Source organism: Zingiber officinale, chromosome 10A (genome assembly GCF_018446385.1).
Source record: "Zingiber officinale cultivar Zhangliang chromosome 10A, Zo_v1.1, whole genome shotgun sequence".
Lineage (NCBI taxonomy): Eukaryota > Viridiplantae > Streptophyta > Magnoliopsida > Zingiberales > Zingiberaceae > Zingiber > Zingiber officinale.
Window position 1 is genome coordinate 83,774,814 of NC_056004.1, and position 51,789 is coordinate 83,826,602.

At 39.4% G+C, this 51,789-nt stretch overlaps 1 protein-coding gene across 1 annotated transcript; it reads right to left on the minus strand.

Moving 5' to 3' along the window:
* Nucleotides 1-25,032: 25,032 nt before the first annotated feature.
* Nucleotides 25,033-32,727, minus strand: LOC122026741. Its single transcript, XM_042585464.1, has one exon. The coding sequence runs from the start codon at nt 32,649-32,651 to the stop codon at nt 25,245-25,247; it is 7,407 nt and encodes a 2,468-aa protein (XP_042441398.1). The 5' UTR covers nt 32,652-32,727; the 3' UTR covers nt 25,033-25,244.
* Between the last annotated feature and the right edge of the window lie 19,062 nt (nt 32,728-51,789).

The following is a 51,789-nucleotide window of genomic DNA, read 5'->3' on the forward strand; positions in this document are numbered from 1 at the left end:
AATGAATTTATAAGTAATTCAGATAACTAACGAGGGATGGGAAAAAGTCTGTTGGGTAATCTATTTAAAGGAAACGTTGATTTACAAAATTTGTTTTTTTTTCCTTTTGCCCTTAACCTCCGTCGTTTCCCCTCTTCTCTTTCGCAATTTCGAAGCCGCCCTCACGCGACTTCGAAATTGGCCGCCCTACTTCGGACTCTTCCGTCTTCCCCTCCCCACAGTGTGCCGACGCAGAAGACGCCGACCACATTCCCATCGTCACCGACCGCATGAGCCCTCTGCTACCTCCCTCGGCCGACATGGGGTCTTCGCCCAACCCCTTCTCTATTCATCGTCGTCTTGGTGACCTAAGCAGGGCACTGCCCCGGCCGCCGCCAAGGACTTGAGATCCTTGGCAGTCTTCTGACAGAGACCCGACCCTTGCCCTCAGCGCAGTCGATGTCCGCACGCCCGACCCTCAACGCAGCCGAATTGGATAATCGGTTTCATTAACAATGTTAATTAAAGTTCTGATTTTGTTAATTATGATTGATTAATTGGATGTTAGGTTAATAAGTTAATTGAATTAAAGTTCATAGATGCATGCATGCTAACACTAAAATTTAATCAAATAACTAAATGGGGAACGATTAATCGATCCAAATAACAGTTAGGATTTATCCTTTCGTCGTCTAATGGTGTTGTTCTTCTCTTTTGATGAAAAGGACACTTATTAATAACGGATTGGATCTTCCTGGTCCCTTCGATTCCTCTACGAGAGTTGGTTAAAGTATTCTTACTTTCCATGCATCAGGTGTATAGGAAAAATAATATAAGTGCTTGTGCATGGAATTTGGACAGTTTCGTAATTATGTTCGAAATTTTATAGAACTCTTAAATTTTAAGCAAACAATCAATTGATTTGATAACAAGAAATATCAATTAGGTAAAATTTGAGATCCAGATATCATAGCCCTTTGCATTCCTTTCCTTGGATTGGATCTAATGTAAATTTAGTTTTGCCATATTAATTCCTGAAAACGTAATGCCATTGATGTAACATTCCGTGCTCTGAATTCAGCATTACAAATTTTGCTGAGATTGATTAGATGAATCACAAGTCCTTATTCGATCCATTTAGAATTCGTCACAACACATATAAGAAGGTTAAATAATCACTAGAAAAGGAGAACAGATGATTAACCTACCTAGGTTGTTTATGATTATTAGAATTATGTTAATACTTAGCTTTGTTACGTATCCTATGTTTGTAGGATTTGAGTTCGAAGCAAACCCTCTGACTAGATGGTTTGGACACTACATTTTCTACATTTGAGGTGGGTAATTTCTGCTTGTTTTCTTTAATTTCTTTGACCTTAGTGCATGATTCTATTATTTGCGTTGATTGTGTAGTAGTTCTTGCTTGTCTTCTACATTTGACTTGTTTCTTTAAATGGTGAAACTTAAACTAAAGATTAGAAAGTCAACTAATGTAACATGCCACTCCACTTCTCTTCTTATGATTTAGCTCATGATCAATGTAAATTTAAAGGATTAATCCAGAGCATATGGTAACTTTCTGGATTCATTTTTATTTAAGACATTCTTTCTTTTAATGGTCCCTTTTAGAATTTAATGTATGACTTATTCCTCAGCATCACATGGAGTGTGTGGGAACCTTTGCACTAGATTGCCCCTTTTAGAATTTAACACTTCTTGATCACTGTGAAAAATAATGTTTGCATGGTTTATAATAGAAGCTTTGTACGCAGTGACATAGAATGAAAATTTTGCTTCATAAGAAATTTAAGAGCCATCATATTGTTTTAAGAGGTTACCATTTAGGTTACATAGATAACGCTTTTTGCACTTGTGTTAGATGACTAGATCAAATGGTTTTTATGGTTATGTAACATTTAAGTAGTGCAATTAGAATCTGGTGTACAATTTGATTTTTAATTTGTAATATATGTCTTTGTTTGAGTAGGTGTCCTCAAAAGTACTAGGAAGAACGCCGAAAAACTAAAAAAAATGAAGAGACTTTAATAAGTTAAGGAACACTAGGAGCTGTAGTGCCGCCTCTTCACCGACATCCAAGCAGAAAATCTCATGTTATATTGTTCTACCTTTGTTTTAATAGTGTTGTTAGTTATCGTTTTGTTGGTTGCTTATGAAATTTCTTTAGAATGTTGTAGATATTATTTTCAAATGTTAGAAAATTGTATATTAAATTTTATTTTAAAATTTAATATTTTGAATGATTTATAATATTGGAAAATTGTGTATTATTTTTTTTATTTTTTATCTGAAAAAAAGACAACGGTTTTTCATCGTTGTCGTAGGCAGTTGAAAACTGTTGTTGAAGGTCATGTTATTAAAGGCACAACTAAAAGACAACGGTGAAAAACTGTTATCTTTGAAGGAAAAGACAACGATTTTTTACCGTTGTAAAACTGTTGTCTTTGTCTTCAAAGACAACGGTTAAAACATGTTGTCTTTGGGCACCCCCTTTAACAACACGGTATTTAACAACAGTTCTAAAGGGGCTACAACAACGGTGAAAAACTGTTGTTGTTAGGCTTTTTTCTTGTAGTGTTCCTAGTAGGTTCGGGATTAGCTACCTCGGATTTATTTAGGATGCGCGCAATTCATGTATGTGGTATAATGCCGGGCCCTCATGTTGAGATTTATGTTTAAGTATTTATATAATATATGTTTTCAAAAGAACATCTTGCATCTATATGTGATTTCATATTATGTGATTATTATGCTTTAGGAAGATGCTCTCTTGAGATATGTCTATGATACCTAGAAGAACATGCTACTACTTTATGCTTATGCTCTCTTATACTATGTTATGATTTGCCTAAATAAATATGACACTACTGTTGGTGCAACCTTAGGTCAAGGTTGACTTGGTTGACCTGACTCGAGTTGACCTGACTCGAGTTGTGTTTTGATGTTTGACGATGTTTGACAAGAATAGGTGCTCGAGATTAGAAAACTCAGTCACACCACACCTGATTCTTTATTTACGCGGCAAGTCCATGATTGGCACTGAAAAGTCCAAGTACTAGAGATCGGTAACTGAAAACCAAGCAGAAATTTCGCACTGGAAAAGTCCGCGTGAGCTACATCAAAGTCCAAGTGTGGAGACTACAGAAAAGTCTGTGAAGTGATGAGACTTGAGACCGAAAGTCCAAGCATGTAGACTGGGCACGAGGGAAGTCCAGGAGCTTGCACGAGGGAAAGTCCCAATTGAATAAATAGTGGAAACCAATCGAAGGAAAGCCTGTGATGGGTTTTCCAAGTCCCAACCCACAGCAATGAAACCGGGAGTGGAAACCAACTAAGTCTCCAGAGGAAGGCAAGGAAAGTCCAACTGACGTTAGGCATTGAAACCCAGAGTGAAGTCAAAGGAGAAAGTCCAGAATTGGATGTTAGGCAAAGCAGGAAACCCCTGAGAGGCTGTTAAAGTCCCAAAGCAGTGAACCTGTGCAAGGGAAAACTGTGAAGGGATTTAATGACGTGACTGGTGTTGGAAAGTCCAAGTAGGTCAAGGGAGTGACTATATACTTGGCACGAAAACCAGATGCATCCTGGGATGACTTGGCCATCTTGTGTGGAAAAGTCTAAGTGGGCTGGATCACCCTGTTATTTCACGGAGCGGGCAAAGCTGGAGCGAGGACCCGGATGTGATGATGTACCAATGGTACGTACACCATGGAAGCTCAGGGTCGAAGCTGGATCGGCCGCAGCATCACCCGAAGGCATGGCGACATTCATCCAGATTTGGCTCGCATCATCAACATCAAGAGGCATTGATGGTTATCCATCTATTCCTGGAGACTCCATCGGCGACTGCAAAACCAGCAGGAAGAGGTTCGATCGCATCGATCGAGGTTCTCACCAGCCCTGTAATCAACAGAGATTTCCTGATCACCAATGGACTGGTCGTACTCAACTGTGCCAGAAGTTTCATCTGTGACCATCAGATAAAATGGCCCCGATCGTCCATTGCACCGACAGTTCGTAGCTGCTAGGACACTATTGAAGTTTCTTCACTGCTTTCTTCTGGTGTATAAGGAAACGAGGGCATCTTCCGTAAAGATACTCTTTCTTTTTCCTCCTTAGAACTCCGTTTCACGCCTTCAGCCAGAGCGACCATCACTCGAGCTCGAGCTTCTTTCTACCGGTCGTTGGCATTCGTCTGAAGGTTGCTTCGACTGATTACACGACAAGAAGGCAAGTTGTATCATTTCATTTATATTTATTTACTTTGTATTCTTGTATTCTATCTGTACCAGTTATTGTGGCGAGTTTCTCCACCCACAAGGAGTATCTATTAGCCGTTTCCGGGACTCATCCACCGACGGATTGGTAGGCTTCTGCCTTACTCACACGCCTAGGAGTAGGAGTTCATCTCAACCTCGTTATATGGTTTGTCTTTCTTCCGCTTTTCTACGTTTCTACACTACCAACCTAATCGAGGAAGAAACGCGAAAGATCTGGGGCGGCTTATTCACACCCCCTCTAGCCGAGTACACGAACGATCATAACAAGTGGTATCAGAGCGAGACCGCTCTTCGACGGATCAACACCCGGGGGAGCACGGGCTAGAGATGGATCTCTATGGAGAAGATGTCACGATTCAACCCTTCTACGAGTCTCACGACAATTTCACATATTGGAAGGTAAGGATGATGTATTTTCTTAGGACTAATATGTTAAATTGGTTTTGTGTACAAGAAGGGTTTTCCCCTCCGATGGATGAGGAAGGAAAACCTATCAAGAAGAAGGAGTGGACGAAAGAGCAAATTCGACAATCCGAAATCAATGACGAGGTAACAAAAATTATTGAATTTGCTTTACCTAATAATGTTTTGTGCAAGATAGATAGGTACAACAACGCCAAGGAATTGTGGAATAACTTGGCAAAGTTCCATGAGGAGAACTCCACTTCAAGTCATGAAGAGGAGTCAAGTGAGCCAAGGAGTTCACATCATGAAGGAATGGATTTAGAAGTTGAGGGCCACTCAACATCTAAAGAAGAAGAGGAGAGTTCTTCTTCAAGTTCGGAAGAAGAAGAAGAAGCTTCTACCTCCGGAAGGGATGAAGGAGAGAGCGTTCATTCATCCTCAAACCTAGGTAACTCAAGCATTTTAATTTCTAGCAAATTACACATAATGTGCTTTGAGTGTAGGGAATTTGGGCACTACAAGAGTAAGTGTCCAAAGAGGGTTAGGAAGGCTCCACCGGCGCCAAAGGTCAAGAAAGCCGGAGTCCCGATACGCAAAGCCAAAGAGCACGTGGTGTGCTTTCAATGCAAGCGAAGGGGACATTATCGGAGTCAATGTCCGAGGGGGAGGCAATCTCACAAGGACAAGAGACCGAGCACGTCGATAGGGGGAGCTAAGGCAAACCCTAAGGTAACATTTAAGGCACATTCTTGCAATAATAATAAGACTCATGCTAGTAGTTTTATTGCAATTGTCAAGAATGATAAGCATGATAATCTTAGGAATCAATATATGTGCTTAGGAGCCAAACATGTAAGCCTAGATAAGGATAACACTAGGAAAGCCAACCCTAGAATTAACTCATCTAAGGCTAAGGAAAACCTAGGTAGGAATCCCAAATCAACTAGACATATGCCTAGGAATGCCTCAAAGAACAATGACAAATTAAAACTTGAGGTATTAGAGAAGGAGAATCAAGTCTTGAGGTCAATACTTGATACTTTGGAAAAGGCTCTTAAGAACTTGGAGAAGTCATCTCTAGGGTTTAAGGGTCAAAAACCAATGTCCAAGGACAAGAAAGGTTTGGGTCACAAACCTAAGTCCCAAGTGGTCAAGCCCACTTATCATAATGTTCCATTCGATTATGGAACAAAATTTAGGGCTAGGAAGACCATCACCAAGGTCACAAGGGGAGTCACCCCTAGAGTTGATCTTGATGAGTCCCAAATGACCAAGGCTTTAAAGCCTAAGAGGGTCATTAGGAGGGTTGCTAGGGAAGTTATCCCTAGTGAATATTTAGTGAACCCAATGAGCTCAAATAGGTATTGGGTTCCTAGGAGCATCTTCTCTACCCCATAGATAGGTTAGAGAGTGTCAACTCCGATTAGAAGGGTAGTTAACCCAACTTTGAGGAAATTGACGCTCAAGGAGCATTTTCAAGGTTTTTGGGAACCTTTGAAAATGAAATGGAATATTTACTCCTTGGAAGAGTAAAATGTGTCATCATGGAAAATGATGATGTTAATTTCAATTGGCACAATTTGGGAAAATCTAGAGAACTCTTGAGGAAAAATGAAACATGCCAAGATTTGAGGATAAATTTGATCTTTAAGTGGCATGGATGAATCTAGAGTTCAAGAAGTGTCAAAATTAGGATTTTGGCATATTAGGGCAATCAAGGGTTAAAGCTTAAGTATTAGCTAAGGCTAAGGATACTTAGATAGGTAATCTAGGTATGTCTTATTCATGCTAAATATTGCCATGATTATTTGCCCTCACATGTCATGACATCATATTTAAGTTTATCTTTTGAAATGTCATGATAATGCTTAGGTTAGTTTTTATGTCATGTTTATTTAAGTTTCAAACTTTATGCCATGACATCATAACATTGGCACATGTTTTCATTTATGATACCATTTTATGTCATGTCATCATCTCTTGCATTAATAATCAATTGAATTGATTTAAGGATGAAAAACACATTTTGATATTGAGATCAAATTTGTGTTTAGAAAATGCATGAGACCTTAGTCTAAGATACCTAAACTCATATCTCACATCAAAATTGTCATGGATGTGTTTGATACACTTTAGATGTGTGTGAGATATTAGGATTATGAATTAGGATCAAGGTGCATAGTTCTTATACCTAGATGAGCCTAATTCAAGAAATGGAGGATCATAGGGAAAGCTTGTGTACAAGTCATGTACATTTAGCCCTAAAATTATGGTCCTAAATTAAAAGGTTTAAAATCATTTTGAAATTGATTTGGAAAACCTTGATGAAGCCATCTTAGTGATTGCATTCATCATTGAACATTGTGATACAAAGTTGAGTTAAACTTGAACTATTTCAAAGTTTTTGAACTTTGTATCAAGATTGAAAAATGGAAGTTATTTTCATAGAAAACTATTTTTCCTTGATAGTATATGGTATGAGGAATGTATCCTCAAAATTTCACAATTTTTCGAATTTTCTGGAATTTGTTGTGAGTTTCTGAATTTCGGGAGAGAAGAAATCAGAAACCGCCTGATCCAAGGCTGGATCGGTCACTGGACCGATCCAGGGAAGGCTGGATGGGTTCCTGATCGGTCTGGGGACCGATCAGTCCGTGCCGAATTTCTGATTTTCAGCCGGTGTCTGAAATTTCAGTTTTTGGGAGTTGAGTTTCGGGTTTCTAAAGGTTTGAAACTCTCCAAGACATTGTTGGTGCAATGATCAAGGGGGAGTTGACCTTTAGGGGGAGTCTTACCTAATTGTCAAGGGGGAGTTGACTTTTAGGGGGAGTTTTTACTCCTTAAGACTTTTTGAGGATTAGTGATATGAGATTGTCACTAAGTTGATTGTTGTGTTTAGTATCAAGGGGGAAATTAAGGGTTTCAATGAAAGGTATGAGACTTTCATTGGGAAGAAACTCTTGACCTTGAGTCCCTCTTTTTGATGTGTGTCAAAAAGGGGGAGAGATGTCCCAAGGGGGAGAATGGGAGAATGCCCGGAGAATGTTCAGAGAGAACATTGGAATTGGAAAACCTAAGTTAGGTTATCGGTTTAACCTAACTTGATTATGAATTTTGTCAAACATCAAAAAGGGGGAGATTGTTGGTGCAACCTTAGGTCAAGGTTGACTTGGTTGACCTGACTCGAGTTGACCTGACTCGAGTTGTGTTTTGATGTTTGACGATGTTTGACGAAAAGAGAGTTGTATTCTTGATGTTTGACAAGAATAGGTGTTTGGGAGATTGTAGGTGCAACCTTAGGTCAAGGTTGACCTGGTTGACCTGATTCGGGATGGCACGCGAAAAGTCCAAGTATGGAGACTTGGCACTGGAAAAGTCCAAGTACGGAGACTTGGCAACGGAAAAGTCCAAGCAGGGAACTTGGCACTGGAAAAGTCCAAGCAGGGAGCTTGGCACGCGAAAAGTCCAAGTGTGGAGACTTGGCACGGGAAAAGTCCAAGTATGGAGACTTGGCACTGGAAAAGTCCAAGTATAGAGACTTGGCACGGAGAAGTCCAAGGAGTTGGCACGAGGAAAAGTCCTAACTGGATGTTAGGCAGTGAAAAGTCCTAACTGGATGTTAGGCAGGTGGAAAGTCCCGTGAGTGAAGCCAGCGGGGGAAAGTCCTAACGGATGTTAGGCGGTGAAAGTCCCGTGAGTGAAGGGCAGTGGGAAAGTCCTAACTGGATGTTAGACAGTTGGAAAGTCCTGAGTGAAGCCAGGCAGAGGTGAGAGAATCTAGGCAGCAGGAAAACCCTAGTGAGTGAAGCTAGGTGAAAGTCCCGTGAGTAAACCTGGCAAGGAAAATCCAGATGGATCGTGGATGATCGACTTGTGTTGGAAAGTCCAAGTAGGTCAAGGGAGTGATCGGATACTTGGCACGAAGAGGAAAATCCAGATGGATCGGGGATGATCGGACATCTTGTGTGGAAAAGTCTAAGTGGGTCAAAGGGATTGACCGGACACTTAGCGGGAGTGCTAGCATGTCAAGGGAGTGACCGGATGCTAGGCATGATGTACCAACAGTCAAGGTTGACCGGATGTTGGTGTGGAAGCCTTAGGTTTAGGGTCGAAGTTTGGATCGGGCCGCAGATCGATCCAATGATACATGGCTCATCCGATCGGTCCGTGACCGATCGCTGATCGATCAAGATGCTATCGATGGTTATTTGATCGGTCCGGAGATCGATCGGGAGGAGATCGTGGCAAACCAGCGGAGAAGAGAAGCCTGCTGCATCGAGTCCCCTCGATCGGTCCGTCCGTGGACCGATCAGAGGTCTGATCGGCCCATGGACCGATCAGGACGGAATGGTAGCGAGTTCCCGATCGGATCCGGACCGCATCGATCAGATAAGGCTCGATCGGTCCACGCATCGATCAGGTTCTAGCCGCCAGACGCAACGGCTAGTTTCTTCACTGCTTTTCTTCGCAGTATAAGGAAACGAGGGCATCTTCTGCGGCAAGATACTCTTTCTTTTCCTCCTTAGAACTTCTGTTCTGCTGCTTGCTTCTTCTGGTCCGAGCTTTGTTGAGCTCAACCGCTGCTGAGCTTCTTTCACCGAGTCGCTTGTTGGCATTCGTCCGTGAAGTTGTTGCTTCCAGGACTTCAGTCGACGACAAGAAGGCAAGCTTGTATTGTTACATTCATTGTATTTACTTCTTGTATTCCTTGTATTCTATCTTGCTGTTGCGAGTTATTGTGGCGAGGTTTCTCCACCCACAAGGAGTATCTATTAGCCGGGTTTCCGGGGACTCATCCACCGACGGATTGGTAGGCTTCGTCCACCTTACGGACACGCCGAGGAGTAGGAGTTCATCTCCGAACCTCGTTATATGGTTTGTCTTTCTTCTCCTGTTTTCTTTCTACGTTGTATTTCCGCTGCACTAACCTAATCGTAGGAAGAAACGCGAAAGATTGGGGTCGGCTATTCACACCCCCCTCTCTAGCCGAGTACGAACGATCCTAACAACTACCTCATGCTAACATGAAAGGTGAAATCTAGATGTGGTTAAATGAATATATCACTACTCCATGTTTAATTTATGATTTATGACTTTTGTGAGTAGGAAAGAATCTTACTAAGCCTATGTGCTTATAGTTTTATTTTCCTTGTACTGCAGAGAAGGGTAAAGCATGGCTAAACTAAAGGGAGCAGTAGGAAGGGCAAAGATGTGTGTGGCAGTGGCATGGTGGAAGAGATCTGTTTTGTGTTTCAGGACTTATGCATATTCTAAGTTTTGCATGTTAACTTATTTTTCCTATTTGATACTTTTTGATGGTTGCTACTTGATATTATCTTGAACTTGTTTGGATGGTTGAATGCTTAATGTGAACTTATACTCTCTTCTGTTCCATGAAATCTTGAAATGTTAAGTACTTGTTTAATTAGAGAATTGTTAGTTATCATGAACTCTAGAGAACAATATACATGTTTAGTTTTCCCCTTATTTAGTAAGCTTTACGATCTAGTTAAACAAGCATGTATCATGTTTCAAGTAATAGATAGAAAAAATAAAATTTTATATGCCTGAATGCTAGCATGTTCACATGTTTTGTTTATATGATTAAATTATTAAAAAAATTTCTTCCGCTGCAATGATTTCATATGCATGTATGTATGTTCGCGTAGCGCCATCCTTGCCGTGCCAGGGCAAGAGGAAGGGCGGGCGTTACAATTTGGTATCAGAGCAGATCTGCCTTTCCACTACACACACTTCAAGCCTTCATCCTGCCGCTCCAAGTAAGAACTTCTATGCCTACTTTATTTCTTTATGTATGATAAAGAAATGTTTTTAGTCTAAGTATGCATGAATGTAAGTAGGAATGATAATAATCTTATGCTAGCCTTGTTAGGAATGATGATAACTTATGCTAGTTTGTTGTCATATATGAAGATAAGCATGGCTAGGAGACGCAATAACCGAGTCGATGAGACAGTACCCCCACCTGATCTGATGCATGTAGTTACTGAACTCCAGCGTCAGATTATAGAACAGCAGCAAGTAATTAATGCTCTGATGAATCAGCAGGGGAACCCTACCACCGCACCAGTGAACCAGAATACGATGCCAGTCGTACCTACAGCTGCACCAGTACCACCCATAGGCCCAGCCCTAGTAGTTTGTCAAGAGGCATATCTAATTCAGTGGCAGAGGCTGAAGCCGGAAAACTTCTCTGGTACTTGTGAACCATGGGACGCCCAAGCCTGATTCAAGACTGTAGAAAGCATAGTAGAGCTACTGGACTGGCCCAAACATGAAAAGGTCAAGTGTGCATCATTCTGCCTTACGGGAGATGCCAGAATGTGGTGGGACCGGGTTAAAGCAAAGAGGCAAGTGAACCAAATGAGATGGACGGATTTTGAAGCTGAATTTTTCAAAGAATTCTTCCATATGTGTGTGACAAACAAGCACTATGACGAGTTCACCGAGTTCCAGCAAGGTGACCTATCAGTTAATGAAGCCGTGAAAAGATTCAACCGACTAGCACGCTTATGCCCAGAGTTGGTCAGTACAGAAATGGAACGGGTCAGACTCATGCTGAAGATGCTCAAACCTGAAATAGCTCTGATTGTGGCCGCCGGGGTTAATAGACTGCAGACCGCAGAAGAGCTGTTCAGCAGTGCCCTGATCACCGAACACTATCTGAAGGCGCTGAACGAAAGCAAGAGTCAAGCCCAGTCGAGAGGATAGAAATCTCAAAGTACCAAAACCAGCTGGAAAGGAAACCACAATGGTAAGAGAAAGTAATGGAATAACTCTAAGGGTGGTCCAGCGAACAAACAGTCCATGTACCCTCAGTGTACCACATGTGGAAAGAAGCATCCAGGAGTATGTCGTAAGGGTACGAACAAGTGCTACAACTGCGGACTAGAAGGGCATAGAGCCAGAGACTGCCCTACCCAGGTTCAGGCACCTCCTCAGCAGTATATTCAGAACCGGGGTGCTCCCTCACAGGTACACCAGATGCAAGCTGCGATAGAAGGTACTCAAATAAGCCAAGGGAGATTGGAAGCCCAGCAAGTTATGACAAATGCCAAGATTTTCTCCCTCACCAAGGATGACGTGGCGAATGCTTCTACGGTTGTCACAGGTCAGATATTTATTTTCAGTCAGCATGCTACTGTATTATTTGATACTGGGGCAACACACTCGTTCGTCTCCACGCCTTTCACAAAGAAGATAGACATGTCACCACAAGCCTTAGATTGCAAATTCTTAACGACCCTGCCCTCGGGAGAAGTGATGTCATCTACCCATATGCTGCGAGCCGCTCCTATCAAAATCGCAGACAGAGAGCTCTATTGTAATCTGATAGTGCTCAACATGTGGGATTATGACATTATATTGGGCATGGATTTTCTGAGCAAGTACGGTGCTTCGATCAAGTGCTATAAAAGAAATGTGGTTTTCCGGTCGGAGGCAGAACCGATGTTTGAATTTATTGGAGAACCAAGGGAAGGAACTAAGAAATTCTTATCAGCCTTAAGGGCACAAAAGATGTTAGACAGCGGATGCACTGGGTTTCTAGCACATGTTGTCGATATCAGCCAAGAATAGAACCAGAAGCTGGATGATGTCAGAATTGTCTACAACTACCCAGAGGTATTCCTTGATGAACTACCAGGGTTAGCCCCCGATAGAGAAATTGAATTTGATATCGAATTGATTCCTGGTACTAAATCGATCTTTAAAGCACCTTACCGTATGGCGCCGACTAAATTGAAGGAACTTCAGGGACAGCTACGAGAGTTACTCGACAAGGGACTTATCCGCCCTAGTCATTCTCCATGAGGAGCTCCAGTACTATTCGTGAAGAAGAAAGATGGGTCTATGCGAATGTGTATAGACTACCGAGCGCTAAATAAGGTGACGATCAAGAATAGGTATCCTCTACCACAAATTGACGACCTGTTTGACCAGTTAAAAGGTGTCACCGTCTTCTCTAAGATTGACCTGAGGTCTGGCTATCATCAAGTAAAAGTGAAACAGGATGATATACCGAAGACGGCTTTCCGAACAAGATACGGACACTATGAGTTCGTAGTTATGCCCTTCGGAGTGACGAATGCTCCTGCTATGTTTATAAACCTGATGAATCGGGTATTCTCGGTATTCCTCGATAAATTTGTGATCGTCTTCATCGATGATATTCTCATCTATTCGAGAACTCAAGTAGAGCATGCTGAACACCTGAACATTGTATTGCAGATTCTTCGGGAGAAGCAGCTGTATGCGAAATTCTCCAAATGTGAGTTCTGGCTCAATCGAGTATCATCCTTAGGTCATATTATCTCCAAGGATGGAGTAATGGTAGACCCCATATGTTGGTTGCTACTCAGAAAACCTAGAAGTTCCACTGTACAAAAATTTTGTACAAAGGTCTGAACCTTTTTCTAGCTACCATGTGTTCTTTTAAATTAAATTTTGGATCGCCTGCGGAACTTAACACGTTTGATCCAAAACTTAATCTATTTGTTCTTTTAGGTTTTGACTTGGATCTCTTGCGGAACTTAACACGTTCGACCCAAGTCACCTTAAGTTATTAATTCCATTAAATATTAATTTCTATAATTGGTTCTCAGTACTGACGTGGCGAGGCACATGACCTTCTTGGATATGGGAGCAACCACCACCGACTAGACAAAACCTTTTATGGAAAGTTAATATTTAATTTCCTAAAATAACTTTAGGTTAACCGAAAAGAATAATCAAATCACAAGGAAAAGAAAAACAAAAGAACACTATATCGAAAATAAATTCGAAACTCTAGAATCGTATGCCTCTTGTATTTAGTATTATTTCCAAAAATAATTAGTATGATGCGGAAAGAAAAAATACTAGTTATACCTTTTAGAAAAACCTCTTGATCTTCTACCGTATTCCTCTTCTAACCTCGGACGTTGTGTGGGCAACGATCTTCCGAGATGAGAACCACCTAGCACCTTCTTATTCCTTACAAGTTTCGGCCATCAAAACTTCTCCTAGGATGAAGAGGTTCGGCCACCACCACCATGCTCCAAGGGATGCTAGAAAAGAGGCTTCTTTTCTCTCCTTCTTCTCCTTCTTAGTTCCGGCCACCAAAGCTATCTCCACCATGAGAAGGTTTCGGCCACACAAAGGAGAGGAGAGGAAAGAAAGGGCCGGCCACACCCAAGGAAGAAAAGAGGGAGAAAAATAATAGAGTTGTTCGCCTTGAAGCCTCTTCTACCCCCTCTTTTATAATCCTTGGTCTTGGCAAATAAGGAAAATTTAATAAAAACTTCCTTAATTCATTTGCCATTGAAAAGGAAAATTTATTTAATTAAAAACAATTTTTCTTTTCAATTTTGCAATGGCCGGCCGCACCAAGAAATCTCCAAGCAAATAAAATTTTAAACACCAATTAAAACTTCCTTATTTGCTTCGGAAATTTATAAAATTTCTCAATAATTTTATCCCTTCATGATTGGTTTATAAAAGGAAATTTAATAAATTAAAATCTTTCTTTAAACATGTGGATAAAAGAAAGTTATCTCTAAAATTAAAATCTCTTTAATCTACAAATAAGGAAAGATATCAAATCTTTTCTCAATCTGTAGAAACTAATAAAAGAGAATTATTAATTTTAAACTTTCTTTAAATCATGAACATGGTTAAAAGGAAAGTTTTCTTAAAATTTAAAATCCTCCTTTAATCAACAAATAAGGAAAGATTTCAAATTTTAAACTCTCTTTAAACATGTAGATGATTTACAAATAAGGAAAGTTTTACCAAAAATTAAAACCATCCTTTTAAACTATAAATAAGGAAAGAGATTAATCTCTTCTCTTAATCTTTGTAGAAAACTATAAAAGGAAATTTTAATTTTTAAACTTTCTTTTAAAATCATGATATCCACATAAGAAATAATTTTAATAAAAATCCTTTTAATATTCTAGTGGCCGCCACCTAAGTTTGGGACAAGCTTTGGCTCATCCACTTGGTCTTGGCCGGCCTTAGCTTGGGTTCCAAGCTAGTTTGGCCGGCCCCATTGGATGGGTAAGAAGGTGGGTATGCGGTGGGTATAAATCTCTATATACTAGAGGCTACGATAGGGACCGAGAGGAGGAATTGGTTTTGGTCTCCCGATGAAATTAAGCATCCCGTGTTCGCCCCGAACACACAACTTAATTTCATCAATAATAATTCATTCCACTAAAGAACTATTATTGAACTACCGCACCAATCCCAAATTACATTTTGGGCTCCTTCTTATTATGAGTGTGTTAGTCTCCCTGTGTTTAAGATAACAAATGTCCACTAATTAAGTAAGTTACTAACAACTCGCTTAATTAATATCTAGCTCCAAGAGTAGTACCACTCAACTTCATCGTCATGTCGGACTAAGTCCACCTGCAGGGTTTAACATGACAATCCTTATGAGCTCCTCTTGGGGACATTCTCAACCTAGATCACTAGGACACAGTTTCCTTCTATAATCAACAACACACACTATAAGTGATATCATTTCCCAACTTATCGGGCTTATTGATTTATCGAACTAAATCTCACCCATTGATAAATTAAAGAAATAAATATCAAATATATGTGCTTGTTATTATATTAGGATTAAGAACACACACTTCCATAATAACTGAGGTCTTTGTTCTTTTATAAAGTCAGTATAAAAGGAACGACCTCAAATGGTCCTACTCAATACACTCTAAGTGTACTAGTGTAATTATATAGTTAAGATAAACTAATACCTAATTACACTACGACCTTCCAATGGTTTATTCCTTTCCATCTTGGTCGTGAGCTACTATTTATAATTTATAAGGAACCGATAACATGATCTTCTGTATGTGACACCACACACCATGTTATCTATAATATAAATTAATTGAGCAACTACATTTATCATAAATTTAGACATTTGACCAATGTGATTCTTATAAATGTTTATACCAAAAGCTAGGCTTTTAGTATACACTCTAACACCATAAAGATTGAGGCTGTGAGTAACTGGACCAGGCCAAAGAATGCCAGTGAGATCAGGAGTTTTCTCGGGCTAGCAGGCTATTACAAGAAGTTCGTAGAGGATTTCTCTAGAATTGCAGCCCCTATGACAGCTCTCACTAGGAAGAACAAGAAGTACGAATGGACATACGACTACGAGAAGAGTTTCACAGAATTAAAAAGGAGACTGACTAGTGCTCCAATCCTCACTCTTCCGGAAAGTAACAAAAGTTTCGATATGTACAGCGACGCATCCAAGTTAGGACTTGGAGTTGTACTCATGCAGAACGGCAAGGTCATTGCCTACGCCTCTAGGAAACTCAAAGAACATGAAAGAAATTACCCCACCCACGATCTAGAGCTAGCAGCCGTGGTTTTTGCTCTCAAAATATGGAGGCATTATCTATATGGAGCTCAGTGCAAGATTTATACAGATCACCAGAGTCTGTAATACTTCTTCACACAGAAAGACCTAAACATGAGACAACGCAGATGACTCGAGTTAGTCAAGGACTATGACTGCGAGATCTTTCACCATCCGGGAAAAGCGAACAAAGTGGCCGATGCACTCAGCAAGAAGTCCTGTGCCACCTTAATGTCGCTATCGGCATTGTCCCAACCCTAGGAAGGGAAATTATGTGTTACGATATGAAACAAAGATACCCAGAGTTATTCTAAGTTCGAGGGCGAACTTTTTATAAGGTATGGGGGATTGTAACACCCATAAAGTCTATAGTAAATTTTATGTAGTTTTTGCATGATAAGAATGAGTTTTATGCGGGTTCCTTCTAAAAAAGAAAAAAAAAGAAAGAAAATAGAACCAAAAAGAAGCATGGCCAAGGTTCGAACCTTGAACTTTTTAGTAGGTGACAAAGCTTTAAGTAGAATGAAATAACCAATAGCCCAAGAGAAAGTATTGTTAGGAAGGAAAGGGAAGTTGTAGTTAAGGGTAGGGAGGGTGAAGAGACACCTTCCGCTTAGAAGAAAAGTTTATCTTTTCTTTCTCCCTCTACTTAGAATGGAAAAAATTCATTTTTACTTCTTCTTTTTTTAGAAATAAATGGAAATAAAAAGGTAAGAGAAAGAAAAGTTCATTCTTTCTTCTTCCTTTTCATGTAGAATAAGAAGGAAGAAAAGGGCAAGGGAATTTGATTTTTCCTTTCTTCTTCTTCTTCTTCTTCTTCCTCCACCGAAACTTCAAGTTCCTCTCTCCCATTGCCGAATTCAAGCTAAGGGTTTTTTTCCTAAGGAAACTTCACAAAGGGAAGTTCCTGAAACATACTTCTCATTACAAGCAAAAATAAGGGAAAGAGAATTCTAGAAGCGAAAAGGGTCTTCTTCTTCTTCTCCACCAAGGGTATTCTCTTAGTAAACCAAACAAGAGGATGTAAGTATCTCCTTCACCTGCAGTACAAGTAGTTTACGAGTGTTTTCCATGTTTGATGTGACTTAAGAATCTAGAAATCATGCTTTGAAGTTTCGGCCAAGAAGAGATAAAGGGCTTAGGAAAGTTTAAACTCCATTTAGGGTTTCTTATGTATTTTCTTATGATGCCTAATAAGTTGGGTGATGTTATTAAGATGTTATTCATGATTTATGTTGCTTAAAAACCTAGAAATCATGCTTTGAAGTTTTGGCCAAGAAGAGATAAAGGGCCTAGGAAAGTTTAAACTCCATTTAGGTTTGTTTATGTATTTCTTATGATGCCCAATAAGTTAGGTGATGTTATTAAGATATTATTCATGATTTATGTTGCTTAAAAACCTAGAAATCATGCTTTGAAGTTTCAGCCAAGAAGAGATAAAGGGCTTAGGAAAGTTTAAACTTCATTTAGGTTTGCTTATGTATTTTCTTATAATGCCTAAATAGTTAGGTAATATGATTAAGATGTTATTCATGATTTATGTTGCTTAAAACCCTAGGAATAAGCCTTGTAAGTTTCGGCCAAGAAGAAAATGAAAAGGCCTAAGAAAATTAAGCTCCAATTAGATTTGTTTATGCTTTCTCTCATGATACCTAATAAGTTATGTGATGCTATTAAGATGTTATTCATGATTTATGTTGTTTAAAAACCTAGGAATAAGCCTTGTAAGTTTCGGCCAAGAAGAAAATGAAAAGGCTTGACACAACGGTGCCGACCAGGCTTGACACAACAACATCAAACAAAAACACGAAGCCATAAGGCTAAACTCCAACAGAAGATACATATTACATGTACAAGTCCAAAACAAATTGTAACGCCCGCCCTTACTCATACCCTTAAGCTACAGGACAAACGTTACTCTTTCCTCGTACATCTAATTTTTTTCGACATTCTTACCTGTTACATGCTGCTTAGTCCTTAAATCTATTCTAACTTGTTATGACTGGTAGAGCATGACTTACAGCCACGTAGGGTCGAAAGGAGTATGAAGCTTCTGGTGAGTCTGGGTCGTGTGTCCCTGATAGCTATTGCACTCCCAACTGACACAGGGCACGGTCATGTGAGGGTCGCACGATCGTGACCCTTAGTAGAGGATGAAAGGGGCACGGTCGTGTGAACCCACATGGCCGTGTCACTTCGGCCGAGAGAAGGAGAGACGCGGCCGTGTGGAATCATAAGGGTCACGATCTGCAGTATAAGGAAATGCAATCTATAAGCGGATGCTTAGTAAGTACCATCTACTCACAAAATGAGACATTAAAAGAAAACATGCTTTTTAAACTGCTTAAAGAAAAATGCAACATTGTAACCATGCTTTTGCTAGTAGTTCACACTAAAATTGTACTTCAAAAATATGCACATGACATGTATTTTCAAACCAGTTTGTCATGCAAACCATCAACACGAAACCCATGCTAGTAATGAAATAAAATAGTCATCTTGGAATATTATTGAGTTTATCACTACTGCACTACATAACTCAATTCTCAACTTAGAAAACTTCCACTAAGACAAACCATGAAGTTCAAAACTTTATATTACATAATAGTGAAAATAATACTCATTTTCTTGGACCCGACATTGTACCATTTTGCGCGCATTCTTAATAAGATTCGAGATAGCTGATCTTGAACCCATTAAGGTACTACTAGGCGGTCTAGGAGCCTAGGGGCGATCTAGGAGCCCACCCAAGGACCTTGTGTCCAGTACATGCCTTTTTAAAGTAAAATACTTCCTTTTAACTAATAATTTCTTATACTTGCACTTGCTTGGCATTTAACCAAACAGCTTATGTGCGCTTAATTACCCCGTACTTATAGGGAAGCACTTTAGGCACTTGATTATACTTCTTAGTCTCAAAACTTAATGGGAAGCAAACAAAGATGATCTAAGCATACTCTTAATCCCAAAACTTTATGGGCATCTTATATATCATAGCGTCTATCTCCCTTAACATGCAACACGTTTAAAACATATCATAACATGTATTAACGAAGCTACTCATACTGCAGGTGAGAGATACTTACATCCTTTCGCTAGATCTTACGATTATAAGGTGCAAGGTAGACCCCAAAATCCTCCCTCGTGTGCCTTAATCTCCGAGTCGCCCTCCTTTTGCATCCTACCTCCTTGGGAGAAACTCTCCCTTAGATTCCCTCCTTTAAAAGCTTTAAAATTTGGAGCCCTAGGTTTCCTTGGCCAATACTTGAAGGGAGGGAGAAGAGGATTCGGCTAGAGAGGAAAAAGGAGGCGGAAGATTAGGTGTTTGATCTCATCCAACCCCTTTTATACTAAATGGAAATTGGAGCGTCTCTTTGCACATAATCCATATATAAGGAATTGTTTCATATTGCTCATGTGATGCTTTACCACCACCTAATGGCTACTTAAACAAATTTCAAGCAAGATGTCTCAGGTTCAAATCCTAGCTCGGGCCATTTATGCATATATTTTTATTCCTTTTCTCTTCTTCTATTTCTTTTTACGCTTTGTACAAATAAAGGAAATTTATGGGTGTTACACAAATGATACGAGTGGAAACAATAACGAAGAAGTTGCTCGATGTGACATGGGACTAGAGAATAAGATCTCCAAGCGACTCCATAAATCCTCTACCTGCTCCTTGGCGAAAGAAGAAATAGTATAAGGGGTGGTGAGTGCTAATGACTCAGCGGGTAATAGACAAATAGTGCATGAACATAATATATCTAGAGACTCAAAGGTATACAGTCTCATAGGTAATAATCAACAAGCATAACAATAATGTCATAATAAATGTCCATATCTGAACGATGTGTCGAGCACCTAATAACTGCAAGAGCATGAGTGAATCTACAACAAAACTGATCATATCTACTAAAGCATCATATATAGCCTACCTAGTTACTAATAAGCATGTCAATGTCAAGTACATGCAAGAGACATATCTCAACTATATGTAAACATATCACAAACATATGGATATAATCAATCAAAAGCATATGCAATCATATATCATATGCATATGCATGGCATGGTCACTCTCACCTATCCCTCAGCTACCACGACCTCCCTATAGTCAAGAGGTCGGGACAATGACAACTGTATACACTACCAACAACTACTACTCATGAGTGGTGCGAGTGGATAGTTTGCTGAGTATTTATCTAACTACATAGCAATGGGGTATTTTCTGCTCGCAACTCCAGCTAACCCTACTCCTGAGTAAAGCGAGTTAGGCACATCAGGACAAGCTGCACTCACTCCAAGAACACTACCCCGAGCGACTGAGTGAGCAGCAATGACCGACAACTCTCTCAACCATAAGGGAGACATAGTCGTCGACATACATGAAATGCTATGATGAGCAAGATGCAAATAATCATCACCATAGATATAGCAAACAACTATGCCATAGTATAATCAACATATTTAACATAGTACATGTATATAAAGCAATCAATGTAAATAAACAAGATATCCAGTATCTACTAAATATCATATATGGCAACGAGAGACTATATAGATATGGAATCGATCATCTTAAAGATCAAACAACCAAGTGTCAAGCTCATGAAAAATATGAGTGGAGTCAAGGTAAATACAGCATCTATCCAAATATCTAGCTCATGCACTAAGGTCAAAGTACTAAAGAATCAAGATAAGAAGTACTCGTCTTATGTGTCGATCGTGCTAAAGAATCCCACGTTCGAGATGCTTGTCTCAAATCAAAGTCCTGCAAATCACATGATGTATAGTTTAGTTAATCAAATAAGTAACAAGTAGCTAATTCTGAAACCCAAACTAATTTAGGAAAACCCTAATCGAACGATTATCCTCGATTCACCCAAATCCATTTGTTGAATTAGGTTTAACTCATTATTACCAACTCCTTAATGGATCCATGTAACAATCCATTTACCACTAAGTCTACTCATCATGAATCCAAATACATCCCAACACATCACAATATCAATCTAATGAACCCGATTACTGATCATGTAATCATCTACAACAAACCACTCAACTAATCAACAACAAATTAATCCACAGATAACCCTAACCATTCCCCCATCTAACTAGGCTAAGCATAAATAAATTCTAAAAACTCACCGAGTTGATACCGTAGCCGATGCTTCATAGCTAGATAAACTCATCGTCGAAATTGATGGCTGAAGCTACAACGAAGTTGCTACTGGGAGCAGGGTCAGATCAATCGACAAGAATTAGAAATCAGATCTCTACAAACCCAAAACCAAACATACCTTACCCTAATTCCGTGCTGACAACCCCCTCTCTAACAAAGACCAACATTCGGCAGCTTTTGGGATTGGCGGCAAAAGAACTGATAGTCGAAAGGGAAGATCGAAAAATCAGCAAAAAGGGATGGCAGTCCGTCCCACTCAAGGGATCGGCAGCAGATCTACGCCGACGACAAACATGAATCAAAATCCAATGAAGAGAAGGAGGTGATGGATCTTCCTGATGGAATCATCGTTGCTCTGCTCGAATCCACAAGCGAGAGACAGAGGTTGCCCTAACTCCCTTCGTCAACTCCACCCTCCCGGTGACAGCGGTGTCGAGCAATGTATGTTGTGTCGTCTGTGCGGATCACATGAGAGGAGAGAAAATGAGGGGACAATAGGTCTCTCATGGCCAACAGCATCAATGGCTGGCAGCGCTTGCGTCTCGTGAGTTGAAGGGGGCAGCTGACGGCGGTCGGCGCGGCGACGATGAGAGGAGGAGAAAAGATGGATCGACAATGAAGAATCGGGAGAAGGGGAAGAAGAGAAGGGATCGGGGGAGGGGAAAGAAGAGAGGGATTGAATGAGGAATTTGGGAAAATACAGCCTTTATATACTTAGACTTAGGTTAATCAATTAAATCATAAGTTAATTCCTCAATCAACTCTCATTTTAATTGAGTGTCCTGTCCTTGCCTTATAGGTTCATCTCCTTAAATATGTCATACGGACTTCGTTTAATTCCCAAAAAATTCTATAAAATTATTTCTCTAATAACACTTATTATTTAATTGTCGGATCTTATATTCAATCTCCTTTTTGAGTGTCTTGTCCTGTATATTGGACTTAGCCAATTTTCTTGATAAGTAAGAAATTAAATTATGTGATCTAATTAAGGAAATACTTACAATGGATTGCAACCTTCTGAATCGGATATGAATCTGTGGGTTCGCTCGGACTTAGCTTCCGATATTGTCTCGGACTCGGATTCAGTCTCGGCAACATGAGCTTGTACTAGTAGAGCAAGGAAGCTTGCTTGCTCGTGTTTTTCGTCGGAGTCTTCTGAGGATTCGGACCATGTTGCTTTCTTAGCTTTTCTTCTTCTTTACTTCTAGTTTGGACAGTCTGGCCTGATATGTCCCTTCTTATTGTAGCCGTAGCAGGTGACTTCGGCCTTGGTCTTTGTGTTTGAATGGGTTACTTTCTTGATCTCACATTTTGTAAAGCTCTTCTTCTTCTTGTACAGTTTTCGTATCAGTTTCACGAGTTTGGCGATAATTTGGTCGTCTTCTTCCAAGTTAGATTCACCTTCAGACTCGTGTTCGATTTGGTACTTCTTCCTAGACTCCTTAGTCTTGCTTATACATGCAACCAATATAATACCTTTTTTGGCCAGAAGTGCATTAGTCTGTTCGTGCAATTCAAATTCTAAAAATAGCTCGTCTAGTCTAATTAAAGAAAGGTCCTTGGATACTTTGTAAGAATCTACCATCAATGCCCACAAGGTATTCCTTGGAAAAGCATTTAACGTGTACCTTATTATATCACGATTATCTACCTTTTAGCCAATCGCGTGTAGTCTGTTAAGCAAGTCTTGGATCTGAGCATAGAGTTGACTTGCTGACTCACCATCCTGCATTTTAATATTGTATAACTTATTTAATATTAAGTCTCATTTGCTTACCTTAGTGTCAGAGGTGTCCTCGTGCAGCTCGATTAGCTTTTCTCATAATTCCTTGACGTTATTGAAGGGGTCAACCTGGTTCAACTCTTCTTTAGTTAAGTCACATTAGAGAGTTTGAGTGGCTTTCGCATCGACTTCGATCTTCTTACGGGTTGGTGCGTCCCATTTGTCTCAAGGGATGAGAGTTTCGTCTTCAGTGGGATATGTGAATCCCATTTAGATGATTATCCACATTTACACTTGCCTTTTGAAATGGTACTTCATTCGGCTCTTCCAATAGACGAAATCTTTGTCGGAGAAGAGTGGTGGGTGTGCGGTGCTATAACCTTTTTGGTAAGTCATTTGAAAAGCAAATCTTGCATACAATAAAACATGAAAACTTATCCTAAGACTTAGTCTTGGATTAGTACTGTGGTATAAAGAATTTATAAAAATACTAAGGAACTCAAGTGGTTATGCATCAACTTTGAGAAACAACACAAAAAAAATAATTGTGGAAAATTGATCGAAAGGGGTAATCGTATCAATTCCGATCGACTCTGAAAAATTTAAAACCAATACCACGAAAAATTTACTTGAATGGTGGTTTCACCGATTCTGATACCGATTGTAAAATCGTTACTTTAGAGCGGGTGAATAGCGCTCATGACTTTCATGTTCTTTTAAAATCAATCGGAGTAAAACGCTCAGCGGAATAAAGACAAAAAGAAAGACAAGCAATTGCTAACACTTTGATTTACTTGGTTCAGAGCCTGTGACGATTCATACTCCAAGGCTCGCATGTGAGAGTGCTTTCGATAGGTAATCCACTAGTAGTTCAAAGAAAGATTACAAATATTATGTATAAGAACTACAATGATAAAATTATAAACAAAATTATACCGACAACTTGTAAAGATATGAAGTCGTGAGCCTTCGATAATTGGAGTAGCGTTTAGGCGATGTGGAAGTTTTTTCTTAGCAGAGCGCACAAGAGCGGAAGATGCTTGGAATGTTGTAATGAAGCTGCTAGTCGAAACCTTCTTTTATAGCCCACTCCGGGCGTCTGGACCTCCCTCGGGCAAAAGTTATCCACCTCTGGGCTAAAACCTCAGACAGGGCTGGCGTGGCGTACTCTCATCGAAACTCGATCCAGCAAAAGTTATCCACCTTCGGGTGCCCGGACCATCCCCGAGTGTCTGGACAGTGACGTAGGTTCGCCAATCATCGCGCGGCAAATCAACTTTTGGCCATCCAAGCGCCTGGAGTAACTCCGGGCGCTCGAACCGCTAGGGTGCCTGGCTAGGCACCCTGCTCAGGTTGTTTGTCGATGAAGCCAATCCGGGCGCTCGAAGCAACTCTGGGTGCCTGAACCATCATTTTTGCAAACTTCTTTTTCTACAAAACAAGGTTAGTCCAGACAATAATATTTAAAGAATAATAAGTTTTGACAGCCTTCGAACTATCCGGTTCTAACTTTGAGTTTTTTTCTAAAACTCTAAGTTGGACCGACGCCTACTATTCCCTCTTCGGGAAGTGCACCCTCACCTACTCCCCTTAGGAGAAATTATCTTTTGTTAGACCGATCCTCCAAACCATCTAGACTTTTTCTTAATATCCGAGACTTCAGGACTTCATACTGAACGACCGATCCATGATCCGTCCAGTCTTCCACCTAGTATCCGCGACCCCTAGGATTTTCACCTAGAGTTATCGACTCTAGAATTTCACCTAAAGTCCTCAACTCGCCAAAATTTTTCCTAATCCCCCGAACCAGGACTTTGTTGCCTAACCGCAGCTAGAACTATTTACCTATCTAACCGCAATTAGGATTTTCCATTCGCCTAACCGCAGCTAGGACTTTCCTTTGCTAAGATCACTTAGAAGATCACTTGCGACTTTCTTACACACTTAATTCAACTTATTAAATAATAAAACAACTTAACATTAAATATTTTTATCATTATCAAAATACAAATTCAACCATCTGATTTTTTTTCTTACACCAACAGAAAATTAAAATAATCAAAATTGCAACTTTGCCAGAAATTAATTAAAGTTTCAATTTTCACAAACGGATGTCATGTCTTCAAAAAAAAATAACTAATAATTGAGTAAGACAAAGAGAGCGTTTGGTTTCATTTTTATTTTTTTTAAAACGTGTGTTATTCTTACAAACCAAACATACCATCCCCTCCCTTTCTACAATTCTAATTGTGCATTGCATGCTCAGCTCGATCAGATGCCAAATTTGTACTTAGTCAACCACTGTCTGCACATGTCAACAACTGGCAATGCATTTGCAACTGATGCCTGATGGGCAACATATTCGACATCGGCAATACTTCCACTTCTTGATGCTATCTGGAAGGCACTCTTTAGGCGACCACAAACAACGCAGGCCAACACTTTCCTGTGGCTGCTAATTAGCATGTCTATGAGACGATCCGGCCGCTCTCTGTGCTTGTTAGCATATACATTAATGGCAGTGCCAAGAACCTGGTCCCAATCGTCGTCATCTATGGTACCCTTTATGTTCTTGAAAAGCTCTGTTAGCTGACCACCTTTCTTTCTCTCGGCAAGAGATGCTGCCACACCAGCATAAATGTCCACGGCAGGGAGTTCAAATTCATAAATAACCCGAAAAGCCAAGTCAAAATGCTTTTCGGCAAGGGCCTCAGCTACACGGCATCTTCTCTTGAAGGTTTCAGGTTCACTTGGATTTCCAAAAAGGGAATGCTTCCACTGGGGACCATCTGAATCATTGAGGGACTTTACTACATCTATCTGGATAGATACACTGGCTGAGAATTTTACAACCCCCTCGACACTCAATTTTTCCGAGGCACTTTTTCCCCTAATAGACTTGGACAATAATCTGGAGGTCTCACTTGATGCTCTATGTCGGGCTGATAATCCTTCATCGAAATGAATCTTTGCACGCTCCAAATGCTTTATTGCCTCTTCCTGTGAAAAAGAGTTGATGCACAATTGAATACAGCATAGACCAGCAGCAATATGGTCACCCTGGATAACCAGAAACTTGTAGAGACAATTAAAATGCCGATGTGTTTCACAATAGCTGCATATTCTAGTGAGTGCAGCAGCCATGTACTGGCTCAATGTCGCATCTTCTGGCGACACAGATGATCTTTCTAAGACAATATTATGTAAAACATCCATAGCTCCATAACCAACGCACAATTCACATAAATCATCAATGGTTCCATAGTCAGTTGCCAAAGGATCAGCTCTTTGAGGAGATGAGGCAGGAGATGGTGCTGGATATTGTGAAGATTGAGAAAGAGGTGAAGAATTTGGTGGAAAGAACAGCAGACAAGCATCTAAGTAGCGACCATGCTTGAACATAAATGCTAGAGTTTCTTGACGAGCATATTCTTGTAGATAGTACATGCACTCAGCATACCTAATGCTGTCCAGGTTACTGCAAGGTCCATCTTCAAAATTGGAAGGGAAAAAAGATAGGCGGCCATTAGACAATTCTTGAGAACGGGGAAATGTCGATGGCATGTGTAAAATATTGAGGTATGAATCTGCAGAAAGAGAATCATCCAAGATTGTTGATGCACTTTTTGCCAAGTGTTCATACATAGACCGACTAGATGGAACATCAACAGGAGGACCTCCTTCTACAATATTGATGATCCCAAGGATAACAGAAGAAGGATCACCCTTATGCAGTTGAATAGCTTGCTTGAACTTCACACGAGCTTCAGAATAGTGTTCCATCCTAATCAAGGCATGACCCCAAGCATTCCATACAGGCAAAGCATCAATCTTACACTTTCTACACGTATATACTGCCATGCTGTATCGTTCATTTAGGATTAATCTGTCACGGAGGCAGGCTGAAGATTCTTTATCAGCAATATCATCAATAGAAGCAACTATTCCAGATCCAAGAAGGCTCTGAAGAACTTCTGCATGCCCTAACCAGGTATGTGCTTGTGCAAGAAGTTCAGAAAGGTCATCGGGGTACTGGCTACCACTACTTGAGCTGCTAGTTTCTGTAGATGAATCATCTACGTCCCTGTATTTATCATAGTTATTTGGATATTCACTTGATGCAGCAAGTTTTTTCAACAAGCTTTTTGCATAACCCAAGGCCTGCGCATAAGTTTCTGTTGCATGATATGCTTTACTTATAGTTTCCATAGAAGCATTCAAAGGCAGATTTTGGGCGCTCAAAATATCTTTCATCTGAGCAACACACAATTGCAGGGCCCCTCTGGAAGAGGTCATATCATTAGAGCACAGAGAAAGCAATGCTTTAAAAAGTGTAAAATCAGGAGAAGTTTCATATCTATGAGAGGTGCGAACAGCATTATCCTTATTTTGATCACCTGTGAGAACCCATTCTTCAGCAATGGAAACAAATGGAAGCCTTTCTTGGCCATCTGCAGAGAATGATGTGGGTCGCTCCTCTTCAATACCAGGGATTCCCTCCCCAGCAACTGTGTCAGAATGCATAAACCCTGAAATCTTTCTTTTACGATGAGCATCTTTTTGAAAAACCTTGGGTGAGGAATCCCAAGTGGCCCATGAAAAAGCCCAGCGAGCCTCTCTTTGCCAATTACCAATACTGCTTGCAATGTTTGGCCTTGATGGTGTGCCAATCTTAACTTTATGCTTCAATCTAGACCCAGAAATGGAGATACGAGGTTCCCTAGGAGCAGCGCTAACATTAATAGTGATTGCTTTAGCAGCATATGTAAGTATTAGATTGTCATCCCTCAATGAAGGAAATTCTTTTAGTATAAGTGAAGCTGACTGCAGCTGTTTCATCATCAACAGAACTTCCAGAATCAGATGAGGATGTTCATGCAAAGATGAACATCGTTGCTGGGTTGGCAATGGCAGTAAGGACAAAACACGAAGACCTAGTGCCCACAAGTTAAGTTTGGCAACTTCAACATCTGAAAGATTTCCAACTCTTCGCTTTAGAAAAAAGTGCACGAGAAGTTGTTTAGAGCGTAAGTCGGGTAAAAGCTGCATAGCTTCAATAGCAACAGGTAGGGCATCATCTGAGTCATGCAAGGACGACAGAAACCGTGAAGCCTGTGCTGGCCCCCCACCACTAAGGGGGTCTGTGGTTAATAGCTTTACTAATTGCCGGCCTTGCAATTCTCTACGCAACTCAATTGGCAGAGATGCACTTTCAGCGACTTCCAAAGCAGCAGAAACAGCCCCTTTACCAGCCAACCTTAATGCTAATCCTTCAGGATCTTCCTTACAATCAACCTCTACTTGTTGCCATCTGGTATAATGATCATCAGCACTTAAGATGTGATGGTATCTCTGCAAAGATTGTCTCATATGCAGTACCTCACTCCGAATTGGTTCATGTTGAGGTAAGTGGCAAATACACATAGTGAGAACATCAATTGCAGGATCTAGATCCCACCGATGTACGTATTTTAATGCAAGCCTTGCTGCAAGCAGTTTGTCCTTGAGCCGCAAGCAATACTGCCAACTGGTGCTACCAAAATTTGGCATCACATAGCCATGAGGCTGTGGGAGAACCAGATTACTTGCTTCCTCTTGTTCAATCAACAACTGGAGTAAATAGTCAGATGCTCCATCACGTAAACATCGATCAGATAGTGCAAGAGCATCCAGCAGTTTCCCTTCATCAATCAATCTTTCAACAGCTTTTCCATAAGGCCCTTCATTCTCCCAGTCAAATGAAACATAGCTTGCAGGATCAACCCCAAAATCATCAAGCATTGCAGAACGGTGTGCACATTTAGCAATTGTATTATGGGTAGTGAACTCAGAAAAAGATGGACTATTATGCCCACCAATGACCATCTCTTCTACTTCTGATTCAGTGTCACTCTCAGGTTCACAAACTCGTTTCCTTGAAGCTTTGCCGTTAGGTATAGCTGCAACATTGTTGTCACTTTTAGATGTTATTGTTGTTGTTGAGATTTTATGAAGGTTTGATTGCTGCTGTATCCAGCGTTTGAGTGTCGGAAACCTCTCTGACTGATCAAGAGCAAACTCATAGAATAACCTCTCAGTATCAGGTCCTTGTAAAAATTGGCCTTTGGAATGTATGGAAGAATCAGATGATTCATTTCTGCTAGATAATATGGTACTACCAAATACACATGCCAGAACTGCCCTTACTGGTGAGAGCTTCGCAAGATGCTTTACTAAACTCAACTGGAGGGGATAGAGAGGTTTTCCATGTTTTTCTAGTGAACCAGAAGTGCTAGCTTTGAGGGAGATCTTTCGACCCATACTCATTCCAGAAAGAGTAGGTAGGATAGGAATGCAAGCCCAGCCATGACCAGAACGTGGAGGAAAAACTGGTGGCACACAAGCCAATATAACCTCGTGCACAAAATCCACACCCATAATATCAGCTATCTTTCCAGCAGCATCAGTACTCCCACGATCAAAGACAAGACGAGTAAGAAGATCTTTGGGCAACTCATATATGAGTGAAAAAAAATTGAAATCATGAGTTGTGTCAACTCCATCAACTATGTCACCGATTGTAGCAATATAGATTATAAAGGATGAAAGATAAGTAGATGGCTTGGATGTTACAGGACCAAAAAGCCTTTTTCCGGTGTCTTTCAATTCATAAGTAATCTCAGAAATACTTTCAGTGCTTGATGGATTCAATGAGGATGATTTTGGAGCTCTCAAGCCAAGTCCAACAATTGTGCCCTTGTTAGAGTGAGCCATTTTGATGGAATTTGAACCTTCTTCATTATTATTGTTATTCTCTGTTTCTTCGACAGCAAGAGCTTTTGAAAGATTATGGAGCTTACCACTTAAGAATTGCCTCTTTCCTTGATGAGCATCGTCAATCATCTGATGTAAGATAACAATGGCTCTTTGCCTTTTTCCTTTCTTGCTAGGCTCATTTACAGGAAATATCATTCTCTCTTCAGAAAGTATTTCTTGGAGGGTCAAAGACTTCTCTTGCTCCAACAGATCATACAGATGTTGAAGGATGTGCCTTGTTACTGATATAGTGGCAACTTCTTGTATCTGCTCCCAATAAGAAGGACCTGGCTTTGGCGAGCTTCCAGGAAAGATCACAGCTAGCACACTCATAGCCTGGTCGAGAAGTAACTTGCACATATCTACAGACTTTGCAGAAGTTGCTGAAACATCAATGCAAAGAAGAATCGCAGCTAAAGAACCTAGCTGGCTTTGTAATGATGAAAGGTCCAATTTCTGTAGTGCATTTGCTCTTCCCTCTGCAACATGAGATACTGCATTCTCAATTGATGCTCTTCTAAAAGAAGCAGCAACCCATTCTGAGAGTTCAAGAACAGCTTTATCTTCAGGAGGCAGGGAGAATCGTCGCACAGCCTCTTCCCCTATATCATATTTTGCCCTTTGCATGCAAAGATTTAATAATTTGGAAGGAGCAGCACGAAAAATAACTAATGCCTCTTTCCAAGTCCATTGGAATTCAGATACGGGTAGAAGATGATCCAAAATAGTTAAACGCCATTCCCAATCTTCAATAAACTTAGAAGATTTAGCAGTCCTCCATTCCAGAACTTGTTTTGCTGCAATTTCCACAGAACTGTCCAACATATTTCCTACTTCATTGATTGTTGAAGGCAGATTTCGCCGCAATATATCTAGTAGTAATCCCATAAAAGAGATTATGTTTTTATTTTCTTCATCAAAGGATGATTTCTTGACAGTATTTTGCGGAAGTTCAGAATAACTTTCAACCAAGGTAGCATCTGTGATGTTGATGGACATTTCATCCAAATAGAGCAGAGATATTATAATGCTAACCATAAAGATTCTGCGAGAAATGTTTCTTATGGCCTCCATGTGTGTTTGAATATTCTTCAAGTAAGACATAGCTACATGAAGTTGGGAGTTCATATCATTGTTGATGCACCTCTCCATGGTTCCAAGAGCAAAAACAGCTGATTCAAGAACATATAACATGTGCACAAGCTCAATGTCCTGCATCCTTTTCCATGCTGCAGATGTTGAAGCTATGGGCTGCATATTAAGAATGTCAAATGCTTCCTGAAACTTTATCCCAGGGACAGCATCAAATAAAACCTTCATGGGTGATTGAACAGCTAATCTTTCAAGTATCATGTTCTCAACAAAAGGGTCTAAAACCTCATTCTCGTGTTCATTTCTAATCTTATCTTTTTGAGAAAAGAGTAGTGAATTTTTTGAGTTCCAAGACAAACCGGAGTTGACACATGCAACAAAGTGTGCAATATCCATGTGAAAACATAACACATCACAAAGATATTCCACACACAGTATCTCATCAGATTGCTTCTTGTAAAGAGAGAATTGTTCCAGCCTTAGCACCTGAGATTTACTTGTCCAAAGCAATTGCATTAGCCTTCTGCGTAGTGTTGTCTTACCTGAAAGTAAATCCCAACCTAGGACAGCTACAAGTGGCTGAAGAAGAGGGAACAATGATAGAACATGACTAGCAACTTCAAGTTGCTCCCTCTTGATTGCAGATAAAGCTGTGTCCATAATACATTCAAGAATATGTTTTCCAGATATTCGTGCATAATGGTATAGGTCTCTCATGCAACATTTCATTGCTTCACTGGAAAAATTCTTGCCATCCAAGGCATCAATATTTTCCCTAGGTAATGTTTCCAGATACTTTGTAATGGGAAGAGGGATCACATTGGCATCAGAAATTTTGTTAAATTCAATTTCGGCAGAAACCATTTCATCTTGAATCGCCTGAATAATCTGCACTAGGCGAATACACTTAGTTGAAATGGCTGCGGTGTACATCACAAACATTCTACTCCTTGAATCAAGCCAGGATTTCTCATAATAAGCACTTTGTAAAAAGGCTTTCTTGACAAGCGATTGCAAAGCTAACTTGTATTGCTCTTCCTCTACGCCATATTCTAGATGAAGAAATTGAAGATTTGAAAAAGCTCCCTCCAAATCATCAGCCATGGTACACTTCGTCAACGAATCTAAGTGTGCCATCTGAACACTCTGACGCATGTTGGAAAGAACGTTCAAGTCATCTGCAGTGCCTGCTGGTAGTAAAATTTCAAGCTGGCGATGAATGTTTGAGCATATAGCATCAAAAAGCTTCGGATAATCAAGAAAAAATTTCCATAAACCTTTCAACATGCCTTTGGTAATTAAAGAAACTGGACCAAGGGTGTCGGATACGTACCCTATCCCACTCCACAGTAACCTTAATCCGATATTGAGGATATCGTTTAGCAACTGCACAGCACTCTCTGATGCGTCCGATGTTTCCGCATTCTTGCCTAGGTCAGCGTTGGAGGCTTTGGAGCAGGCGTGCTGAATCAAGAGAAGGAATTCCACGTTCAGCCGGAAAACCTCGGGGTCGACGCCTCCGATCGAAGCCGCTGAATTGCCGAACGCGGACAGCTCCAGCAATGAGAGCCAGGCGAGATGCGACGGGGAGGGACAGGATTCCGACCAGAGGACTCCTTCGACGCGGCCTCCTTCGGAAATGATGGCGCAGAGGATTTGGTGCGCGAGCTCCGGATTGCGCTTCCGGAGGCTGAGCAGCGACGCTCTGAGTGCTTCGAACTGGCCGAGAGCGAGGTGGTTTCCGACGACCCGGGTGAGCATGGCGATCTCATTCTCCCTGGCGGGATCCATGGAAGGCAAAAGCGAGGAGGAAGAGGTAGGTCGGCCGGAGAAAGAAGCGTTGGGAGGAATGACGCAGGGATCGGGAATTAGGGATTGCCCAACTGTATTACATGTCATATTAATATTAAACTAATAAATTATTAATCCTAAAAGATATTTTATTTTTTAAACTTTAAATAACATATTAGAAATTTATTCAATCTATTTATAATTTACCAAAAGACGCATGTGAGATCTAAATTTACTAAAAGACGTACGTTACTTTAATATTTACAAAAGAACATATTTTTTTAAGTACATTTTCTATTTTACCCTCTGACAATTTGATTTTTTCTATCGTTTTTCTTTTCTTTATTATATTTCTTTCTCTTCTCTTTTTTTATCGACAGAACATATAAATAACATTTGTCAATTTTTTAATAACATTTTAATACATTTGAAAAAGCAAAAATAAATAATGAATAGCATATCTGAACTCCTTGCAATTTTAGAAATTCACTAGAACTAAAATGAGTATAATTAGAGCTCTCTAGGTCAATTAGTGGGTTTCGGTCAAAACCCATTTATGAACCTAAAGAGCTCCGATCGTACTCATTTCAGTTTCTATAAATTTCTAAAATTGCAAGGAGTTCAAATATGGTGTCCATTATTTATTTTAGCTTTTCATAGATGTTAACATGCAAAATCAAAGAATCGACAAAAAAGCCCACGTTGAGCCTGATATGGACTCATATCAGGTCCAACGTGGACCTAATATGAAATCATATCAGGCCCAACGTAGGTTATACATATTTCAGTTCTTATGAGATCGACTTTGACACACCTTAGTTTCTCACAAAAATCGCAGATTGCAAAAGAACTCCCCTTGTTCACAACCATAAGTAATGGCTAAAAAAAAGTCGGACGATGCATATCCTAAGTATATGCACATTCAACCACTTACTGCAAAGGGCTATGAATGTATCACAAGGTTGATGAATAAGTGGACAAAAGGATTCGTCTTTGGAGCATGTTATAGGTTTTAGATCAACTCGCTTCAACTGACAGGATCTCAAGTTCAGCCCACCAAAGTGGAGAAAGTCTTGGAGAAGCTGCTTCAGGTGAAATTGAAATCACTTCCCGTAATATGGAAGTGACTTCCTTCATACTTGGCCTCTTGCTTAGATCATGATTGATGCAATGTTGGATTACCTTACAAAGGATATCTAGGTCCCCGTCTTTGTGCAATTTCAAAGTGGATTGAATCAAAGAACTAGCAGTGTCATTGCCACTAAGGTACTCTGCAACCTGTTATTATAGAAAAGTTGACACCTTAGACAACAGTGCATATCTAACCATCCAAAATGATGAGATTTCCACTAAAACTTCTGAAAAGGCTAAAGAAATGATGAGAAAAAATATCAAAAAGAATAACAAAGATACAAGATACAGTTAGTGATGTCTCAACTCACCACATTAAGAAGTTGGGTATGTTCTTAAGAATATGGAACCTTTTCAGAAATTACTTCCAATACCAGTAGTCCATGATGGGCCTGATATGATTTCATATTAAGCCCAACTTGGGTCTGATATCATTTCATATCAAGCCCACGTTGGACCGGATATGAGTCCATATCAAGCCCAACATGGGTTTTTTTGTCGATTTTTTGATTTTGCGTGTTAACATCTATGAAAAGCCAAAATAAATAATGGACGTCACATTTGAACTCCTTAAAATTTTAGAAATCCTTAGAAACTGAAATGGGTGCAATCGGAGCTCTCTAGGTCCATCGGTGGGTTTCGGTCAAAACCCACTTATGGACCTAGAGAGCTCCGATCGCACTCATTTCAATTTCTATGGATTTCTAAAATTGCAAGGAGTTCAAATATGGTGTTCATTATTTATTTTGGCTTTTCATAAATATTAACATGTAAAATCAAAGAATCGATAAAAAAAAACCCACGTTGGGCCTGATATGGAATGATATCAGGTCCACGTTGGGTCTAATATGATTCCATATCAGGCCCAACGTGGGTTTTTTTTTTGGCGATTCTTTGATTTTATATGTTAACATCTATGAAGAGCCAAAATAAATAATGGACACCATATTTGAACTCCTTGTAATTTTAGAAATCCATAGAAACTGAAATGGGTGTGATCGGAGCTATTTAGGTCTATCAGTGGGTTTTGACCGAAACCCACTGATCGACCTAGAGGCTAGAGCGCTCCGATTATACTCATTTTAGTTCTAGTGGATTTCTAAAATTACAAGGAGTTTAGATATGCTATTTATTGCTTATTTTTGCTTCTTCAAATGTATTAAAATGTTATTAAAAAATTGACTAATGTTATCTATATGTTCTGTCGATACAAAAAAGAGAAGAGAGAGAAATATAGTGAAGAAAAGAAAAACGGTAGAAAAAGTCAAATTGTCAAAAGGGTAAAATAGGAAACGCACTTAAAAAAGTGTGTTCTTTGGTAAATATCAAAGTAGCGTACGTCTTTTGGTAAATTTAGATCTCTATGTGCGCCCTTTGGTAAATTGCCGATCTATTTTTAAATGAATAAAAAACTAATTTTATTAAAATCACCTATTTTACGACAATTTATCAAATGACACGTCTAAGTTTCTAAATTGATGAAACGATACTGCTATTTTGGTATTTATCAAAGTATGTATTTTTTTCAAATGCACTTTCCATAATTTTATCCTACTAATAAATCTGATTTTTTTTCTATATTTTTTTCTCTATCATTTTCTCTCTTTTTTCTTTACTCTCCAACTTCACGCTTATTTTTCCTCTCCTCTCTTCTCTTCTCTTTCTCCCTTTTTTTACATGAATAACTTATGGATAACATTTTATAAGGTTTAATTAATTTTTTATAACATTTTAATACATTTGAAGAAATCAAAATAAACAATAGATAATATATATTTGAACTTCTTATAACCCCAAAAATTTACAGAAATTGAAATAGGTATAATATGAAATATCTAGCTAGGTCCATTAGTGGATTTCGATCAAAATTCACTGATGGATCTAGAGATCTCAGATTGTATACATTTCAGTTCCTGTGAATTTCTAGGGTTACAAAGAGTTTAAATATGTTATTATCCATGGTTTATTTTTGTTTCTTAGATGCGTTAAAATGTAATAAAAAAATCGATAAAAATTTTTATGTTGGGTTTGATATGAAACCATATCAGGATCAACGTGGGTCTGATAATATGATTCCATATCAGGTCCACATTTGGCATGATATAATTGTTGGATTTTTCGGGCTGCGAAAACCGCGTTTTCGCGTCGCGAAAACCCCGAAAGCCCCAAAGCTAACGGATCCGTGCAAAGAAAAATTTTGAAAATACGAGTACGAGTTTCAAACTATGATCTACAGTAGATCTACAAAGGAAAAAACATTTTATACCTTTGAAGCGTGCCCTCGCAAATCCTGCTCGTCCAACGGTACGCCGGATCTCGAAGTTGTCAACGTAGACAACTCTCTAGTGATATCCACACGAACAAGAAGTGTTCTCTAACACTCAAAGATGGAGAAGAAGAGCACCACAAGTGTGCTAGCACTTTCTAGGGCTCTCGGGTAGGATTTAAAAGGGGAGAAAGGAGAGAAAGGAGAGAAAGAAAAAGGAATCTCACATACTCCTCTAGGTACCCTCCTTTGTGACCTTCACTTCACCCTTTCTCTTGAAACTCAACACATTCCTCTTCACCTTGCTTGAAACTCTCGGCCAAGAAGAGGAGAAGGAGGAGGAAGAGAGCTAAGGAAGAAGATGCATTCAACACCACCAAATCAATGCCACAAAATGAAACTTCTTTTTTCTTTTATGTGGCCGGCCACACATGGGTAACTCCCCATTTAATGTGGTCGGCCACATTAAATGGAGGATTGTAACCTCTTGATCTCCCTTGATGATGTGGAGATGATGTGGCAAGGTTAGTCATGCCATGTAGGATGAGTCAACCTTCATGATGTGGCAATACATCAAGTCTAACTTGATGTTTCAACTTCCATTTGGTCAAGTCAAAATTGACCAATTCTCTTCCTTGTTGAGTTAAATCCAACCTTTGATTCAAGTCAATTTTAATTTAATAAATCTCAATTCATTAATATAAATTGACTCAATGAATCAAATTTAAATTAGACTCATTCAACAATTAAATCTAATTGAGTCTAACTCAATAAGTCTAATTTGAATTAATCCGAATCCAATCTTTGGTGCATCATATGAACCTAATCCAATTGGTTCATCATATGAACCTAATCTCCATCCACTTGTTCTTTGTGTGTGACCCAATAGGTTCTTGTAACGTTGGCAATGTTTCTAAACTCCTTTAGAAACATAAGCAATGAGCGGTATCTAGCAATACATCATTGCTACCCAAGTTACAAGAATGTTGAGATCCAACATCACCTTGTGACTACTAATTGTGACTCCTCACAAAATATGACAAGTGTCCTTCTATCCTAGACATCTAGATTGATCAATGTGAGGCATAGACCGTGCCATCCTCTGACCAATCTAAATCTTGAACTCCAAGTAGACTCACTAAATCAAATGAGCTCAATATCTTATATTGACTCATTTGGTCATGGCCATGCACTTCGTGGTCTCACTCTATCAAAAATACCAATGTCTCTCCCGTCATATAGGAGGGATAGATCTCATCTACATCACTCACATGCCTCTGTATAATTCGTTACATACCCAGTAATCGCCTTTATAGTCCACCCAGTTACGGGTGACGTTTGACGAAATCAAAGTACATAACTCCTTATGTAGGGATCCATGGTGACTTCAGGTCTAAGGACTAGTAGTCATACTAATAGCCACATGAGAAAGTATATGACACTCATATAACGATCCATGATACTTTCTCGTGGCGGGTCATTCAGTATACATTCTCTAATGTATACTCATGTGTCAACTTGATATCTCTATATCCATGACTTGTGAGATCAAGTCATCGAGTTGACCTACATGCTAGTCTTATTACATTAACATTGTCCCTGAATGTTAATACTCGACTAGGAATAATTAAGAGTAGTGTTCCCTATATCATCTCACTATCGATTCAACCAATTGATTGATATAGGTAAGAATCTTCTACTCAAGGACGTTATTATACTTAGTTTATTTGGCACCAATACAAGTAAGTATAATAACCAAAAACCAAATGCCTTTATTTATATAGAATATAATACAACAAGTCCAAAAATACAATCATCAAATGATTTGCTCTAGGGCTCTAGCTAACAATCTCCCACTAGCACTAGTGCCAATCAGTGTAGGCTCTAAGCTCCAATGACCTAGTGTGACCATCATGCTTTCTCTGTGCCAAAGCCTTTGTCAAGGGATCTGAGATGTTAGCCTCTGTAGGTACTCTGCAAATCTTCACATCTCCTCTCTCGATGATCTCTCGAATGAGATGGAAGCGCCGTAGTATGTGTTTGGTCCGCTGGTGTGAGCGAGGTTCCTTCGCCTGTGCTATAGCTCCATTGTTGTCACAATAGAGCTCAATGGGGTCAGCAATGCTAGGAACCACCCCAAGTTTAGTGATGAACTTGCGAATCCAAACTGCCTCCTTTGCTGCCTCTGATGCAACAATGTACTCGGCTTCTGTTGTAGAATCAGCTACTGTGTCCTACTTCGAACTCTTCCAGCTGGCAGCACCACTATTAATGCAAAATACGAACCCCGACTGCGATCTATAGTTATCCTGGTCGGTCTGGAAGCTAGCATCACTGTAACCCTTTACAGCTAGCTCATCATCGCCTCCATATATCAAGAAATATTCTTTAGTCCTTCTTAAGTACTTAAGAATATTTTTGACCGCTATCCAGTGACTTTCACCTGGATCTGACTGGTATCTGCTCGTCATGCTCAAAGCATACGAGACATCAGGTCGAGTACATAGTGTTGGTTGCTACTCGAAAAACCTATAGGTTCCACTGTACAAAAATTTTGTACAAAGGTCTGAACCTTTTCCTAGCTACCATGTGTTCTTTTAAATTAAATTTTGGATCGCCTGCGGAACTTAACACGTTTGATCCAAAACTTAATCTATTTGTTCTTTTAGGTTTTGACTTGGATCTCCTGCGGAACTTAACACGTTCGACCCAAGTCTCCTTAAGTTATTAATTCCATTAAATATTAATTTCCATAATTGGTTCTCAGTACTGACGTGGCGAGGCACATGACCTTCTTGGATATGGGAGCAACCACCACCGACTAGACAAAACCTTTTATAGAAAGATAATATTTAATTTCCTAAAATAACTTTAGGTTAACTAAAGAGAACAATCAAATCACAAGGAAAAGAAAAAACAAAAGAACACAACTTCGAAAAACATATTCGAAATTCTAGAACGTAAGCCTCTTGTATTTGGTATTATTTGCATAAATAACTAGCATGATGCGGAAAGAAAAATTACTAGTTATACCTTGTAGAAAACCTCTTGATCTTCTACCGTATTCCTCTTCTAACCTCGGACGTTGTGTGGGCAACGATCTTCCAGAAGAAACCACCAACCACCTTCTTCTCCTCCAAGCAAGGTTCGGCCACAAAGGAAAACTTCACCAAGGAGAAAAACCAAAATACTAACCAAGCTCCAAGAGATGCTAGCTTTCTCTCCTTCTTCTTCTTCTTCTCCGAGTAGTATCCGGCCACCACAAGAGCTCCAATGGAAGAAGGAGATTCGGCCACCACAAGAGGAAGAGAAAGAGAAGATGGCCGGCCACACCAAGGAAAAAGGGAGAGAAAACAATAGAGGTTGTGTCTTGTGAAGGCACCCTCACCCCTTCTTTTATATTCCTTGGCCTAGGCAAATTAGGAAATTTAATTACAATAAAATTTCCTTAATTCCGTTGACATGATTTAATTGAGAAAAATAAAATAATATTTCCCCAATTAATCTCTAATAGCCGGCCACATCAAGAGAGCAAATTAGGAGAGTTTCAATCAACAAATTAAAACTTCCTAATTTATTTCCGGAAATTTTAAAAAATAAAATTTCTCTTTAAAAATCTCTTCATGGTTAATAAAAGGAAATTTCTATAATTTTAATTTTATTAACATGTGAATAATTTTAAAGAGAAAATAAAATATCTCACCAATCTACAAATAAGGAAAGAGATCTAATCTCTTTCTTTAATCTTTTGTAGATCTTTTATAAGAGAGATATTTTAATTTAAATTCTCTTTAATAAATTATTTCTTCCACATAATAAAAATTAAAATTAAAATCCCTTTTTAATTTAATTTGCCAGCCCCACTAGCTTGGGTTCAAGCTAGGGCCGGCCACCCAATTTTATACCTAGGCCGGCCCTAGCTTGGTTCCCAAGCTAGCTTGGCTGGCCCCTTATTGGTGGATATAGAAGGTGGGTATAGGTGGGTATAGAACTCTATAAATAAGAGGCTACGATAGGGACCGAGAGGAGGAATTGGTTTTGGTCTCCCGATAAAATTAAGCATCCCGTGTTCGCCCCGAACACAACTTAATTTTATCAATGATAATTCATTCCACTAGAGAACTATCATTGAACTACCGCACCAATCCCAAATTACATTTTTGGGCTCCTTCTTATTATGAGTGTGTTAGTCTCCCTGTGTTTAAGATATCGAATGTCCACTAATTAAGTGAGTTACTGACAACTCATTTAATTAATATCTAAGTCCAAGAGTAGTACCACTCAACCTTATTATCATGTCGGACTAAGTCCACCTGCAGGGTTTAACATGACAATCTTTATGAGCTCCTCTTGAGGACATTATCAACCTAGTATCTCTAGGACACAGTTTCCTTCTATAATCAACAACACACACTATAAGTGATACCATTTCCCAACTTATCGGGTTTATTGATTCAACGAACTAAATCTCACCCATTGATAAATTAAAGAAATAAATATCAAATATACGTGCTTGTTATTACATTAGGATTAAGAGCACACACTTCCATAATAACTGAGGTCATTGTTTCTTTATAAAGTCAGTATAAAAGAAACGACCTCAAATGGCCCTACTCAATACACTCTGAGTGTACTAGTGTAACTATACAATCAAGATAAACTGATACTTGATTACACTACGACCTTCTAATGGTTTGTTCCTTTCCATTTTGGTCATGAGCCACTGTTTATAATTTATAAGGTACTGATAACATCATCTTCTGTATGTGACACCACATACTATGTTATCTACAATATAAATTAATTGAACAACTACAAACAAATGTAGATAATTTGACCAAATGTGATTCTTTATTCGAAACAAATGTTTACAAAAGCTTAGGCTTTCATTATACACTCCAACACATAGCATGACGTACATGATCGATCCTATGGCTGAGGCATAAGGGATATGATCCATGCGGTCTCTCTCCTCTCTAGAAGAGGGACCTTGAGTCTTCGAAAGACTCACGCCATGTGACATCGGCAGAAATCCCTTCTTGGAGTTCTGCATGGCAAACCGTAGGAGTACCTTGTCAATGTATGTACTCTGACTTAGGCCAAGCAATCTCTTAGATCTATCTCTATAGATCTGTATCCCTAGAATGCGGGATGTCTCTCCTAAGTCCTTCATTGAGAAGCAACTCCCTAGCCAGGTCTTGACAGACTGAAGCATAGGGATGTCCTTCCCAATGAGTAGTATGTCATCCACATACAATATGAGGAAGATAACTATATCCCCTACAACCTTCTTGTAGACACAAGGCTCATCTTCGTTCTTGATGAAACCAAACTGTTTGATTGCATCATCGAATCGAAGATTCCAGCTCCGAGAAGCTTGCTTTAGTCCATAAATGGACCTATGCAGCTTGCATACTCTGCTAGTATGTTGTGGATCTACAAAACCCTCAGGTTGTGTCATGTACACATCCTCGAGTAGGTTTCCATTCAGAAACACGGTTTTGACATCCATATGCCATATCTCATAGTCATGATAGGCTGCAATAGCAAGCATGATCCGAATGGACTTAAACATCGCTACTGGAGAAAAGGTTTTATCATAGTCAATACTATGAATCTGCTTGAAACCTTTAGTTACCAAGCGACCCTTATAGATAAGTCCATCCATGTCAGTCTTTCTCTTAAAGATCTACTTACACCCAATGAGTTTTACCCCTTCAGGTGGATCAACCAAAGTCCATACTTGGTTGGTGTACATGGATTTCATCTCGGATCTCATGGCTTCTAGCCATTTCTCGGAATCTGGTCTCATCACAGCTTCCTGATAGGTGGTAGGCTCATCCTCTATGAGCACAACGTCATCATGGTCAGACAAGAGAAATGAGTATCTCTCAGGCTAACGACGTACCCTATCAGACCTGCGAAGAGGTATGTCTACTTGAACTGGTTGTTGTTCCTCAACTCTTTGTGGAACAACATCATCCACAATATTTTGTGGTTCCAGTTCAACTTCCATCAAGGCTTCAATGTTATTGTTCGCATCTTGAACTTATTCAAGATCGAACGCGCTCCCACTAGTCTTTCTAGAAATAAAGTCCCTTTCTAGAAAGACTCCAGTCTTTGCCACAACTACCTTGTGCTGACTGGGAATGTAGAAGTAATATCCCTTAGTTTCCTTGGGATATCCAATAAAATAGCACTTGTCGTATTTGGGTCATAACTTGTCTGAGACTTGACGTCGAACGTAAGTCTCACAACCCCAAATCCTCATGAAAGACACCTGGGCATCTTTCCCAGTCCATATCCTATATGGTGTCTTTATCACGGCCTTGGATGGAACTCGGTTGAGTATAAAAGCTGTCGTGTCTAGAGCATAGCCCCAAAGGTATGTCGGAAGATCTGTGTGACTCATCATCGATCGTACCATATCTAATAGGGTACGATTCCTCCTTTCGGATACATTATTCTACTGTGGTGTTCCAGGAAGAGTGAGTTGGGATAGAATCCCACACTCAGCTAGATAGTCACGGAACTCATGGCTAAGGTATTCTCCACCTCGATAGGATCGAAGTATCTTAATACTCTTGCCAAGCTGGTTCTGTACTTCATTGTTGAATTCTTTGAACTTTTCAAATGATTCAGACTTATGTGTCATCAAGTACACATAACCATATCTACTGAAGTCATCAGTAAATGTGATGAAGTATCTATAACCGCCTCTAGCAGCGACATTGAAAGGGCCACATACATCACTATGTATGAGTCCTAACAAATCAGTCGCTCTTTCGTTGTGCCCACTAAAGGGAGTCTTGGTCATCTTGCCTCGTAGGCATGACTTGCATATCTCATATGATTCAAAATCAAATGAGTCCAGCAAACCATTCTTATGGAGCTGGGATAAGCGCTTGTCATTTATATGACCTAAGCGACAGTGCCAGAGGTAGGTTTGGTTCATGTCATTTGACTTGAACCTCTTGGTATTTATGTTATAGATAGGTCTCTCAAGGTCTAGAATATAGAGTCCGTTTATCAGAGGTGCACTACAATAGAACATATCGTTTAAATAGACGGAACAACATTTGTTCTTTATTGTAAACGAGAAACCTTTCTTGTCCAAACAAGAAACTGAAATTATGTTCTTAGTCAAGGCAGGCACATAACAACAATCATCTAATTCTAGTACAAGCCCAGAGGGTAGAGATAGATAGTAAGTTCCTACAGCAATAGCAGCAACCCGTGCTCCATTGCCTACTCGTAGGTCTACCTCACCCTTCGTCAATGCCCTGCTATTTCTCAGCGCTTGTACATTAGTACAAATGTGCGAAGCACATTCGGTATCTAATACCCACGATGAAGAAATAGAGAGGTTGACTTCTATAACATGTATACCTGAAGTAGAAATCTTATTTCTCTTCTTCTTAAGATCTTCCAGGTATTCTTTGGAGTTCCTCTTCCAGTGCCTTGCTTGTCCTTGATATAGGTGACAAAGATGTTCAACCATATCGTAAGCGCCCATCAACTCATGTTGCTTCTGAAGCTCAGAGTTCATGGTCGCGAGCATAAGACAGGACACATCTAATGCGTCATCTTGATGCTTCTTGTAAGCATCTCGGTCTGCTCGCGTGGCAGTGGCAGGAGGAGCCTCCGGAATGGGTTGCTCCAGAACGTACAGTTTACGTTCTTGGGTGAGAACTATTCTCAGGTTCCTGTACCAGTCCAGGAAATTTGCTCCGTTGAGCTTGTCCTTCTTAAGGACAGAACGCAGAGAGAAGGTGTTCGTATTCGACGTCATGGTAATCTACAACAGAAATAAATGCAGAAATAAATATCATATTCTTAATCATTTAATTAGGTCTTTAACTAAATGATGCTTCCAGTGAATTCTATAATTCATGTGGGACAAGATCCACATCATACTAACCCTTGAGTTAGCTTTGGCTAATACGCCCAAGACTTAGTATGATCGGTAGGTAACGATTACCAATTACATCTCTATGCAACTCTTGTTTATAGGATCAAAATCCATATTTATATTAAAACTCGAGTTAGCTTTGGCTAATACGCCCAAGAGTTAATATAAACGTGATTTTGACCTATCTACCAACCATTGGATAATGCCTATAGTTAAACTCGATCCAATTGAGTTCACTAGTTACTCAATCTAATTGAGTTGTACACACCCATGTGTTGATAGGCGGGACCAAAATTGTCCCTCCGTACCCTACCAAGATAGTATGTGTTGCTCTGCTTTGGCAGATTCAACAACAACATGCGATCGAGGTAGTGGTAGGTATCACGGCATGGTAGGCATTACGAGTTGACGCGATTTAGATCTAATCTAAATGATGATGCGTATCATATACTCGATAGATCTAATCTAATCGAAGGGTGCATCATGTGCACGACTTAGATCTAATTTAATCGTTAGGCACTAATTAATTACTTAATTAACTAGCATGCATCACATACACATAAAATTAATTAATTAAATAATTTTGTGATTATGTCATGGCCCTACTACGATCTTCTCAAGACAATGAGAAGATCGGATGGTCAACCTAAGGTCAACAGCTTCTCAAGCTCCTTCCTTTGACCACCTCGTGTTGCTCGCGCCCTCCTCGTAACTCCGTCTTGAGTGGACCTTCCACCGCTTCAAAATTTATATTATATTTTGAAACTCGAGTTACATTCGAGTTTAAATCTAATTTACAACCAGAATATAAAAAGGGAGGCACGACGCGCAGGTCGCGAAAAAAATAAAATACAACACGCACATCACATCACGACACGCAGGCCGTATTATGAATTACAACATGAATTATCCAATCAAATTGGGTCTTTGGGCCATGACTATCACAAAAATAATATATAATTCAAAATTATATATTTCTATAATTTTCTGTAATTTTTCTATAATTTTTTACAATTTTTACGAGTACAATTTCTCGGCGGTTCCGTTTAGCGTTTTTCGGGCGCAATCGCGGAACGAATCCCCTTGCGGGGCCAGGGGCAGCGCCCCTAACCGCAATCTAACCATCGCGAGGGTTCCATTGCGATCTAACAGCGCTTTAGCCCGCTGTCCCAAAAAATTTTGGGGCGAAACTTGGCCGTTTTGGAAAATTCTTTTCGGTAGTCGAAGCCTACAAGTATCGAAACACTTGTGCTTCGCTTTTACGAGAAAAATACCCATAAAAACTATAAAAATCATAATTTTAAAGAATATTAAAAAACTGAAAAGTTTTCATAAAAGACAAAATAAACTCGTATTCATCTTTGCACGTGGCTTTGATACCACTGTTGGGTTTTTCGGGCCGCGAAAACCACGTTTTCGCGTCACGGAAACCCCGAAAGCCCCAAAGCCAATGGATCTGTGCAAAGAAAATTTTTGAAAATACGAGTACGAGTTTCAAACTATGATCTACAATAGATCTACAAAGGAAAAAACATTTTATACCTTTGAAGCGTGCCCTCGCAAATCCTGCTCGTCCAACGGTACGCCGGATCTCGAAGTTGTTAACGTAGACAACTCTCTAGTGATATCCACACGAACAAGAAGTGTTCTCTAACACTCAAAGATGGAGAAGAAGAGCACCACAAGTGTGCTAGCACTTTCTAGGGCTCTCGGGTAGGATTTAAAAGGGGAGAAAGGAGAGAAAGAAAAAGGAATCTCACATACTCCTCTAGGTACCCTCCTTTGTGACCTTCACTTCACCCTTTCTCTTGAAACTCAACACATTCCTCTTCACCTTGCTTGAAACTCTCGGCCAAGAAGAGGAGAAGGAGGAGGAAGAGAGCTAAGGAAGAAGATGCATTCAACACCACCAAATCAATGCCACAAAATGAAACTTCTTTTTTCTTTTATGTGGCCGGCCACACATGGGTAACTCCCCATTTAATGTGGTCGGCCACATTAAATGGAGGATTGTAACCTCTTGATCTCCCTTGATGATGTGGAGATGATGTGGCAAGGTTAGTCATGCCATGTAGGATGAGTCAACCTTCATGATGTGGCAATACATCAAGTCTAACTTGATGTTTCAACTTCCATTTGGTCAAGTCAAAATTGACCAATTCTCTTCCTTGTTGAGTTAAATCCAACCTTTGATTCAAGTCAATTTTAATTTAATAAATCTCAATTCATTAATATAAATTGACTCAATGAATCAAATTTAAATTAGACTCATTCAACAATTAAATCTAATTGAGTCTAACTCAATAAGTCTAATTTGAATTAATCCGAATCCAATCTTTGGTGCATCATATGAACCTAATCCAATTGGTTCATCATATGAACCTAATCTCCATCCACTTGTTCTTTGTGTGTGACCCAATAGGTTCTTGTAACGTTGGCAATGTTTCTAAACTCCTTTAGAAACATAAGCAATGAGCGGTATCTAGCAATACATCATTGCTACCCAAGTTACAAGAATGTTGAGATCCAACATCACCTTGTGACTACTAATTGTGACTCCTCACAAAATATGACAAGTGTCCTTCTATCCTAGACATCTAGATTGATCAATGTGAGGCATAGACCGTGTCATCCTCTGACCAATCTAAATCTTGAACTCCAAGTAGACTCACTAAATCAAATGAGCTCAATATCTTATATTGACTCATTTGGTCATGGCCATGCACTTCGTGGTCTCACTCTATCAAGAATACCGATGTCTCTCCCGTCATATAGGAGGGATAGATCCCATCTACATCACTCACATCCCTCTGTATAATTCGTTACATACCCAGTAATCGCCTTTATAGTCCACCCAGTTACGGGTGACGTTTGACGAAATCAAAGTACATAACTCCTTATGTAGGGATCCATGGTGACTTCAGGTCTAAGGACTAGTAGTCATACTAATAGCCACATGAGAAAGTATATGACACTCATATAACGATCCATGATACTTTCTCGTGGCGGGTCATTCAGTATACATTCTCTAATGTATACCCATGTGTCAACTTGATATCTCTATATCCATGACTTGTGAGATCAAGTCATCGAGTTGACCTACATGCTAGTCTTATTACATTAACATTGTCCCTGAATGTTAATACTCGACTAGGAATAATTAAGAGTAGTGTTCCATATATTATCTCACTATCGATTCAACCAATTGATTGATATAGGTAAGAATCTTCTACTCAAGGAAGTTATTATACTTAGTTTATTTGGCACCAATACAAGTAAGTATAATAACCAAAAACCAAATGCCTTTATTTATATAGAATATAATACAACAAGTCCAAAAATACAATCATCAAATGATTGGCTATAGGGCTCTAGCTAACAATAATTCCAATATAGGCACACGTTGGGGCTGATATGATACATATCGGGCCCACAGATCAATTTTATTCAAGAAAATGAAAAATCTACCCTTGAAGGACCATTAACCGTTTTGTATTCAATCTTCATTTACATCAAAACTATCACGAGGTTTCAATAATCTCCCCCTTTTTTATGTGCATCAACCCAAGTTTATGTTAAGGATAAATAACAATAAATTGCATAACATAAGTACTGTAAAGAAATTGTAAAACTAAGTTAAGCATAAAATACATTAAGTTGCAAAACTAAATTAAGCAATAAAATGTGACTTGTAAAAATGTGTTACTCCACCTAAACTTGTACCTATCTCCCCCTTTAATCACATAAAAAAAGGGGTAAATAGCAACAATAAATAATAAAAAATGTTTTTAAATGAATTTGAATCATTAAAATGTTTTTTACAAAAAAAAAATAAAAGTTAACCAAGTTAACAGTTAGTCAATTAAACATTAAATTTGATAATTAGCTTCCAGACTGTGGTGAGACACTAGGTCTTCTTGGATATTGGAGCAACAATCACTTTCTAGATAAAATCTCTTAAAGAAATTGAACATTTAATTTCCTCTTTGATAAAAATTTAATCCAAATATGATTTTAGAACCCAATATAGGTTCCAACCTACTGGATTTACCAAATATTTGGGAGGTACATAATTTTTAGGTATTGTCCTAATTTGTCACTGGTGATGTCTAATATACCAATTGTTTTTTCCATAATTTTTAGATCTTGGTTTTTGATAGAAATTAGAGTATGCATGGTTATCTATCAATTTCTCTATTTATATTTTAAATTATTATACATTTCTAAGGGGCATGCATTGGCTAATTATTTTTTCAAATCAATATTTTCTTTTTTTAATATTACTAAGTCTTTGGAAAGTATCTTAATGAAATTAAAAGACTGCTTGAGAGAGAGTGCACGTACCTCACTTACCTCATGTTCTGATTCTCCTCCTTCATCGCAGCTTTCTTCTAATAATCCTCCACCTTTATCGATGCTCATTTCTGAGCTGCTTTCATTTCTTTTTAATGGTTTGCCATTAGGGCTAGTCTAGAGAAGGCCTCGATCTCAGACTCAGAGTATGATGATTCATCCCATGTGGCCTTCAAGTTCTTGTGTTTAGAACTTGTTGGTCTTTTGCCCTTGTCCTTGTCCTTTTTCTTTAATTCTGGACAATCATCTTTGATGTTCCCTTCCCCTTGGTAGTTGTAGCGTCAGACCTTTCTTTTACTCCGAAAGTGCTTCGTTGCCTGTGACTTATAAAATTTATTAGATTTAATGAATTTACTAAATTTTCTTACCATTAGAGCCGCTTCGTTTTCATCAATTGACTCTTCGGAGTCTCGATCGTCCGTTTTTGCATTTAGGGCAATGTTCTGACTTGATCCCTGTCTTTGTCTTGCATACCGAGATTCGTATAATTTTAAAGTGGAAAAGAGATTTTCTAATGTACTTACTGTTGGGTCATAAAGTTCGCTAGAGGGGGGTGAATAACGATTGTCGAAAATCATAAATCGAGTACACAACGGAAATAAAAAAAATTGAAGCAACACCAACAAACTAATTTTACTTGGTTCGGAGTCTTCGTCGACTCCTACTCCAAGGCCCGCACGTGAGAGTGCTTTCGTTGGGCAATCACTAATAATTCGTAAAAAGTATTACACAATTTAGTACACGAACTATAAAAATTACCGACAACAAGGAAAATAAAACTGAGTCGCAGGTTGTTGGAGGAGCTTCGCAGCGTCGTAGGAGCATCTTTGGAGCAACACGCAATAGAGCAATCGTAGAAGAAGTTGTGTTTGGCTCTTAGTGGAAGACTGCTTATATAAGCAATTCCGGGTGCCCGGATCTCTTCTGGGCACTTGGACTATGATGTCGGCCCAGCCAATCAGCGCGCTCCACGTTTGCGACGAGATAGAGTTTTGCATTCTGAGCGCCCGGACCCTCTTTTTCCAGCAAAGCTTTTTCTTGTAAGAAAAAGATTGTTTCGAGGTAATAAACATTATACTACCTTACAAAACAAAAGTTAGCACAATTTATAAAAATAGAGTAGTAATTAGATTCTGTCTCCTTGAGACCAGAATCTAGTCAAGATCTTAACTTAGATTTCTGAAATAGAACTAAGTTGGATCGATGTCTATTGTTTCCTCAAACGGGAAACACGTCCTCACCAAGTCACTCTCCTTCAGTGACTTACCTTAACTTACCATTTTGCTAGACATCCGGTCAGTCTGTCGACCTGATTGGGCTTCGTGCCAGCTATCTGGTCGTCCCATTGACCTAGCTAGACTTCGTGTCAACTATCCGGTCGGCCCGTCAACCTAGCTAGACTTCATGCCAAATATTCGATCAGCTCGTCGACCTATCTGGACTTCGTACCAGCTATATGGTCAGCATGTCGACCTAGTTGGATTTCTTGCCAAATATCCGATCAGCCATGTAGGACCGTTGGGCTGACTGGAAGGGGTTGTTGGATAGTCCTGAAAACACAAAAGCAAACAACCCTTCTCGAACTCTTTAAACTAACACTTACATAATAAAAGCAAAGCAGTAAATCAAAAACATAAAGGAAGAGACACGAGTATTTACTTGGTTACAACCGATGTGGTTGTTAATCCAAGGAAAGGATGAAGCACTAAAAACTCCTTCAGGCGGAGAAGCCTCTTACAACGTTGAAGCGTAGAAACAGAAGTTTAACTACAACTCTAAAGCATACAAGCGTTGGAAATGATTACTTGGAGTTCGTTAAAAAGCTTATGGACCAAGGCTATATTTATAGCCTTGGTCGGGGCGGCCCGAAGGGTTCCGGGTGCCTTAGGGGGGATAAAACTTTATCCCCTAATGTTCAGAACGCGTTAGACGCGTTCTGGTCAAACATCCTGGTCCAGGTGCCCCGGACACCCAAGTCAACAGATGTTGACTTTTCTCCGTCGGGACCTTTGATCCGGTTCAGTCCGCCACAGTCCGGGTCTTCTACTCCGGATCCGCTCACTTGGGTGATCTCTGCCGTCCCAAATAGGGCTCACCCGAACCCAACTTCCGGTCTTCTCGAGCAGCCTTTCGCCCTGGCTTCTCGTCCCTCGAAATCGCTACGTGTTTCCTTCTCGTCCACCAGCGTACTCATTTGCAGTCTTCGTCCCTCGGTCGCACCCTGTACCGACCTTCTCGCTAGCTGCATCTCTTGCTCCCCGAGCAATCTTTCGCTCCTGCTTCCGTCCCTCGAAACCACCACATGCTTCCTTCTCATCCGCCGGTGTACTCTTCCGTAGCATCTCGTCCCTCGGACGCACCGCGTGTTGTCCTTCTCGCTAGCTGCGTCTTCCGCTCGAGTACCTGTGCTCCTAAGCTCCTGCACACTTAGACACAAGGTTAGAAACAACACAGGACCTAACTTAACTTGTTGATCACACCAAAACAACCTTGGAGTTCCAATAATTTCCCCTTTTTTGATGTGATCAACCCAAGTTAAGCTAGGGTCAAAAATAGACATGAATAATGAAATAATTTATATTGCAATAATATGCAACAAGATAGAAAAAAATTAAATTTCAAAAAATTCTAATTTTCTACCTCCCCCTAGACTTATATTTTTTTCTTCTTCCCCTTTGATCACATAGAAAATTGGGGTTGCAAGAAAAATCTAAGGGATGACACTTAGAAAATTTATAAAGATCTATTTCAATGATTTTCTGGAAAATATTTCTAAGTCAAGGAAAATTTCTAAGTCATTAAGAACTTTTAGAAAATTTTGAGAACTTTGAAAATTTTACAATAATTTTCACAAAAGCAATCTCAAAATATCAAAGAAAATTTCTAAGTTAAAAATAACTTTTGGAAAATTTCTAAGTTTTGATCATGAAAATTAAGAGTTTTCTCAGTAGAAAACTTTATGCATAAAAATTTTTTTGGAACATGTAGAAATAATTAAAAAAAAATTTCTATGCATTTATTTTTAATTTTATTTTTTTATATTTTTTTTATGCTTTTATCAGAAAGTTTTAAATTTCCATTTTAACTTATTACAATTTCTCAAATTTGAAGTAAGAAAATTTGAACATGTGAAGAATTGTATCATGTTAATATCTGTTAATAGTTTGTCGAGATACTTTAATCGACAGACTATTTCTTTCAGCTTTAAAGCAACAAATATTAAACATGCAAGAAATTGTATTGACAAAATAATTGGTAAAAATTCATTTGACAATTTTTCTAATTTGCAAGATTCATTCGACAAAATATTTTGTAGCTTGCAAGAATCTTTTCAGTTGATTTTCTAATCCGAAAAACTCTTTCGATGATTCAATTTTTAATTTGCAAAAATCTTCAGGTAATTTTTCGATTAATTGAACCAGTTGTTTAGAGGGTAGAGGTCATACCTTACTTACCTCGCCGGCCGTTGGTTCTCC

What these genes read in the sequence shown, in the direction of transcription:
- LOC122026741 (XM_042585464.1), bottom strand. Translation starts at nt 32,651, where the DNA reads ATGGATCCCGCCAGGGAGAATGAGATCGCCATGCTCACCCGGGTCGTC.